The sequence below is a fragment of the Balaenoptera ricei genome, chromosome 5, assembly GCF_028023285.1.
Source record: "Balaenoptera ricei isolate mBalRic1 chromosome 5, mBalRic1.hap2, whole genome shotgun sequence".
NCBI lineage: Eukaryota > Metazoa > Chordata > Mammalia > Artiodactyla > Balaenopteridae > Balaenoptera > Balaenoptera ricei.
Window position 1 is genome coordinate 91,017,311 of NC_082643.1, and position 61,961 is coordinate 91,079,271.

Genomic DNA, 61,961 nt, shown 5'->3' on the forward strand with positions numbered 1-61,961 from the left:
CATTGTAAAATCTCAGCATACTGGATGAAAAAGGAGGGTCCTAAATGCACCCAGAGGAGAAAACAGAAACAAAACCCAAAACCAGGTCATTGCACATGACAGGCGGGTCACAGGCAACAAGGAGAGCTAAGGGATAAGGGAGGAATGCCTTCAAAATTCTGAGGGGAAATCATTTCTAACCTTGAAATTTGCACCCCACCAAACTACCAATGGATGTCAGAACAGAACAAAGACATTTTCAAAGATAAAACATCTTAGAAAGTTTACTCCTGTGTACCCATTCTCAGGAAGCTTCTGGAAAATGTGCTCCCCCCGATGGGGGTGTTGACTGAGAAAGAGGAAACAGGTGAAGAGAACACTGGGGATGGTGGTGAGGGGGTACAGAACTCCAGCTGTGACAGCTGCAGGCCGGCTGGAGCAGGTTAAAAGGCTCGTCTTGTTTTGTGTTTTCTATGCTCCTTGCTTCCCCCCTTTAATTATAAGAAGCCTGGTACTCGAATTTGAAAAACCCCTGGGACAAAGATCTTGGGTTTGGTTCAATCAAAAAACAGTGCATCTCAGTCTTGTTTTCTGGCCCATAATTCAGGTGTTCCTCAGGCCTCCCAGAGACTTTTGTGAAGACTGCCAAATACTGAAGGCCGGGTAGGTGGATCAAGGTCACCAAGAAACCAGGGCAGTGTGGCACGTGGCCAGGTAAGGCATTTAGTGAGCACTTACTGTGTGCCTCTGGCCACTCAGAACCAAAGTAAGCATCAGGCGTTGGCAAATGTATCATGATTGCATTGCCCCATGAGTCACCACGCAGGTACCAGCTAGATACAATAGTCTTCAAACCGAGAGTGTCAGGAGGCGGAGCCAGGAGGAGCCAGGAAGAGAGGGAGGCCGCAGTGGCCATGCCTGCTGGTTATGAGTCAGTGCCGTTTGTTGTGTGCACGGCCAGTCCTCACCACTCTGCTTTAGACGTGTGACTGCAGAGCGATGGGACTCCTCCGAAAACAGCCCTTCAGAATCTGCATGAAACAAACCCGTCCCCTTGCAAATGGCCACCTGGGAGGCCACTCTTGTGCTTCAGCCCATGTACTGTTTTCCCAAAAGGTTAGGAAAGGCCTCCTTGGCAGCTGCCACCAGCCCTCATGGCGCCTTCTTTTAAATGCCCTCAGTGGAGAAAAATCTTCATCCTTTGAGAGTTTGAGGCTGTTCAAAGACAGAGCTGATGTCTGACGTGACACGTATATGGGGAAATTTTCTTTTACCAGAAAGAAAAATGTAACCAGAGCAATAGGCAGTGGGTTCTGGAGCTACTTTCATAATACTGGATCATAAGCTCGGAAGCTTCCCCAGGGTGAAATCAGAAACTGGCCCCAACAAGGTAGGGGGGGCAAGGAGAGACAAGAAAGAGGCAGCTGCTCCAGATTGGTAGGTGGCAGGTTTAATAAGCAAAGGAACTTACAAATGAGGCTTGTCTGGGGTGGCCCCAGATCTCCACACTGGCCCGTCAGTCTTAAAAGTCTGTGTAGAAAGGTCATGAAGAACCTAGGGGCAAGACGGGAATAAAGACACAGACCTACTAGAGAATGGACTTGAGGATATGGGGAGGGGGAGGGGCAAGATGTGACAGGGTGAGAGAGTGGCGTGGACATATATACACTACCAAATGTAAAATAGATAGCTAGTGGGAAGCAACCACATAGCACAGGGAGATCAGGTCGGTGCTCTGTGACCACCTAGAGGGGTGGGATAGGGAGGGTGGGAGGGAGGGAGACGCAAGAGGGAAGAGATATGGGAACATATGTATATGTATAACTGATTCACTTTGTTATAAAGCAGAAACTAACACACCATTGTAAAGCAATTATACTCCAATAAAGATGTTAAAAAAAAAAAAAAGTCTATGTAGAGGTCTTAAATGGGTTCAAATGGTCTCAACAACACATTATTTCAAGGTTGCAACATTGAAACAGCTCCTAGTGGGGGAACAACGGGCAGAACATAGGTTCTAGGGATGGGGAGGGGGTGAAGAGCCTCCGATTGCCCGGGTCCAGCTCAAGGGTCAATCGGCGGTCACGTCCTCTCAGTGACCTCCTCCAACACAGGAACAGCAAAGAACGCATTGAAATTCGAGCTTATGCTTACAAAGGAACTCATTGGTTTTGTATAACACAGTGCTGATTATAATGGTTCTTGAAAATTTTGCTCTCGACAGATTAAATATTGCCCTCCTCCCTGCAAATTTTTTGCACAGTGCATTTGCTTAGCAAATCTTTTTTTCAAAAATAGACCAAAACTTCTCTATTTAAAATGAACAGGATCCAAATTAGTGAGCTTTGACCCAAGTTAGATGTTTGTTTCAGCCCAAGCCCACTGACTATCCACACTGTCCAGAAGACCCCGACCATAACAAGGGAGAAAAAACACAGCGGAGGATCTGCAGGCTTCACAAGGAAACAGACTCGCCAACAGGCCCCAATGACATTCCCCTGGGCGTTTGAACCTGGGTTCCACCAGGAGTAAAAGTAAAAGTTTGAAAACTGCAGCTAGATCATGAAAGCTTCCTTGGTCATGAGTCCAAAGAACACAGGAATGGCCACATCATTTACAGGACCCAGTGTGGGTCCCCTCTTCAAGAATTTCAAGATGGCGACAGTGGAATGAGAGACTGACTATACAAACGGTCGATGGCCAGACCATGTATAAAAACAGAACTCCAACCCACAGCCCGCAGCAACCTGCCCAGGAAACCATCTTCTCATCTGCAATAACTAGCCCAGGAAGCCACCTGCTTTATATAAGTCGTTCTTGCAGGAAGGGAGACTGCCATCTTGACAGTGGGAATCCAGGAAGCCTTGTAACAATCAGCCCCAATGGCCAGGACTCGATCCATAACTGACAGCTTCCCTAACTTCTGTCCCTGCTTCCAACTCAGGACCCACCAGAGAAAGCCAAAGGGCCACCCCCAAGCAATCACATAGGATGCCCCGCTTCCACTTAACCTCCTCCAGCTTCCCAGGGGCCCACAGCCTCCAGTCAGGGCACGCGGGGAGCCATCCCTTTTCTCCACTATAAAGCGTCCCCAGCCCTTCTGCCTGCCTTCGAGTCTCTGCCAAAATGCAAGAGCGCCTCCTTTGCTCAGGGAAGCTCAAATAAGCAGCCTTTGCTTGCTCTCATTTGGTTGGTCTTTGTTTCCACAGAGCATTCAACCAAGCCTGGGCCCTTCAGAGCTCGAGGCCTGTGTCATACATACCCACGCGTCAGGAAGCCGACCCTGGCACGAACAGCACAAACAAGCACACTGCTGCCCCCTGCAGGGGTTTTCAGCCATCCTCCAACCCGCAAGCCAAGACGACCTCTGCAACCCCACGTCTCCTGATGGGGACCCTCTCACACATCTTCCTCTCTGGGATGTCCTTCCTGGGCCGCTGGGCCTGGCAGAGTACCGCCTGGCGACCCAGCGTCAGCCAGAAAGGCCATGAGGTACCCGAGCTTCCTGGATTGAGGCATTCCCACAGAGCAGCCTCAGAAACCCGCATGGGACGGCTGCGGGGAGCAGCCCTCTCCTACCTTGGGTGGCTCAGCTCTGCTGCCCTGGACCGAGGGCTGGGAACCTTCAGCACTGGCCGGCTTGGGGCTGAAGTTAGACTTCTCAGGCACCAGGGGGCGCTGTGGCTTCCCAAACAGGACTCAGGGGCCCAGACTCCACCAATTTTAAGGGTGGGGCTTCCTAAAGGGCACAGATCTTTAGTGAGGATTTACCACCAGGCAGCAGGGCTGCCTGCCCTTGAGGAGTTCACATGCCAGAAGGGGAAGGTATGTTATTCACAAGTAAAGGGAGGAGGTGGTAGAGGCCAGGGATGTACAGTGTATGATGGAGAACTCGGGCCCGACCGCTCACTAGCTGTGTGACCTTGGGCAAATTACCTAACCTCTCTGGGCCTCTCCGTCCTCCTCGGTACAAAGGGATTAACAATGCTTCCTTTCTCACGGGTGATGGGGTGGGGGCAGCTGGACAAGTTCATACCTGTAGTGCATTTATTAGTCTAGGTCCTCACCTGTGCTTAGTGCTCAGTAACCACAATGGTTATGACAAGAGCTTGAGGCAGAGATAACAGCCAGCCTGGGGCTGCAATGGTGGGGCCTGGAGTTGAGGTGGTGTGGCTTGGAGGAGTGAGGAGTGAACGGAAGCTTTGGAAAAGCATTTGAACTGGACTCTGGGACTGAGAGAGGGATAAAAATTCACACCCTTCTCCCCCCAGAGCCACACCGCTCCTCTCTGTTCTGCTTCAACCCATAAAACATGCCTTCATTTCCTCTTCCAGGGATTTTGTGAACTGTCATTTTCTTAACCCCCTTTGGCAGCAAAGCATCATCCATCCCTCCGACTGCCGGAAATGGACCGGACCAGGTGTCACACGCCTAATGACCAGCCCAGAGCAAGGTGAGTTGTAAATTAGTCTTGCATTTAATTAAACATAAACAGGCCATTATACTAACTAATTTTGGAACTAAGGGGAGTGAAGAGTACTGGGTTAGAAATTTGAGAGGTCTAAGGCTCACATTTTCATTGAATTGCTCAGACAATTTGCAAATCTGTTCCTTCAACTTCTGTTTCTCAAAAGGAAACTACATTATTACATTTCCTGCTCCATCCCAAGACTGTCACTCCATCAAGTCCCTTTTACACGTTAGATGAGTAAATAGGATAATTGGCATGTGATGCTCTGGGCTATTTTGTGGAAAAACACAAGACGGAACTTATTTTCTCGACACTGCATTATCATCGTCCCTAGTCCACAACGAACAGGCCAAGTGTGCTTCTAGTCTGTATTTCGTGGAGTCACACAGTCCTTCTCACAGTGTTCACCACTGAACATTCCGTGTTTTGAATAGTTTCCCTGCAGCAAAATGCAAATACACCCCCTGCCTGGCCCATGTATTTATTCAGAAGATCATCTCTCTGCCTTTCACCTGCTTCCCATCTTCCGTGGGAGCCTTTACCCATGGGAAGTCTGTAGACCAACAAAATGCAAAATAATCTCGATGCATTGGGAGATGGGACAGAGAATATTCATGGCACAAATACAGTGGGCAGCTTCCCTGCTGTCACCTTTCTGGGGAGAGGACTGCTCTGTCTCTGTGAGCCCTGAACACACAGACACACACACCACACACACACACACACGAGAACCTGCTCAGGAGGCAAAGCAAGAGGGCACAGTAACTGGCGTGGGCATTGCTGTCTTGGGGGAAACCACACTGATCTCGGGGGGCAGGATTTGGGCTTCTCGCACATATTTCCGTGTCTGCAGGAAAAGCAGCTCTGCTCCCTCTTCAGAGCCTGTTTCCTCACAGAGCTGATGGTGATTATGAACGAAGGAGCTCTGGGAAGAATTAAGCCTTGGCATCGCTGCCAGTCATGCCACACAGACATCACGGTGGCCATGCCACTGCAGGGAGACTGTGCCCGGGGAGCGCGGCCAGGGGCAAGGCAGCAGGGGCGAGGGAGGGAGGGCGGGGCTGTGGATCAACACAGACCCCGGAAAGGCAGCACCTGTAGGGGTTAAGAACAAGGATGCAATATGGTCACCTTATCTTTGATAAAGGAGGCAAGAATAAACAATGGAGAAAAGACAGCCTCTTCAATAAGTGGTGCTGAGAAAACTGGACAGCTACATGTAAAAGAATGAAATTAGAACTCTCCCTAACACCATACACAAAAATAAACTCAAAATGGATTAAAGACCTAAATGTAAGGCCAGACACTATCAAACTCTTCGAGGAAAACATAGGCAGAACACTCTAGGACATAAATCACAGCAAGATCCTTTTTGACCTACCTCCTAGAGAAATGGAAACAAAAATAAACAAATGGGACCTAATGAAACTTAAAAGCTTTTGTACAGCAAAGGAAACCATAAACAAGATGAAAAGACAACCCTCAGAATGGGAGAAAATATTTGCAAACAAAGCAACTGACAAAAGAGTAGTCTCCAAAATATACAAGCAGCTCATGCAGCTCAATATCAAAAAAACAAACAACCCAATCCAAAAATGGGCAGAAGACCTAAATAGACATTTCTCCAAAGAAGATATACAGATTGCCAACAAACACATGAAAGGATGTTCAACATCACTAATCATTAGAGAAATGCAACTCAAAGCTACAATGAGGTATCACCTCACACCAGTCAGAATGGCCATCATCAAAAACTCTACAAACAATAAATGCTGGAGAGGGTGTGGAGAAAAGGAAACCCTCCTACACTGTTGGTGGGAATGTAAATTGATACAGCCACTATGGAGAACAGTATGGAGGTTCCTTAAAAAACTAAAAATAGAACTACCATATGACCCAGCAATCCCACTACTGGGCATATACCATGAGAAAACCGTAATTCAAAAAGAGTCATGTACCACAATGTTCATTGCAGCACTATTTACAATAGCCAGGACATGGAAGCAACCTAAGTGTCCATCGACAGATGAATGGATAAAGAAGATGTGGCACATATATACAATGGAATATTACTCAGCCATAAAAAGAAGTGAAATTGAGATATTTGTAGTGAGGCGGATGGACCTAGAGTCTGTCATATAGAGTGAAGTAAGTCAGAAAGAGAAAAACAAATACTGTATGCTAACACATATATATGGAATCTTAAAAAAAAAAAATGGTTCTGATGAACCTAGGGGCAGGATAGGAATAAAGACACAGACGTAGAGAATGGACTTGAGGACATGGGGATGGGGAAGGGTAAGCTGGGACGAAGTGAGAGAGTGGCATGGACATATATACACTACCAAATGTAAAACAGATAGCTAATGGGAAGCAGCCTCATAGCACAGGGAGATCAGGTCGGTGCTCTGTGACCACCTAGAGGGGTGGGATAGGGAGGGTGGGAGGGAGACTCAAGAGGGAGGAGATATGGGGATATATGTATATGTATAGCTGATTCACTTTGTTATACAATAGAAACTAACACAACACTGTAAAGCAATTATACTCCAATAAAGAGATTAAAAAAAAAAAAAAAGCAAGGGTGCTGCACCAGACATCCCCACCTCACCCCTGCTGTCCGTGTAATTCCCATGAACAAAGTAAGAAAACTTAGCCTGTGCCTCAGTTTCTTCATCTGTGAAATGAGGATGATGCTAATAATAGCACTTACCTTGTAGGACTGGAGTGAGGCTTAAATGAATTATTCATGGGATGTGCTTGGAATGGTGCCCGGCTCTTATTAAGTACTCAGTTGTTGTAGGGATTATTACTAGCTGGGGTCAGATCATCTGTTTCGCATCCTGGCCCTGCCACCGACTAGTTGAGTGATTGGGACACATGGAACCTCCCTGAACTTTTTTTCTTTTCTGTAAACTAAGGAGAGCAATGCCTTTGTTGCAGAGCTGTTCAGAGAACTATGTGGGATAATGCATACAAAGCACCGTGCAAGCTCTCCCGCACGACTCCTCTTCCATGACAGACTTCTGCATAGGAGAACACTGAAAAGCCAAACGCAGACCAGGAGGAGGGGGATGGGTGGCGGCAGGTGCAGGTAGAGACACAACCAGCCTCACAACCAGCCTCTGATCACAACCAGCCTCAGGTCTGGCCTGGCCTGGCCCCAGAACGTCCACGGCCCCGAGCGCTCGGGATTTTCGCGTACAATTTGGCAGATGCCGAGGTTCCCATGGCCAGCTGGGTCTAGGCCCTCCTGGGCGTGCTAAGCAGCCCGCTGAAGCTCAGTGCTACCTCATAGGGGCCTGGGAACTGCCTGGTTCCCCAAACAGCCAGAGCAGCTCCCCTCTGAGGGATGCTTCGGACGACCCAGGAGAGCGCCCAACCCCGGGGAGGCCCTGAACCGCGCCCCACGCTGGGAGACAGATGCTTCAGCTCCCGCCCCTCCTGGGCCCCGCCCCGGGCCTCCGAGCAGGCTCACTCCGGCCCGCTGTCCTGGGCCATCACACCAGGCCGCCTCCTGTCCACCCACAACTGTCTCCGAGAAAGCCCTTCACTCAAGACAGGATCAGGCAGGAGAGCAACCGTGCACAACCACTCCCCAGAGCCAGCAGGGGGAGCTGCTGAGTCCAGCTTTAAAAATCAGAACTGACCTCCACCTCCATGCCGGCCTTTAATCTTTTAATCTCCCAGATGGAGGAAGTGCCAATCTACGGCTGATACAGGACTGGTAAACACTGCAGTGCTCACAAGCCGGCTTTGTATTCTCATCCGGCACCGGGTCCTCTACAACCCTGGGTTCTGCTTCGAGCTCCTCTCGGGCAGTCGGCGTGGGGCTTGGGAGCCCGGCCCCGCCTCAGCCCGCGTGGGCTTGACTTCCTCCCTCACGACTTCCTCAGCGACCTTACGTAAGTCGCGGACCCTCCTCGGGGCCTCTCAAAGCCCGGGAGCCTTGGAAGCACAGGCAGCTTTTCCTTTCCCTCCCGCTCCGCTCACAGCCGTCACCTCATCCTCCTCCTGCCCTGGTGACCTCAGCACCCAACGCACGGTAACCTTCTCCACCCGGATGTTGCCATCTCCTTTCTCAGCTTAAACAGCCACATGGATGAGCCATCCAAAAACCCCGGGCACTCAGTTCTTGACGTACTGACCCCCAGTGATTTTCCCCTTCCCAACAGCAGCCGCCATGGCCACAGTTCCCCTTGTCCTCATCAGCTCCACCACCTCGGTACCACTCACTGCAAACGGCCCCTCTGGCCGCCGCCTGTCTCCCCAGCCTTCTGGTTCCAAAACCCCATGACCCTCCACCTTCTGACCCACTGGCCCTGTCACAGCGTTACTACCTTCTCGAAGCCCCTCATCCCTCTCTGCCTTGTCGCAGCGGTCTGACAAAACCCCAACCCAGATTAAACCCAACGTGCCACCTAATCCACCCGACGCCTGAGCAGTGGGAGAAAATGATTCCATTAATTGGGCTCTTTTTGAATTTATGCCACAAATCTCCAGCAGACCCTCAATGCTAACACTTCCTCAGCAAAATTCACTTTCCCATTGGAGGTCAACGATTTCACACATCTCCTCTCCTCATCTCTCTCTGCTGAGACCTTACCTCTTGGGGGAAATTGTTGTACTACCCACAGTTCCACCACCCAGCAGCAAGTGTCCCCACACACTCCTGTGAGCGTGCGTGCAAGGAACACCGTGCTCCAACCCAAGACAGATCCTTCTGCCGACCAATGGGCCTCAGCTCTTTGCCTTCTCGAGGGTTTCGATCTCACATATTCCCCCCCCCCTTCTCTAGAAAGGTCAGTTTCTCCCCCTTTCGTGGATTACTCCTATGGTTGTAGAAATATGCCTTCACAGCATCCATATTTTTTAAAGAGCCCTGATGCCATGTCTCCCTCTGGCCACCACTCCGTTCCTCTCCCCTCTTGCAGCAAAATTCTTAAAGACTTGCCTACTTCTGTGGTCTCCACTTGCTCACTTCACATCTATTTCACACCCACTCAAACAGGGCTTCTGCTGCCAGCACTCCTCTGAAACACTTCCTGTCAGGGTCACCACTTTTTTTTTTAATACTAAAAATCATCTTTCTAAATACATCATCTCTATCCTAAATTCACAAGAATGAAGGCCTTAAAAATTATGTGAAGGCTGAAAACTGGGAATCCTGATTCAGAAATCAAGGCTGATATTTGGATAGAGGTGAGCTTGCAGATCTATAATTGTTATTTTCAGTAGGTGCAGACTGGGACCAACAATGACAGTTTTTCTATAGAGAAATCTAATCTGAGTGTCAAACAGTCAGTTTGTAAATTTTGTAATACAGCCCATTTGTGAACAAATTCAATACACTGCAATGTTGTTAAGATTTCAGGATAATTTATCATATTTCAAACCAGTGTCCCTTTTGCTGTATATTTTGATAATTGAATCGAGTATATTTTGAGCACCTACTATGTGCCAGGCACTATGCCAGATACTGAGTATAGAGAGGTAAGCAAAATGGACATATACTCTGATGCTACAGGATTTATAATTTAATTTAGACAATAAAATACTAAGCACCAAATTAATATATAAATACAAAATTGTGACAACTGATATGAAGGGAAGGGGTATACTCCTAAAAGCACAGTAGGCTTCTCTGAGGAAGAGACACTGAGCTAAGAAATTAAGAATAAGTGTGAATTAACTTTGTGACGGATTAGGAAACAACATCCCTAGCAAAGGGCATATCCCAAAGCCCTGGAGTAGGAAAGAATTTGGTTCATTCAAGAAAAGCAGAAAGAAAGCCCATGTGAGCTGGGGGAAGAGCCCCGAGATGACGGGAGAGTGCAGGGGCAGAGCCTGAAGAGCCTTGGAGAAGATGTTAAGGAGACTGAGGGTTATTTGAAAAGCAACCACCACCAACTTTCAGCTTTTCAGAGGTAACAGCCAATCCTCCACCACGCCCTTTCTCCACTTCTTGGCAGCATTTCACACGGCTGACTGCTCTCCTGATTGGGCTTCCGTTAGCCAGTTACCTGGGTCTCCTCCTGCCACGTGGGTCACTCTTTCCAAGTCTCCCTTGATGGCTCCTCCTGCAGCAGGGAGAAAATGGCACCCAGAACAATAGCCTTGGCCCCTTGGCTATCCACATTCTGCCACCCGGTGGAGATCTTGACTTTGCACCCCAAGAGAGCAAACCAAATCTTTTTTTTTTCAAATCCTTCACATGCCTTCCTGCAAGAATTGGGCAGGACAGAATAAGTGGTGGAAAGGAAAATGGGAAGGAAGCTGTTATCAATGTTAGAAAGTTGTGCAGCATCACTTAAAATGTTGACAATCACATCTAGCTGGGCTCCTAAATACCCAGTTTTATCATCTGAACAGTGGGGAAATTTAAAATAATAATGTTCCCTCTGCAACTGGAATCAGGAATCCAGTCTGGTTGAGGGAATATGACAACATCGGAAGTCAGAGGCAGGAGGCATGAACTACAGATTTATCTCCTTGCTTAAACGTTTAAAACATCTATCAAGCCGGTAAACACAGCGTCATTAAGTCATGTCATGGGACAGTTTTATCATCGGTACAGCAGTAACCACACAGCACACTTCATGTCCAGAGGCACTGACTTCAGTCTGACTGCACACACCTGAGGAAAGGTGACATTTATGAACTGAAATGGACTATTACCAACTCGCATGGCCCACAGAGACCCAACTCAGCATCTATTACTTGGCTGAACCAGACCTTCCTAGGGCTGAAATGTGGCCTTAAGGGATTCATTTATACATGCTGTAGTACGTAGAGAGTCGGGGTACAATTAGGTCCACCGCCATCTAAATAGACTTAATGGAAGTGTGAGCACCTTGCATGTGAAATTCATCACCAGTGAGGGTTATTTTTAAAGAAAAAAAATACATCAATTTTCAATGCATCTAAGGGAACAGCTTTTAACCTTACAACAACAACAAAACACTAAACATCTAATTACTAAAAAATAGCTTCTGTGGAGAATACTGGTTCTTACCCTCGGTGGGCATAAGATCAGGTGAGTTGGTTAAAAATGCAGACCTGGGCCCCACCTTCACATTCTGACTGAGCAGGCCTGTGGAAGCACCCATAAATTTGCATATTTAATCACTGGCCCAGGTGATTTTTACGTGGTGGCCTGTGCTTCATGGGAAATCCTGTTCTAGTTCACTCAGAAAGTGAAAAACATTGATTATCTACCATATTAACAATTCACTTCTTAGCACTAACCCTTCAACAATTGAGAACTTCTGATCTGAATATTCCTCCTAAGAGTTCAAATACTATTTTCTCCTCTAATATTATCTAAATATTAATATCTTCCTCTCACATTATACGGTTTTTGTGACCTTGACTTTGTGTAATCCTAGGTACCATCTCCCTCCGGCTCAGTGAGAACCAAAGATGACACGCGCAGTCAAACATAGATTCTAATAAATGCAAACAGTCTATAGATAATTGTCACAACTTCAAGAGGTGCCAAAGAAACTGATTTGCCCCTGGCGAAATCATGCAAACCATAATTTCAGGTATAGCATCCTCTAGAAGTTTTGAGCAGACGTCTGCTTGCTGGGCCTCCTCAAGAATGGAAACTTAGATTAATTCAGACATATACAGACTCCTCTAGTTATGGCATCATAAACTCAGGCTATATACCCTAAGACTTTTCTTCACATTTATATTCAAATGCTCTGAATAAAACATGTTTTAGCATCTTTTAGAGAGTAAAATTTTTATTTTGGAAAAAAGTCAACAATAAAACGAAAAAAAAAAGAAACCCAGAGACTTAAAAAGACTATTGTCACAGTCCAATAAGTCTGATGGAGAAAAAAAAAAAGGCTATTTAAATTTCTAAAACACTAACACAATTTAACACAGAAAAGAGCAGCACAGAATACTGTACTAAGAAGTGCTAATCTATCAGGTGTCTCCTACATGCCAACCACAATGCTCTACTGAGCCCTCATTAGTCCTCACACCTGGGACAGGTTCTCACTTATGCCCACTGTACAAAGGTCAGGGCCCAGAGTCCCGCACACAGCCAGTAACTGGTGAAGTCCCACAGCCCAGGGTGCTCACGTCCCCACACCTTACTTGTCATTCACTAAATTCAAAACTCAAATTCAGCATGTGCCGCTAAATATACTAGAAATAAAGTGATAATCTATAATGATCAGATTGCTTCTAAATATTAAAAGCAAAATTTCTAATGATGTGGAAATGACAGCACATATCTAAAAATACAATGATAGGGCTTCCCTGGTGGCGCAGTGGTTGAGAATCGGCCTGCCAATGCAGGGGACACGGGTTCGAGCCCTGGTCTGGGAGGATCCCACATGCCTCGGAGCGACTGGGCCCGTGAGCCACAGTTACTGAGCCTGCGCGTCTGGAGCCTGTGCTCCGCAACAAAAGAGGCCACGACAGTGAGAGGCCCGCGCACCGCGAGGAAGAGTGGCCCCCACTTGCCGCAACTAGAGAAAGCCCTCGCACAGAAACGAAGACCCAACACAGCCAAAAAAATAAATAAATAAATAAAAAAGAGAAATAACCTGAGGTCCATTTCAAAAAAAAAAAAAATACAATGATAAACAGAAAATTGTTTTATACTTATTAAAACATAAAAAAGATATATGCAGGTATCAGTTTAAACTTTTTCACTTTGATATAATACAAACCCAGTTTCGAAATTGGTGATTTATCATACACATTAAAAGCATTAATGAAAAAACTATACTCCTATAATTAGGAATGATTCACATTTTTTTAAATTGAAGTATAGTTGATTAACAATATTTTGTTACTGGCGTACAGCAAAGTGATTCAGTTATATATATATTTTTTCATATTCTTTTCCTTTATTACAAGATATTGAATATTACAAGATATTGAATATAGTTCCCTGTGCTATACAGTAAGTCTTTGTTTCACATTTTATATATAGTAGTATGTTATCTGTTAATCCCATACTCCTAATTTATCCCTCCCCTGCTTTCCCTTTGGTAACTATAAGTTTGTTTTCTGTGTCTGTGAGTCTGTTTTATAAATAAATTCATTTGTATTATTTTTTAGATTCCACATATAAGCGATATCATATAATGTTTGTCTTTCTCTGTCTTACTTCACTTTCTATGATATTCTCTAGGTTCATCCATGTTGCTGTAAATGGCAATATTTCATTCTTTTTATGGCTGAGTAATATTCCACTGTATGTGTGTGTGTATCATACATATTCTTTATTCATTCATCTGTTGGACGCTTAGGTTGGTTGCTTCCATGTCTTGGCTATTGTACACACTCCTGCTATGAACGCTGGGTGCATGTAGGAGTGATTCACATTATTAATTTAACTTAATGTTAAGGGACAGCTAGTGCATCAATAGAACTATTTCTGATCCCTGGCTCAAGATAAGGGCAGAGTCTAGGAGTCCCAGTTTCAATCTATCCCTATGCTGGAACCATAGAAAGCAAATATTCACATATCAAAAAATCTTCATAAATTTAATGAAGTCACATGAGACAGATTAGTCTAACAAAGAACTGGCTGCTTATTTTGAGACTGTAATTCATTCTAAGAACAATCTGTAATTATTTGTCCCTAAAATCCATCAAAGTTATTTAAATGTTATGTGGTATATCTGTGCAATGCAGTTACCCTAATTTGCTCCACATACCTACAACCTGTACTTTCTCTGTAATGTCATCTGACAGTTCACCTTTCTTGCTGACAGAAGTTAATTCAAGGCATTCTGCACTATGCTATCAACACTGACCAACCATTAACAAACATTTATGTAAACTGTATATTAATCGTATTTAAGGACTGTTAAGTGCAAGGCTGAGGGCTAGCATGGTCGGTTTCCTGAAGAGAGTTCTAATCTCCAAGCTTATGCACACAACAGTGGATTCTCTTCAGTTTTCCCTTCGAAACCAACAAAGATCAGTCCAACTGAGGTACCTTGAGAATCTTAAGTGTGACATACCTAAAATCAAAGTACAACAGATCCCTATTAAAGAAACAAATGACACAGCAATCTTGCAGTTACCCACTTACCTGGTTATAGTATATGTTGCTGCCTAAAGATATTTAAAGCTTTCAAAAGTGATTCTTTTACTTACCAGTGAACTGATATTAGAGTTCACATAGGATTTCCCTGGTGGTGCAGTGGTTAGGAATCCGCCTGCCAATGCAGGGGACACGGGTTCAAGCCCTGGTCCGGGAAGATCCCACATGCCACGGAGCAACTAAGGCTGTGCGCCACAACTACTGAAGCCCGCACACCTAGAGCCCGTGCTCTGCAACAAGAGAAGCCACCACAATGAGAAGACTGCACTCCGCAACGAAGAGTAGCCCCCGCTCGCCGCAACTAGAGAAAGCCCACGCACAGCAACGAAGACCCAATACAGACAAAAAAAAAAAAAGAATTCATATATGAAATGGAAACTTTGAAAGTCACATGACAGTACCATTCTACTTTAGGAATGAGCATTAGGAAATCAACAAGCGCTCATTTGCACTAATGCTAAATTATGTTTAGCTGATCCCTATTTCTCATGTTCCCAGGGAACCAACCACACAGCCAGGCACATATGTCCTTGACCAATTCTAAACAGAGGAAAAATACACTTCTAAACACTGGTGATTCAAAGAATTCAGAGCTCAAATAAAGTAACAGTGAGAAAAGATAATCATGCAGGTGTCAAGCAATGTTTTTGCTATTTAAATCATAAAGATAGTACCCATCTCTTGGCTTATTTAGGATTACAGTAAATCAGTATAAATACATAATTTTGAAAGCATTCTGGAGATCTAAAATGAACTAGAAGAGGAAGATGGAAAAACAGGAATAAATGTTGTCTGCGTTTTAAAAATACTAAATGCATCAAAACTTCCAGTGATGAATGACTAAACGTAATTTCTTCCTGACACAGGAATGATTCCTGATACCTACCTTTTGACAGAAAAGACTAAACTCTTTCCTCACATTCAATTTATATTTTCTTTAACACTAGTTCTGCACACAGTATTAAAAAGAAATCTTGGTGAAAAGAAAATCTATCACAGTGGCTACACCACTAAAAGAAGATGACGCAGAATAAAAAAAAATAAAATTTACTGTTTATTTCACAAAGAAAATTAAGTGGTCCAACACATCTTCGATCATCATCTGTGTCCTTTCTGACAAGAGAACATACAAAATAATGGCAAGCTAGATCATGAGTCTAGCTCAGGGTCAAGTTTTTCTACTTTAATGACCATCTCTGGAGCTAAAGCAGCAGTGCCAGCTTGCTGGTTCTCTGCTTCCGACTCAGACAATACTTCTTCCTTTATTTTTACAGGCTTATTACTGGCCTCCTCCTCTTCATCCGAAGACTCATCAAGCTCCCATTCATCGTCTATGTCCATTTCAAATACTCTCACATGACGGAGATTCGAGCTTAACTAAAGAAAAGGCCAAATAAAGAACTTTTAAAATGGCTTAACTAATACATTATGTATAAAAAATTAGAAATCAGAAATCTGAAAAAAGTGGTTTTATAGGAAAGTTATTTTCCCATCAATTTACAACAAAATCCCTAAACTCAGCTTTCATTTTGTATAAAAGGATCTCCACATACAATTTCAAGATTACTAAAATCTAAAATTGTTATTAATTACTTAGTAAGCTTTCTCAGAACAAGAGAACTAAAGAGCTAAGGCCACTACATGCTCATAATCAATAAAAGCTTGACATCACTAAATGTCTGCACTGAGAGGACTGACAGATCCTGTTGCTTCGTTACTCTTTGCAACAATTTAATACTTACCACACAGGACACTTTGCGAAAACCATTCCCAGCAACATACTGTGCTTTCATACTTTCCAGTAATCTCCAGTGCTTCTCAAAGTGCATGGTACGGGTGGGAATAGCGCTACGCTGCTCATCTAGCCTAGAGAGGGAAGAAAACCAACCCAGGAGTGAAATGGGGCTGTTCCCCCTGGTTTACTAGGGGTGGTATCAGGGTTTGATTTCTACCAATATTCCCATTTCCAATATAATTCTACCAGCTACTGTATAAAAAAGCTGTGATACTATATTCTATGAAAAAACTGCATTTCCAAATAGGCAGAATACCTTTCTAAGGCAGAAACCTCAGTAAGGTTTTTGATTCACTTTCAAGGTAAGCAAATGGACTCATTTTAAAAATTAGAGATCTGCTTATTTAAATCTCAATCTAAAGCCATCTCTTGGAACTGACCTTGAACCTCTATGTGGCTACTGAGGTCCTAATTCTGAAAGGAAAGTACTAAAGGCAAATCTAAAATAATTCTACTACAAACTGGGGTTCATTCTATCCTTGAAAACAGAAGTTCCATTCTCCACACCAAATAATTCCCCACCTTGTTCCAGCAAATAATTCTTGACAGAAGAGCTGTTGAAGCCAGTATTTTTTCAGTAAAAAAATAGGAGCATTTCTGCTCAGCTGACTTTATTTATCTATCATACCTAAAGAACCAGAATGTACAATATACATTAAAAAAACATTTAAATGTTCTATCAGAAAGACAATCTTACTAATGTAAGTTACCTTGTAGAGTAAGACCCAGTGAATTGATATTCTGCAGAATCTTCACTGTTATACACTAAAGACAACGGCAACTGGACCAAGAGTCTATCTCTTCCTTCACGTCCGACAGTGTCTTTAAGAACTACTGTGACAGTTTCATCATCATAAAACTGTGCATCTAAACAACTGTAGGTGCTAGAATTAAAATAAGTTTTGTTATATCAAAGATGTTATCATGACTGAGAAAATACTGTATATATAACATTATACTGGTACCAAGCAGAAAACTGACAATGAAAATATCAAGTGACATTCTATACAGTAACATTTAAAATATATCATTAGTTTACACTAAAGTCACAGTTACCTGCTGTACTGATTACTCACAAATATAACTAGGCCCTGAAAATAGATAATCATGAAAAAAGAAAAACCTGTGAACTTGGTTCACAGCTCCAGAAAACTCTTGACATCAATGGTCAGGCCTTAAGCCTGTGGAGATTCCATGAATGACACCATGTATATACATATGTGTGTGTGTGTGTGTGTGTGTGTGTATATACATATATACATATATATAATAAACAGAGTTAACTAGAATGAAAAGTAAAAATAAGATTTACATATGAAAAGACACAACTTCAAAGACATTATCATAAAGAACTTTGTTTATGTAAGGAAAAGAGTAAGAAAAAGGTTGGTTTAGGATTAGTGTCAGTTCTTTCTCTTGCAAAAGCCTCAGGATGACATCAAGTATTGTTACCCTTTGTGCCCTAAGAAAATCCCACCCCAGTGAGAAGGATACCACCTCACACCCCTGCTGGTCATAAGAAGACCTTCAGCCATCTGCCCCTTGGAACCACATTACTTTCTTAGTGAACAAAGAGCTCAGAAGTATTAATTGTAGGAAAGCACACTATAAAAATTCCTGCAGGCCAGTAAGGTTCCTTTCACTGTAAGTCAAATCATCCTCTAAGTATAAAATACATAACCAACCCAGCCCCCTAAGTTGCAAATGACGAAGGCCTTCTAAGAATATCATCACTGTAACTGAGTCTAACCATATTCCTGTAATTGTATTTATTATATATACATCTCACTCAAACAAGATTCAAGATTTACCTTCTTCTCACTTTTTCAGTTGTGGCATATGTGAAGCTCCCAAATTTAATAGCAATTAGTCCATTACTTACAGATCTTCAAGAAAGAAAGGGGGTGGGGGAAGAGACTTTGTAGAACAACTTGGATAGGCAATAATCTATATATGCTTGAAAGAATATGATTGTTAGTACATTTACCTAATCACCAAACCCCAGACCGAAATACTATTACACTCACTCTAGAATACTGATAACCGATTTAAACCCCTGACAGATAAAACTAACATCAAAATTACAACTTAGTTTAAAATCTTATAGTCACCAAAGTAGCAAGATTCCTTATAAAATAAGGATGTTTGGGACAACCAAATTATTTCTCTCGGGCTACATCTTGGTTTCAAAAAATTTCCCTCAGGTTTAGATTTAAAATCATTTAAGATCCTAGTGACATTCTGAATATTATTTATTTTTCAAAACTTTTATTTGCATTCTCAAAAGAAGTCTCTATATGCAAGGCTTCTTGTTTAATGAAAGGCATACTTAACCTGAGGTAAAAATCCTTTCTATAAGGATGCCAAAATATAATTTTGAACTTCCACAAGTTGATGAGATATAATCCTGACTATTCTGTTGTTATATTTTTCCTAACCCTAAAAATATCCTACACGTAACAGCTATATACCAATACAAAATTAAATAATCTAGAATTAAAAGGGATCATATAGCTTCCTAATTTGGCATTACCACCTTAAAAATGTGAAAACGAAGACCAGAACAGTTAAGTTAGCAAGCCTAAAGTCATAAGGCAGCTTAACTAAAACCTGAAATGTACGGAAGGGAAGCGGTATGTTTTATGCTTAAAAATAATAAAATCTTATCTCCTTGGTTCAAACTTCAGATTAATACTTACTGGGAAATATCAGTATGTCTCCTTAAGATGCACATTTTATAAAGTGAATCTTCTAAAATAGTAAAAAGAAGATAATGCAGATTTGAGGTTTTATTATTCCACCTAAGGAAAAAAATTAATGTCAAAACATGATTATTTAGCTACCAATGCATAGAACAAAACTGTATTATTCACATGAGATAGGGGAGAGACACTTACAGAAAAGGGAATTTGAACAATCTACGTGTGGAGTCCTCACTAAAACAAAAGAAAAAAAAAGTAAGAAAAATTTTAATTGGCTGCTGAATTATACCACCCAAAAAGGTAAATAGAATTACCTTCTAGCATCTCTATATAATGGAATACATATTGCTTGATTCATTGATTTTCCAATCACATCCTAAATAAGATTTAAAAATATAATTAAAGCACATACATACACAAAAATAAATACTCACAGAAAGTGACTGATCGTCACTGTTTAAGTCTAGTGCAAAATCATCTATATCACCAACCTTCATGCAAGAAACTTTAATGACAGTCATGACAGTAAGGAAGAGAGAAAGTTCTGAGCTGAAAAGGACCCTGGAGATAAGTGATGGCAGGTTAGAAACCACCTCTTCTAGTCTCATAGCATCAGTCATCCATCATTCGGTAGTTAACACACACATCAGCTCTGTAACTAAGACCATTTATAATAAGTTTGTTCTGGGCACAAATAAAATACTAAAGGACGTCAACACGTTCAATAACCATGTAGTTATGTTTTAATTTACGTAAGAAAGCAACAATAAGAGGAAATATTAGAGTGAACCATATGAAACTGCCATTCTTGTTAGTCAAAAATAGTTGAATATCAGCATTTTGATATGGTTCATCTTATTAACTACGATCATTTACATAAGTGAGCCACATATTGCGGATATTCTTGCTCCTACACAAAAACATGCATTTCTTTCAAACTTACTGCTGGCTTTTGCAAGCACTGATCAATAACGTTCTCCATCCGCCTTTTCACAAAATGCAATGATTTTCGAGGATAGTAAGGAAACAGCAAAGGACTTTCTGGTTTTAAACAAAAACAAAAAATAAAAAGCTATAACAAACCAGATAACTAGGAGAAACTAATCTACTGCTAGAGCCAGTCCACACAGCTTATCTGACGCTGGAATTCTCCCTGGCCACTTCATTACACCTTGGCACGACCTCACTAGAAACCACCGTGGCCTCCTGCCTTGCACCATCCCCCTGCGGCCAGTCCGCGGAAAGCCACCACACTCACTACAAGCTGAGTCCTTGCAGCTTGTTATTCTATATTTTATTTTTCCCACCGAAATCCAACAGTATGTTTCTGTTGGCTATAAGAAGAAAGGGGTGGGGGGCTTCCCTGGTGGCGCAGTGGTTGAGAATCTGCCTGCTAATGCAGAGGACACGGGTTCGAGCCCTGGCCTGGGAAGATCCCACATGCCGCAGAGCAACTGGGCCCGTGAGCCACAACTACTGAGCCTGCGCGTCTGGAGCCTGTGCTCCGCAACAGGAGAGGCCGCGATGGTGAGAGGCCCGCGCATCGCGATGAAGAGTGGCCCCCGCTTGCCGCAACTGGAGAGAGCCCTCGCACAGAAACGAAGACCCAACACAGCCATAAATAAATAAATAAATAAATAAACCAAACATACGCATCTGATTCAAGATCCTCATTTAAAAAAAAAAAAAAAAAAAGAAGAAGAAAGGGGTGATTTGGGAACCATAAGACATACAATGAAATAAGTTCATTTTTCTCTCTTCTTCGCCACCATGGTATAACAACAGCACTTGTTTTGGAAGAGTGTGATAGTGAAAACAAAAACAGGAGACAAGAAACTGGTGCTATGAAAATAAGCTCTTTACTTTAGAAAAGACTACTTTATCAGTAGAAAGTAATATATAATTTGTCATTTAGTGACACCAAGTATGCTAGGTTCTTTTTATACCTGTTGTTTCTATTGTTTACAATAGCTGTATATATTAAGCATCATACTCTTTATTTTACTGATTTAAAAAAAAAAAATGAGGCTTAGGAGGTGTAGGCAATTGCCCAGTGTGAGAATGACTAGGAAGCTAGACCTCTCAATCAAACCCAGGTCCAACTCTCAAGCCCACCCTCTTCCACTATGCTCTGCAGGCCTCCCTCACAGCACCTCATGTCCCAGCTATGCTGGATGAAAGGAGCTTTAATCGTGTTAACATTTTAAGCTCCCAACAGGTGACAGATGCTGTGGTATCGCAGAGAGATGTTTGGTCTTTGTCCCCAGCTCCTGGCCCAGAGCTCCTTAAAACTCTTGGAATTTCCTGAGTGATAAGGATGACAGCAGCATACTCTGTTTTAATGAGGCCCTTAGATAGCTTCAGGATCGGGGCTGGTCTCCATAAAGACCAAGCCTTGATTAGAAGCTTGGAACTTTCAGCCCCTTCCTCGACCTGCGGGTAGGGGAGAGAAGCTAGTGTTGAGTCCCATCACCAGTGGCCCCTAAGCCCTACATAATGAAAACTCCATACAGCCCCTAAACGGCAGAGCAGAGGGCCTCTGGGTCGATGCATGCATTAAGGTGCTGGGAGGGCAGTGCGCCTGGAGAGGGGATGGAAGCTCCACGCGCCTCCCCATACCTTGCCCCATGCATCTCTTCCACTTGGCTATTCCGGAGTTGTATCCTTTATAATAAACTGGTAGATGTAAGTTAAGTGTTTCTGAGTTTCGTGAGCCATTTTAGCAAATTATTAAAACTGAAGTATGGGAACCCCCAACTTTGTAGCCAAGTGGAACAGAAATGTGGGTAACCTGGGGACCCAGTACTTGTGACTGAACTCTGAAGTGGGGGCAGTCTTGTGGGACTAAGCCCTAACCCTGTGGGGTCTGGTGGTAACTCTGCAGAGTTAGTGTCAGAATCGAACTGTAGGACACCCAGTTGGTGTCAGAATTGGTCTCAGGAGGGAAAAAAGCCTCTCATTTTGGTGTCACAAGTATCTTGAGTAAAAACAGCTCAGATGCATACTGCCTGCTTATATGCTACGTGCCAGGCACTATCCTAAGTGCTTCATCTAGATTAATTTGTTTAATCTTCCCAACAGCTTTTTGAGGGAGGCGCTCTGATCATCCTCACTTTACAGAAGAGAAAACTGGGGCACAAAGAGGTCAGGCAACGTGCCCTCAGCTACACACCAGGGAGTGGCAGAGCAGGACTTCAGCCCGGGCAGCCCAGCTTCCAGCACACCGGCCTTTACCCACGTAACAACACCGACTCTCTCACATCCCCTGGGAAGCTACGTGTGCTAAGCATTTAGCACTTGATTTTTGCAAAGTGCTAGGAAGACGTTTCATTAAAGGTTTCTTAATAGCTCCATAATGACAGTCGGTATTACTTCATACTAGACTAAGAAACTGGGAGATTAATGAGCTTGTCCAAAGTCACATACTAGCAAACTCTTAAGCGTTTAAGAGATGGAGTTAATCTGAAGTTAAACATGAGACCTGTAACTAAGATTATGCCTTTCTATTCAGCCATAGAAGATGTGGGGAGAAAAAAGGGTAGAACCTGTTTTTAGCCCGAAGTCCCCAGGATGGATATTAGCCCAACAGTGAGAGGGTCCAGGTGCCACCCGTTCTGGTACACTGCCATCAGCCCTCCCCAGGCATCCTTCCTTACTCCTTGGACATCCTGATTAAATATGGTAAATGAGCTGAGTCAGCTGTACTTTTATTTCTCCTCCATTCCATAGCTAACTTACATCAATATATCTCTCTCAATTGATCTTAAGACTCTCAAGCAATGTAAAATACATCCTGCTCTGAAAAAGAATTTGGGCTTGTAGGGTTAAATCAAGCAGTAAGCAAAGTTCTGGGCCTGAGATTTCTCTGCCTCCCCCCACTCACTCACTCATTCAGAAACACAGCAACCACACAGAGCAGAGGTCACTACTGAGTCCAGTTAAAAACTCAGGCTCTCAAGTTAGCAGAATCCTAGCTCTATCGCTTACCACCTTGTATCATCTTGGGGCCTTCTCTAACCTTCAGTTTCCTCACTAGTAAAATGAAGATAACAAGTACCTACCTCATAGGTTCTTGTGAAGATTAAAGGAGGTAATACATGTATGTGGCTATTACCCCGAGGATCTAAGAAATAGCTAAACTGTGGTCAGATTATTCTTTGAGAAAGCAAAGAAACAGATGCTTTAAAAATCTTTTCATCTAAAATGGAGACGTTTCGACATATTTAATGGTTGCTATTTTGTGTTGCATTCCCAGTAATGTTGGCTAAATAAAGTTTTACCAAATCAACATCCTAGAGAATGAAAGGCATAACAAGTAAATTAAAAAAAAAAAAATACAACCACAGAAGAATACAGTGATGCATCATTATAGGAGTTAAAAGCAATATATGCTCTTAAAAGCTACTGGCAAAATAGACTTCTCTAACTAATAGGCTCTACAGTTTTCTTCCCAATACCCTAATTTTTATACATATTTTTTGTAACAGACAATACTTAAGCAACCTTACTACATCACAGTTAATATCAGAGTGTTTCTGAACATGGTAATGTCATACACTGTTATTATTTTACTGTTTCTCTAATCAAATAAAATGGACACAAAAGATAAATCTAAAGAACTTAGATAAGTATTCAGCAAGTACACTTGCTGATGTACTGGTCTCAAATAAATATAAACATGGCCAAAATCCATGTTGGTTCATGAAATACCTTTAAGGTGGCTGCTGTTTTGAAGAAAGTCATACCACTGGTTCCCTTCTGTGTTAGGGGGTGACACAAGGTCATCATCTTCGTCTTTCAAGTACTAGAAGTACAGAATTAGAAATTTAAGTTTTGTAAACCAAAGCATTAGGCTCCGAAATTGTTTATATTTAACACTATTCTACTTATTTTGTTTTACTGCCAAGTCCTCTGAAAGTGCATTATTCTGTGAGATGACCAAAATTTGCTAAATGCCAAGCAACAGAACTGCAAACATTATTAGAATGCTGTAGATTTAGAGACTATTGAGTTTAAATTTCATGCTCTATTTTCAGGAAGCACATTTTAAACTTATATATGTCAATTTATAAATTAATTTGAAAAGTATCAACTGTCAGTCTAATCTATGGCAGCAGTTCTCAAAGCGTGATCCATGCAACTCTGAGAGTCTTCAAGACGCTTTCAGAGACGCATGAGGTCATTACTATTTTTATAATAGTATCAAGATATTATTTGCCCTTTTCACTGTAATGACAGTGAAATGCTCTGTCAAAAATGCCAATGAGAGTCAAAAGCACAGGTGGAGAAAACTGCTGGCACTGTCACCAAGAATCAAAGTACTGGCCCCAAACCATACTAGCAGTCACTATATTCCTTTTTGCCACATACAGTTTCACTAATCTCTAATGAGGCTATTAAAATGATTAATTTCATTAAATCTCAACAAAATCTTTTTAATATTCTGAGTGACTGAATTGGGAAGTATGAATAAAGCACTTTTGCTGCATACCAAAATTATGACAGTTATCATGAGGGAAAGCATTTATGAAAATGTAGTTGTGAGTCAGGCCAGGCACTTCTTTGTTATTAATGGAATTCCATTTTCACTCAAAAGAACGACTGGCAGACAAACTATGATTATTCATTCTTGGGTATTTGGCAGATATGTTCTTGAAAATAAAGAAAGGGATCCTGTCACTTTAAGCAAAACAACTGACAGTATTTATTACCAATGATAAAATTTAAACATTCAAGCAAAACTTAAAATTTTGGAAAAACCTGTATCTGCCACTATGTGTTTGACAACCTCACAGTAGTTAAACATTGTCTAATGAGATTGGTAATGACATTAACAAAATCTGACTTTTGGATACTGTATGAAGAAAGGCGTCAGCATATGGAAGATTGCTGTAATTCAGCGAATCAGTATTTTCCAAATGACCAATACATGATACGGCAAAATCACATGCACAGTGTAAAAGATCCATCCAAAGTGCAAGGTAGATGAATGAATTTTAATGAATCAGAATATGAAAAGTCCACTGATGCAATTTAGATTCCATACTGAAACTAACCTAAGATACTACCACTTGTCAGGATCTGGTGTAGTATCAAAGAATATTCACAGTTATCTAAAAAGCTATTAAAATACTTTACCCTTTCCAACTACACACCTGTGTGAAACCAGGCTTTCTTAACCAAAACAACACATCACAATAGATCGAATGCAGAAGCAGATATGAGAATATAGCTGCCTTGTCTTAAGCCAGACATTAAGGAGATTTGCAAACATATAAAACAATGCCATTCTTCACTTAATTTTGTTTTGTGAAGTATAGTTACTTTTCGTTAAAAATATTTATATTAACATGTAATGGAAAGTGGGTTTGTTCTTTTTAAATGAATTAAGAGATAAATAATTCTTTATTCTGTTTAATTTCTAATACCCAATAATATCTACTACTGATAGATACAGTGCACATAAAAGCTCTCTGGAGTCTTCAATAATTTTAAGAATGTAAAAGGGTTCTGAGACGAAAAAGTTTAAAGCTACCCTTTGGTGATTTTACTAAAAGGAAAGGGTTACTATATAATTTGGCATTATAGTACTTTCAAAAAGTTTTGTATAATAAAGACTAACACTGCTGAAGTTTTAAAAATAAAAAAATTAGTAACTAGATTCAATCCAGAGCCCATACCTGACCAACTTTTTCAACGTTAAAATATTTTCCTTTTCGATTATAAAGATCTGGAGCCTAGAAAGAATAAATATAGTTTAATTCTTAAGTCAACTCACTAAAGAAAAAAAAATCTTATATATTTAAACCAAAAACTCTATTGTTTAAGAAAGCTGTTGGTGGCAGTTACTCTTTTATATATAGTAACACACACATACAAACAAAAGTTCAATTTATATGCTTTATATTTAATAAATAAGTACTGCCATTAATTAGCTCAATAGTTTAAAAAGCATACATAATTGCTTAGAACTTCAATTAAATTGGATTAAATTTGATTACTTCTTACCATTATCCCGGTTTATTGTGATTATTTTTTAAAAAGCACTATAGAAATACCAATTTCCTACCTCATTGAAATGTTCAGTAAGAAATTCAGCAACAAATGTGATGTCTTTTTGAGTCATCTATCAAAACCAAAAGGAACAAAAAGAAAACAAATTTAGATAAGAGAAAGCTTGCCAATTAAATTCTATGTAATAATAAATGTGACTTTTTTACTATCTACTAAAAGTTATGGGACAAATAAGCAAAGTTCCTTCAAAGAAAATGTCAACAGAAATTCAGGAGATTATGCAACTCTGAAAATATGAAATCCTAGGGCTCTGAGAAGCACGTAATTAAATATTTTAAACACATTTTCCAATCAGCGACGCCAATAGCTACAGAACTCTTTATGGCCTAAGGCTGTTTATTATTTTATGCCTTATGCTAAGACTACGTGTGTAGAGTCCCTCCTTTGGGAGTGAGGGACTGTCAGTCCAGATAAATAACCTCAATGTGAGTTAAGGGCTGCAACCCAAGAGCGCTTCAGTGTTGGCCCTCTGCTTCTTTCAATGACCCTGCCTTCTCCCTATCCCGGTTCTTCAGCCCTCAAAAAATTACACATTGAGGGCTCTCCCAACAACTAACATATTATATTTCCCCAAATAAAGCTAAGAGTGATGTCAGAGAAACAGCTAAGGTGAACGTCTCTGGTTTGCAAGGCCAGTTATCCACAGCACAAAAGATCTACTTCGTATAAAAGCTGTGATCTTTTACTCATCTGGGCCACCAAGGCTAATCTTAATGCTCTCCATTTTTTCAGACTCAAAATTACCTAATCTATCTGAATCAGACAGTTTGGGCAGGGGTGAGGATGAGCGAGCTACAGGAACCAAGTGGGAATTTTGCCTTATTCTGTAAGATTTTTCTAGAAGAAGGTTCCTACTTGTCACAATTGCTTAGGGTCAGAAAGAAACTGGTGTTTGCCAGACCTCAACATAGGTACTAATACCTAAGTACTAGCTTTCCAAGGAAAATAAAAATGCATTTAACATTTTAGGAAGTTAAAGTAAGGAATCCAAACACCCTATGTTATATAGATTACAAAATCTTATACAAACATGAAAACAATAAACTTAGACAGCCATAATAAAGGTATTCTGTGAGATAAAAAAAATATCAAACACACAAATTTAAAAAAAAAGGCTTACTAGGATCTGTCTTGTGTCTACAACCTAACATCTTGTTAACTAATAACTGCATAAGACTACCAAGATGACCAGCAAAGCTGAGCTCAACCAGGGCAATATTAACATACTAGGAGTGGGGCGGAGTCAAGATGGCAGACTAGGAGGATGCAGAATTTCTGTCTCTGCACAAGTAGGGCACCTACCAGGCACAGTGGGGGACCATGGACACCTAAGGGGACGGGAGGAACCCCCAGCAACCAGGTAGGATGTGGGGCATGCGGGGAGTGAGGGGCAGGAGAAGTGGAGGCGGGGTGGCACTGGCGCCCCTGAGGGGCGGCTGGGGGAGGGGAAGGGATCCTATGCCCGAAGGGGGAAATTGTGGGACCACTGAGAGGACAGAGGATCAAAAGGGAGCATGGCCAGTTTTCCCCTGCCCACTTGGGCACCCGGGAGCCTGCTGAGATCCCAGGCCTGATCCTCTGCCCACCGAGGCCCCCTCCAGCCGTGGGTCCTGAGGGAGCAGGAGGGAGGGAAGGGGGAGCAAAAGTAAAGGCCAGACCTATGAGAACGGCATCCCTGAGGAGTTCCTACAGCCAGAGGGACCCACCCATCGTTAGGGGTCCAGTGGGGATGGGGGAGACCGTTGGTGGGAGGGCGTGGAGGAATGGAAGGGAATGTGGCCAGTGCTTTCCCTGTCCACTTAGGCACCGGGGAGCCTGTTGGGCTCCTGGGCCTAATCCTCTGCCCTCAGAGCCTCCCTCCTGCCATGCAGAACACAAGCCCCGCCCCTACACCCCCACCCAGGGCCCCGCCTCTACACCCGGAGACCCCCCTCTGAGACTCCCTCCAACTGCGCTGGGCCTAAACTCCACCCACACACCCCCACCCAGGGCCCCGCCTCTACACCCGGAGACCCCCTCTGAGACCCCCTCCAACTGCGCTGGGCCTAAACCCCACCCACACACCCCCACCCAGGGCCCCACCTCCAAACTCTGGAGCTCCACAGTCAGAAGGCCCTCCTTTGCAGATGCTGCCTCTCCCCTTCCCGGCGCAGATCCTAAGCAGAGGCCCCGCCCCATGCTCAAATGCCACCCCCACCCCACCTAGGCTCCGCCCCACCTTAAACCCCACTCCTGCCTAAGTTCCATCCCTGCCTAAACTCTGCCCCCCATAGCCAAAGCTTTTTTTTTTTCTTCTTTTTTCCTCTTTTAGACTGGGGTTCTGTTTTACCTTGTCGATTCATTTATATTTTATTTTTTTCTAATAAATCTTTTACTTTTCTAATTTTATTTTATTCTTTATACTTTGTTATTGTTCTGCTCCTTTTGGCTTGTTCCCTCCCCCCCCTTTTTTTCTGTTGTGGTTTTATTTTACCTTGTTGCAGTTGTTTCAATTATACTTTTATTTTTCCTAATATATTTTTTAGCTTTCTAATTTTATTTTGCTTTTTATTCCTTGTTATTATATTGCTCCTTGTTTTATTTTTGGTTTTTTTTGTCACGCCACACGGCTTGCGGGATCTTGGTTCCCAGGCCAGAGGTCGGGCCCGAGCTCCAAGTCCAAACCGCTGGACTAACAGAACCTCAGACCCCAGGGAATATTAATCGGAATGAGGTCTCCCAGAGGTCCTCATCTCAGCACCAAGAGCTGGCTCTATCCAACTGCCTGCAAACTCTAGTGCTGGAGGCCTCAGGCCAAACATCCAGTAAGACAGGAATACAGCCCCACCCATGAAAAAAAACAAAAAAAAAAGAAACGACAAAAAAATATGTTACAGACGAAGGAGCAAGGTAAAAACCTACAAGACCAAACAAATGAAGATGAAATAGGCAACCTACCTGAAAAAGAATTCAGACCAATGATAGTAAAGCTAATCCAAAATCTCAGAAACAGAATGGAAAAAATACAACATTCAACAAGGATCTAGAAGAACTAAACAGCAAACAAACAGTGATGAACAACACAATAACTGAAATTAAAAATAGCAGAATAACTGAGGCAGAAGAACGGACACATGAGCTGGAAGATAAAATGGTGGAAATAACTGCCAGGGAGCAGAATAAAGAAAAAAGAATGAAAAGAATTGAGGACAGTCTCAGAGACCTCTGGGACAACATTAAACACACCAACATTTGAATTATAGGGGTCCCAGAAGGAGAAGAGAAAAAAAAAGGGTGTGAGAAAATATTTGAAAAGATTATAGTCAAAAACTTCCCTAACGTGGGAAAGGAAATAGTCAATCAAGTCCAGGAAGTGCAGAGAGTCCCATACAGGATAAACCCAAAGAGAAACATGCCGAGACACATGTTAATCAAACTATCAAAAATTAAATACAAAGAAAAAATATTAAAAGCAGCAAGGGAAAAGCAACAAATAACATACAAGGGAATCCCCACAAGGTTAATAGCTGATTTTTCAGCAGAAACTCTGCAAGCCCAAAGGGAGTGGCAGGGCATATTTAAAGTGATGAAAAGGAAAAAACCTACAAACAAGATTACTCTACCCAGCAACGATCTCATTCAGATTCGATGGAGAAATCAAAAGCTTTACCAACAAGCAAAAGCTATGAGAACTCATCACCACCAAACCAGCTTTACAACAAATGCTAAAGGAACTTCTCTAAGCGGGAAACACAAGAGAAAAAAAAAACCTACAAAAAAATCCTCAAATCAATTAAGAAAATGGTAATAGGAACATACATATCGATAATCACCTTGAATCTAAATGGATTAAATGCTCCAACCAAAAGACACAGACTGACTGAATGGATACAAAAACAAGACTCTTATATATGCTGTCTACAAGAGACCCACTTCAGACCTAGGGACACATACAGACTGAAAGTGAGGGGATGGAAAATGGTATTCCATGCAAATGGAAATCATAAGAAAGGTGGAGCAGCAATACTCATATCAGATAAAATAGACTTTAAAATAAAGAATGTTACAAGAGACAAGGAAGGACACTACATAATGATCAAGGGATCAATCCAAGAAGAAAACATAACAATTATAAATATTTCCACACCCAACACAGGAGCACCTCAACACATAAGGCAAATGCTAACAGCCATAAAAGCAGAAATCGACAGTAACACAATAATAGTGGGGGACTTTAACACCCCACTTACACCAATAGACAGATCACCCAGACAGAAAATAAATAAGGAAACACAAGCTTTAAATGAAACAAGAGACCAGATAGACTTAACTGATATTTTTAGGACATTCCACCAGAAAGCAGAAGAATACACTTTCTTCTCAAGCGCACACAGAACGTTCTCCAGAATAGATCACATTTTGGGTCACAAATCAAACCTTGGAAAATTTAAGAAAACTGAAATCATATCAAGCATCTTTTCCAACCACACACTATGAGATTAGAAATGAATTACAGGAAATAAACAGTAAAAAACACAAATACTTGGAGGCTAAACAGTGTGCTGCTAAATAACCAAGAGATCACTGAACAAACCAAAGAAGAGATCAAAAAATACATAGAAACAAATGACAATGAAAACACAACGACCCAGAAACTAGGGGATGCAGCAAAAGCAGTTCCAAGAGGGAAGTTCATAGCTATTCAAGCTCACCTCAAGAAACATCTCAAATAAACAATCTAACCTTACACCTAAAGCAACTACAAAAAGAACAAACAAAACCCAAAATTAGTAGAAGGAAAGAAATCATAAATCAGAGCAGATATAAATGAAATAGAAACAAAAAAAAACAATAGCCAAGATCAAGAAAACTAAAAGAACATTCTTTGAGAAGATAAACAAAATTGATAAACCTTTAGCCAGACTCATCAAGAAAAAAAGGGAGAGGACGCAAATCAATAAAATTAGAAATGAAAAAGGAGAGATTACAACTGACACAGCAGAAATACAAAAGATCATTAAGAGACTACTACAAGCAACTATATGCCAATAAAATAGACAACCTGAAAGAAATGGACAAATTCTTGGAAAAGTACAACCTTCCAAGATTGAACCAGGAAGAATTAGAAGATATGAAGAGACCAATCACAGGTAATGAAATTGAAACTGTAACTGAAAATCTTCCAACCAACAAAAGTCCAGGACCAGATGGCTTCACAGGTGAATTCTATCAAACATTTATAGAAGAGCTAACACCAATCCTTCTCAAACTCTTCCAAAACATTGCAGAGGGAGGAACATTCCCAAACTCACTATGAGGCCACCATCACCCTGATACCAAAACCAGACAAGGATATCACAAAAATAGAAAATTATAGACCAATATCACTGATGAACATAGACGCAAAAATCCTGAACAAAATACTAGCAAACAGAATCCAACAACACAGTAAAAGGATCATACACCATGATCAAGTGGGATTTATCCCAGGGATGCAAGGATTCTTCAATATACACAAATCAATCAATGTGATACACCACATTAACAAATTAAGGAATAAAAACCATATGATCATCTCAATAGATGCAGAAAAAGCTTTCTACAAAATTCAACACCTATTTATGATAAAAACTCTCCAGAAAATGGGCATAGAGGGAACCTACCTCAACATAATAAAGGCCATATATGACAACCCACAGCAAGCATCATACTCAATGGTGAAAAACTGAAAGCATTTCCACTAAGATCAGGAACAAGACAAGGATGTCCACTCTTGCTACTCTTATTCAACGTAGTTTTGGAAGTGTTAGCCACAGCAATCAGAGAAGAGAAAGAAATAAGAGGGGGACTTCCCTGGGTGGCACAGTGGTTAAGAATCCGCTTGCCGGGGCTTCCCTGGTGGCACAGTGGTTGAGAATCTGCCTGCCAATGCAGGGGACACGGGTTCGAGCCCTGGTCTGGGAGGATTCCACATGCCGCAGAGCAACTAGGCCCGTGAGCCACAACTACTGAGCCTGCGCGTCTGGAGCCTGTGCTCCGCAACAAGAGAGGTCGTGATAGTGAGAGACCCGCGCACCGCGATGAGGAGTGGCCCCCGCTCGCCACAACTAGAGAAAGCCCTTGCACAGAAACGAAGACCCAACACAGCCATAAATAAATAAATAAATAAATTTAAAAAAAAAAAAAAAAAAAAAAGAATCCACTTGCCAATGCAGGGGACACGGGTTCAATCCCTGGTCCGGGAAGATCCCACATGCCATGGAGCAGCTAAGCCCATGTGCTGCAACTACTGAGCTTGCGCTCTGGAGCCCACGAGCCACAATTACTGAGCCCACGTGCCACAACTACTGAAGCCCGTGCACCTAGAGCCCGTGCTCGGCAGCAAGAGAAGCCACCGCAATGAGAAGCCCACGCACCGCAACGAAGAGGAGCCCCTGCTCCCCGCAACTAAAGAAAGCCCGCATGCAGCAATGAAGACCCAACACAGCCAAAAATAAATAAATAAATAAATTTATACCAAAAAAAAAAGGGAATAAATAAGAGGAATACAAACTGGAAAAGAAGAAGTAAAACTGTCATTATTTGCCAATGACATGACATATACATAGAAAATCCTAAAGATGCCACCAGAAAACTACTAGAACTAATCAATGAATTTGGTAAGGTTGCAGGATACAAAATTAATGCACAGAAATCTCTGGCATTCCTATATACTAACAATGAAAAATCAGAAAGAGAAATTAAGGAAACACTCCCATTTACCATCACAACACAAAGAATAAAATACCTAGGAATAAACCTACCTAAGAAAGCAAAAGCCCTGTACTCAGAAAACTATAAAACACTGTTGAAAGAAATCAAAGATAACATAAACAGATGGAACGATATACCATGCTCCTGGACTGGAAGAATCAATATTGTGAAAATGACTATACTACCCAAAGCAATCTACAGGTTCAGTGCAATCCCTATCAAATTACCAATGGCATTTTTCACAGAACTAGAACAAGAAATTTTACGATTTATATGGAAACAAAAAAGACCCCGAATAGCCAAAGCAATCTTGAGAAAGAAAAACAGAGTTGGAGGAATCAGGCTACCTGACTTCAGACTATACTACAAAGCTACAGTAAGCAAGACAGTATGGTACTGGCATAAAAACAGAAATACAGATGAACGGAACAAGATAGAAAGCCCAGAGATAAACCCACACACATATGGTCACCTTATCTTTGATAAAGGAGGCAAGAATATACAATGGAGAAAAGACAGCCTCTTCAATAAGTGGTGCTGGGAAAACTGGACAGCTACATGTAAAAGAATGAAATTAGAACACACCCTAACACATACACAAAAATAAACTCAGAATGGATAAAGATCTTAATGTAAGGCCAGACACTATAGCACTCTTAGAGGAAAACATAGGCAGAACACTCTATGACATAAATCACAGCAAGATCCTTTTTGACCCACCTCCTAGAGTAAGGGAAATAAAAACAAAAATAAACAAATGGGACCTAATGAACTTAAAAGCTTTTGCACAGCAAGGGAAACCATAAACAAGATGAAAAGACAACCCTCAAAATGGGAGAAAATATTTGCAAATGAAGCAACTGACAAAGGATTGATCTCCAAAATATACAAGCAGCTCAATATCAAAAAAACAAACAACCCAATCCAAAAATGGGCAGAAGACCTAAACAGACATTTCTCCAAAGAAGATATACAGATTGCCAACAAACACATGAAAGAATGCTCAACATCACCAATCATTAGAGAAATGCAAATCAAAACTACAATGAGGTATCACCTCACACCAGTCAGAATGGCCATCATCAAAACCTCTACAAACAATAAATGCTGGAGAGGGTGTGGAGAAAAGGGAACCCTCCTACACTGTTGGTGGGAATGTAAATTGACACAGCCACTATGGAGAACAGTATGGAGGTTCCTTAAAAAACTAAAAACAGAACTACCGTATGACCCAACAATCCCACTACTGGGCATATACCCTGAGAAAACCATAATTCAAAAAGAGTCATGTACCACAATGTTCACTGCAGCACTAGTTACAATAGCCAGGACATGGAAGCAACCTAAGTGTCCATCGACAGATGAATGGATAAAGAAGATGTGGTACATATATACAATGGAATATTACTCAGCCACAGAAAGAAATAAAATTGAACTATTTGTAGTGAGGTGGATGGACCCAGAATCTGTCATCCAGAGTGAAATAAGTCAGAAAGAGGAAAACAAATACCGTATGCTAACGCATATATATGGCATTTTAAAAAGCGGTACTGATGAACCCAGTGGCAGGACAGGAATAAAGACGCAGACATAGAGAACAGACTTGAGGGCATGGGGGAAAGGGGAAGCTGGGATGAAGTGAGAGAGTAGCACTGATGCATATACACTACCAAATGTAAAATAGACGGCTAGCGGGAAGCTGCTGCCTAGCACGGGGAGATCAGCTCAGTGTTTTGTGACCACCTACAGGGGTGGATAGGGAGGGTGGGAGGGAGGCTCAAGAGGGAGGGGATATGGGGATACATGTATACATATAGCTGATTCACTTTGTTGTACAGTAGAAACTAACACAACAATTGTAAAGCATTTATACTCCAATAAAGATGTGGAAAAAAAATACTACTATATACTACCTTATTCAGCTCAGGAAGTACGTGGTCTTCTGTCATTCTCAACATTGCTGGAAATATAAATTTTAAAACTATCTTTAAAGGGAAACTACAAACATAATTTTAATTATAATGCATGTCAAAAACTAAATGTATTTCACTGGACTACATTTTCCATTTTCAACAGCTTCTTGTCACCAAGGAAAACTTATTTTTCTTCGAAGAACTAAAAGATGAAGAATTTAAATTTGATTTATATTTTCAGGTTCAAAATGGTTGGTATAGCAATTCTAAACTATTATTTTTCATTTTCTCCTTCAATTCAACCCACTGCCACTCCAGACAAACAAACCTAACTGCTGCCTTGAGCTAAGACTACGTGTGCAGGGATTCCTCCTAACTTGGTGATGTTTCTTCTCTTAAAATATGCAAGCAATTCTTTCCTCCAAAAGTCTTAGAATACCAAAAAGATGTGTTTCTTTCCCTTGGGCTTTTTTGCTACATGAAGATATTTCCACTAAGACTTATGTGTGTAAACACACACTTACATGTGTGTATATATATATTTATATACTTTCTTTAATATTGTGGTTGGTTCTTTTTGTCCTTTCATAGGGGTGTCTTTATCAATACCGTGTTTTCTATACATATTACATCCACCTAAGTCAAGAAGTATGCTGCATGTGCTTTTGCATAGTGTTTGAATATGCTTCTTATGTTTGGTTGGGAAAAAGCATGTTGGACATTATTCTGCAAATATGGATTATTTTAAGAAACTGTTTTTAATTAATTCAAACTTCTAAATTATCTGAAAAACCAGCCATAATCTAGGTTCTACTCATTCATTTATCCATCCAAAAATTAATTATTGAGTGTAATATAGGTACTAGGGATACAGCAGTATAATAGAAGTCCCTGCCTTCATGGAGACTTCATTTTACACAAGAGCAAACCAAGGTTAGAGCGCTAACTAGTGGCAGCACTCAGTTACAGTTAGGTTTCCAGTTCTCCAATCCAGTGTGCTTTGCTCTAATGACAAGGACTGAGCAGTAATTCATTTATCTTCTAATGCAGCTTCTTATTACAGTTAGGACAGGCAATAAGAATATAAACTGCCTAATTACTCCAATAATTATCAGTAAAACCAAGCTACTACTTCTGTAAAAGAAAGTCACTTCTAAGGTTTCATTTAATTTTAACATTGTAGTTTATTCTAATTAACTCTGATATTAAACAGGCTGGCCTGATAAACACTCTGGCTCCCCATTCTGGCTAGTGTTGGTATGGTTTTGAGAAAAATCTAAGAATTTTAAATGTCAACATCTACAGATCGCTTTCATTTTTTTATTGAAAGCAATTATACTAGGCTAACAAATATGAAAAGTCTGTTTTAAAAATATGAGAATTAAAGATCTGGGCATTTGTTTCAAGGATATTAGCACATTACAGGTAATTTACTTTCTATTTTACTCTTTAGAATTTTAACAAATATGGGATAAATTCCACTTACGACTAAATTTTGCATACGTTGGAGGGAAATGTATGCTAAATTATTTCAAAGATATTAATAGAGGTCACAAAAATAGCAGTACAAATGGACCTAAATAAAATATGCATATCCTGTAGAGTGAGCATTGAAACATTTAATATCAAGTCAGTAACTATTTGTTAATTACCTAAAAACGCAAAGATACTGTGGAGACAAAAAGAAAGGCCACAGGTGGTCTGCATTCTATTTAGCTAGGGCATCATTGTCCAATAGAAGAGATAATGGAAATGTTCTAGTTCTGTGCTGTCCAACATGGTAGCCACTAACCACATGGGCTCCTGATCACTTAAAATGTGGCTAGCATGACTAAGGGACTGCGTTTATAATGCTACATAATTTCAACTAATTGAAACAGCCATATGTGACTAGTGGCTACCATAATGAATGGCACAGATCTAGAGACAGAAGACCAAAGTATAAAACAGGAGCTAAGCTATTCAAGGGCAGAGGTTTTGTCTTATTTTTTCTCCCCCTTTTCCCACAAATCTAACACCTAACAATACCTAATACAAAGCAGAAATTTAAAAAATGTTATTTTAACCTAAGGAGACATTACAAGGTAAGTAAGGGTCAATTCTCAGTGAGTGACAGAGACAACCAATGCTAGAAGGTTTATCTGTGGGGGTGGAGATGGGTGGGTGTATAGAAGAAATAAGACTGGCCATGTGTTGAAAACTGCTGAAACTGAGTGATGAGTAGAAGGCAGGTCACTTATACTATTCTCTCTACTTCAATAGGTATTTCAAATTTACTACAGTAATTGAAATATGCTAAATTGATACTCCCACAATTTTTTTTAAAAGTGTTAAAAATACAAGAATGCTTCATTCAATTCACTTACCCACATACAGCCACCGAAAAAATGCTTTGAAGTTTTTCATACTGCTATCTATAACTCTAGAAGATAAAAATAAATCAGAAATGAAATTATTATATGGGGTTCATGTATCATTGTTCAATTATTGTAGAACATAATAATCCTTTTTGTTCTATTATATCCTATCTGGATGACATTTAAGCCTTTACAACAGATTTAACAAATAAAACACACACCCAAAAATAAAATTTCAAAAGAGCAAATCCTGATTCTTTTAAAAAATAAAGCAAATAACTCAGATTCTAACTGATTATAACAGCCTTTCCACAAACTGTGTAACAGTCTTTCCTTTCCGGGCACTCAGTAAAGTATGAAATCCTTTTCTAACTTTGGCAGTAAAAGAAATCAGAAAAAATGTTTCTGGCACCATTCTCAGTTTTAAAAAAAATACTCACTGATCAGTAAGAAGAAAAAAACATCAGACACAACAGAAAATCATTATTATAAACTTGTAATACGTCACTACCACTACCTCTGATATCAATAGACATTACTTTTGGAAGTTGATTTTTTATCCTTACAGCAATGAATCTCAAAATTTGAATTTCCTTGGGCTTTACACAAATGTACCCCCAAGATTAAGGGTTATAAGTGGAAGTCATCTTCACTTTGATGAAACTGTCTCTGAATATAAAGATGAATATCATTTTTTTTTAAATCTCTTTTAGCCCACATCTGTAAGATAATTACTCTAAGCAAATAATATGTGCACTTTTCACCCCTAAATCTCAAAGTCCCTTCCAAGCATTAAATGTCATAATACTACTGGAGAAGTAGGTCAGCATCATTAACCTTTCTGTACACAGTAAAACACCTGACATAAAAGACTGTAACATCTCTTGCGTTACCAAGCACTATGATCAAAATTCTCTTGCAGCAAAAATGAAAAACAGAAAAGACATTCCTTTCTGTCTTTCCCAGTCAATACTCTCACCCCAACCCCAGGCAACCACTGGTCTATTATAGGCTAATGTCAAAGTTCTCACTGCCTCAGTTTCTCCATTATAACCTAAAATAATGCTATACTCTACTTATCTCAAAGGAGGAAGAAGTTAAATCAAAAACTACCTTTCACTGAAAGGTGAAAGGTGATCACAGAAAGCTTAATATTTTATGTTTACTCTCTGCAAATACAGAGAACCAAAAAATTATTCAACATTCAGGAAAAGGAATATCATTTCTCCTCCTGCTTTGTTCTTTGAGCACACACATCTGTAATAAGCTCTACCTTCTAAAAGCCCATTAGGGGCTTCCCTGGTGGTGCAGTGGTTAAGAATCCGCCTGCCAATGCAGGGCACATGGGTTTGATCCCTGGTCCGGGAAGATCCCACATGCCACGGAGCAACGAAGCCCGTGTGCCACAACTACTGAAGCCCGCGTACCTAGAGCCTGTGCTCTGCAACAAGAGAAGCCACCGCAATGAGAAGCCCGCGCACTGCAAGGAAGAGTAGCCCCCGCTCGCCACTACTAGAGAAAGCCCGTGCACAGCAACGAAGACCCAACGCAGCCAAAAATAAATTAAAAAAAATAAAAGCCCATTAAAATGATGGTGGATTGGTGGGGAGAGGTGGATGTGTTATAAACTCACACACAAAAAGAGGACAGTAGAAAAAAATTTTTTTTAAGTTTCAGAAATGTCAAAAGCCGACAGAAGACTGGTGACTGGTGAAGGTCACCAGAGGCGGCCACGTGTCGGGCACTGTGGAAAGAGAGCAGCAAGGAATCATCCGCCCGGCAGAACCCCAAGGATACTCAGTCCTTAGAAACATCAAGTTCAACAGAAGACATTAGGATGACGTCTGGGGCTGGACAAAGGAGGACAAACTGAAACAGAGAGTGGCCAATAAACTCTTTCCCCCAAAACATGAATGCCTAGGCGTTTACTACCTTCCAGACAAAAACAGAGTTCTTCAAAGAAGCTGAATAAACTGGGAAGAGCCAAGGCGGTGCCGGGTAGGCACAGGCCGCCCACAGCACAGGTCCGCATGCTCTGGCACTCACGCTGGTTTTGGGCCGCCCTGCACCCAGCAATTCCAAGCAACTTTAAACTGCCTCGTGAATAAATATGAGTAAACAATCGGGCATCAGGTTTTTGAAGAAAGCTTGCAACAAGAGACCAAAATAAACAGCAAAGTGACACACAAAGAGGAGATAATTCAGGGAGCGGCAGAGATTTTTTAAAACTCTAATGTCCTCAGAGAGCTGTGAGAAGATGTCGCATCCACAAAGCAAGAGCACAGCTTTGAAAAATGATTAAACAAATAAGAAAACACTTAGAAATTAAAAGACAGGACTGCCATAATAAGACATTCAATAGCATGGTTCAGGTCAGTGATCTCGTCCTCCACCCCACCTGGGCTATTTATTCTAAAGTTCACACCCTAGACCTTCATTACCAACGTGAACCTTTTTTTAAAATTTATTTACTTATTTATTACTTTTGGCTGCGTTGGGTCTTCGTTGCTGCACACGGGCTTTCTGTAGTTGTGGCGAGCGGGGGCTACTCTTTGTTGCGGTGCATGCGTGGGCTTCTCATTGTGGTGGCTTCTCTTGCTGTGGAGCATGGGCTCTAGGCACGTGGGCTTCAGTAGTTGTGGCTTGTGGGCTCTCTAGAGCACAGGCTCAGCAGTTGTGGCGCACGAGCCTAGTTGATCCGTGGCATGTGGGATCTTCCCGGACCAGGGCTCGAACCTGTGTCCCTTGCATTGGCAGGCAGATTCTTAACCACGGCGCCACCAGGGAAGTCCACCAACGTGAACATTGTAAATCACAATTTAAAGCACCCTGCTCGCCAACAACCAGCAACTATCTTTCCAGTGACTTTTCTCCAGTAGCCCAACATTCATCCCACCAAGACTACCACCTACTAGTTCTACCACCTTTCACTGTCTCGCACCCCCTCTGTGTCCTCACTTCCATCCTAAACCAGTACAGATTTGAGGTTTATCATTTTAGTCATGCCCCTGCTTCAATTTCTTGCCTCCCCTTTGCTTCCTTTTACTCACCAAGCCTAGTAAATCAAACTGCTCACCTATTCTGTGCTCCCACTCGAGCAGCTGACCCTGGCTGGGGAAAACCACACAGCCTCGCTGGCTGGTCTCATTTTAACGCTCCTGGGAATGCTAACCAAGCAGCCCTTAGCACTACTGACAATCCTCCTGCTTCATCAGCCCATTCACGCTCCCACTGTACTAGACAAATGGCTCACACCTCTTCCTTTATTCTCAAAGCGCAGTACCACTTCCCCATCCTTACCTTCAGCTGATGACAGAACATCTCATATTTCCACTAAGATAATAAAAACAATTAGCAGTGAACATCTCCAAGCCCTCATCTGCTCATATACCAGCATCTGTGACCCGTCTTGGCCTTCTTTCCTGTAACTATGGAGGAACTATTTTTCCAGCCCCTTCCCTGACACACTAAATCCCATCCCCTCTTGAATCCTCTTGCTCTAGCAATCTTCCCTCTCTTTGCCATCTCAACTGTTCCCCTTCAGAAGAACGTTCCCATCATATATAAATATGCTCTAATTTCTCCCATTGTAAAAAGAAAGAAAAACCCAATGACTATTTTTAAATGCTGGCCGTTCCCTTTACAGCAAAACTCAAGAGACTACATGTGCTGTTTTCTTTGCATCTGCTCTCATTCTGCATCATACCTGCTCCCATGACTCCACAGAAGTGGCTCTCATCAAGGTCACCCATCATCTATTCTGATTATATTCTGATCTATTCCACTTCTGGTCCTCACCTTACTTGACTCAGCAGCATTAGACAACCAATCCCTCATTCCTTCTTGCAACGCGTCCTTCACTCAGCCTGCAGGACACCCACTCCTTGGTCTTTCTGCCTCTCCGGTTTCTTTCGCTAACTCCACATCAACCCCATTTCTAACACTGGAAAGCCCATCACCCAGTCTTCAGATCTCTCCTCTAAGCGCACTCACTATCTCATCCAGGTTCGTGACTTAAAATAATACCGATGTTCTGATGGCTCCCAAATTTACATTTCCAGCCTGGATCCCTCACTTGAACATAATCTCATACAATCAACAACATGCTGGACAGCTCCACCAGGGTATCTAACAGACATTTCAATTTAATATGCCTAATACATTGACCATGTGATCAAAATTAACATCAATAAGAAAAGGTAGACAGACACTGTTTGCCTCTGGATGTGACACTTTGAGAAGGACACTCCACCGATTATGTAATATTCTGGCCAGGGATGTATAACCTGAATCAAACCATGAAAAAATCAGATAAACCCAAACTGAGGAACATAAAATACATATATATTTCCTATATTCTCCCCCAAGTCTTCCCCATTTCAGTAAATGTTAGTCATACTCTACCAGGTGCTCAGGATCTAAACTCGTAATTATCCATGACTCCTTTATTTTTACCATCCATACAACCATTCAGCAATCTTGTTATTTCTACTTTCAAAATATATCCAGGTTCTGACCATTTCTGATTCTGACCACCATTTGTCTCATGGCTTCTGTCCTTGCCCTCATATAATTTATTCCCAATACCAAGTAAATAACAAGAGGGATCTCTTTAAACCTAAGTCATATCCTGTCGCTCCACTGCTAATAACTCCCTAAGAGCTTTTTATTATACCCAGAGTAAAAGCCACAGTCCTTACAACTGCCTACAGGCTCTACACAACCCGGCCCATCCTCTGTGACCTCTTTCAATTCATCCCTTACAGCTCACGTTGTTTTTCAAGCCACTTTAACTGTAGTGGCTCCTTGAGGTCCCTCAAATATGCCAGGCATGCTCCAAACTCAAGGCCTTTATAATTGCTGTCTCCTTTGCCCCCAAAATAACAGGGCTCACTCCCTCCTCTCCCCAACATCACCTTCTCAGTGAGGCCTTCCCTGACCAAAAAATTGCACCCCTACCCCCAGCATGCCCTAGGTCCTCCTTCCCTCATTAGCTTTTCCCATCACTACTTATCACTATCTGACTTGCTGTATGTTTTAATTGTTCATTTCTTTATTCTCTGTCTCATCATGTAAGAATATAATATCTATGAAGGCAAGATTTTTTTTATCAGTTTTGTTCACCGCTATACCCTCAGCATCTAGAATAGTGTCTAAAACATAGTTAAATGCTCAATAATTGTCTATGATGAATGATAGCATTGGATAATTAAGTCAAAAAAATTTCACAGGAAACAGAAAAGATATAAAAAAAATGAGAGTAAAAATAAAAGACATAGAGGATCAATCCATGAAGTCTAATATCTGACTAACTAGATTTCTAGAACAAAAATCTAGTTAAAAAAAGGAGAGGGAGAAGAGGAAATTATCAAAATAATAATACAATATAGAATTCAGGTTAAAATGGCATTTTCTTATTATGAGTACAACAAATGAGAAGACCCACATTTAAAACTCTATTGTGAAATTTCAACATATCAAGGATAAATAAAGCTTTTTGAGATGAGAAAAAAAATAGCACACAAAGGAATGAGAATCAGAAGCACCAGACCTTCCATTGGCAACAAAAAGGCCAAAATACAATGGAGCAAAGCTTTGAAAGTTCTATGAGAAAATGAATCCCCCTTCATAATCTATACCCAGTCAGAACCATCAATTAAGTGTGGCAGAAGGAGAAAAGACACAGAAGGACACAGAAAGCTTACCCTCACACATCCGTTTTCTAAGTTACTGGGAGATATTTTCCACAAAGTGATTAAATGAACCAAGAAACAGAGGAGATCCTGGAAGTAAGGATCTAACCCATGAAAGCAAAGAAGAAACTGCCAGGGCAGTGGCTGCACGAGATGGAGCCCCCACGCAGGCTGGTGCAGGCAGGGGGAGGCTAATGGAGGAGGCAGCAGGGACAGAGGGAGTTCCAGGGGTGTGACACTGCCCCTGAGACGGCGGAGAGCCTGAGGATGTGAGCAAGGCAGACTGTGCAAGGACAAAGCAAGCGGAGTCTAGGAAAGACAGACACACAGAGAAGAATAATTTCTCAAAACTGGTAAGTAAAAGAAAGGCAGTACAGTCATACAATTTAGAAATATGGAAGTAACCTACAGACCTAAAACCAGAAATAGTTACAAGGATTCCCTCTGGAAAGCGGACCTGGGGTGAGGATGGGCGGGACAGGAAAATACCACTTTAATGTATGAACCTGCTGTGCTACTGGATTGTTTTAATCATGTAAAGGTATAATTTTGATAAAAACTTAAAAAACTCATTTTTAGAAAATCACAACAATTTGCTAGGTTCTTATTTATAAGTAAAAAGTAAAACATTCTCAAGTCAATGATTCCGATATTCAAGTATCCCCAATACTTACTGAAGAAGTTCATTTGCCTTGAGTATGAAAGAACCCACCGCAGTAATAGCATCTAAAAGGAAGTAAATAAATAAATATCATTTGTCAAATAAGTCAAGTGGATTTAATGCATTCTATTGAGGAATTAAATTACCACCTTCAATTCCTGAAGCATCTAGTCCAAGAGGTTCATATTTTTGCTTCCATGAAGCCATTCCTTTCAGTTCACTCAAATGGTATAATAAAGACTCTGAGCCACTATCAAAAACAGAGCAGAAACACCATCATCAAGGTGGCAGGCAGCTACTATCTTGCTTGAATATTTCTAAGTTTTCAGAAATAAAAACTGAAAAGTAACTTTTTCTTTCTATGAGAAATAATTATTTCTCAAAATTATTTTGAAAAGCTGTAGAAGAATCATTTGGTTGTCATGACTAGTGAGATGAATATATGACCACAAGATTAAACTTTGTAAGATCAAATTATGCTCCACAGTTAGTCCTGGCACTTTTAAGATAGTCATATGGTCATATTGTTCACCCAACAGCTATGTATTTAACATTCAACAAATATTTATTAAGCTCCAACTTTAGGTCCGGCACTATGCTAAATACTGGGGACTTAACGGTGAACAAAACAAAAGGGTCCTCATGACACTGACAGTCTAATGGGGGAGACAGTCATAACCATATAATCAGAGAGTATATCATTCCAACTACCATAAATGCCTTAAAGGAAACACACCAGGTGCAGGTCTAACAGAAGAACCTGATCTAATCTGGGGATTAGAGAAGGCTTCTCTGAACAAGTGAGATTTGAGCTGAGAGCTAGAGAATGCAAGTGAAGAACAGGGTGGGAGTGTTCCAGAAAGCAAAAGGGCTGTACAAAAGCCCTGGGTAGGAGAAAAACTGTCAAGTTTGAGAAGGCCACCAGTGTAGGTGAAGCAGATAGGCAGCCATCCAAAGGTATTAGTCCTAAGAAATGGGAAGGCACTGGAAGTTTTTAAATAAGAGTAACATGATCAGATCCACTGTAGAGAATATATTTGAGGGGCATAGTGTAGGCTGGAGGAGACCAGGACAGAGGGTCCTAAAGTGATCAAAGCAGGAGGTGATATAGTAAGGGCCGGGGTCTCAGCATAAAGGAATTTATCAAAATTTAAGTCAAACACTGAACATCTACCTGCAAACTGCTTCACTGAGGTAGCTGTAGCTAGAAACAGCATGAGACTTGAAAATCTGGGACAGTCTTGGCTCTGACACTTAATAACTTTGGGTCAGCCATATATAACCATTCTGAACTTCAGTTTCTTCTAAATGAGGATAATCATAACCAACACCTTGCCAAGGAGTTAAATGCAAAAATATATACATGCTTTTACATAACATATAAAATGATATACAAACTTACTTAATTTCACCACTCAAAAAAGGGTATATGCCCTATTCAAGACATACCTCATGGCTGTCTGGGTGAGATAAAAGCCCAGACAGGGCCTCGGGTGGTGAAAAGATGTTGGAAAGTTATTTTATAAAGCAGAATTACCATTATTGATTCTTTAAATCTTGGGCACTCCAAGAGTCCCCTCAAATGCTAATGCAACAATTTTAGCCAGAAGAGGCTCAAACAGAGAATGCCAGATGATGAAAAGAAGGTTGCAGAAAGAAGACCAATGCCAAGTACGTGTAGATGCAATACCAAAAGATTCTACAGCACCTTCATACCTCTGTAAGTGACTTATAACCAATTTTTGTATACTGGAATACGATGACTCTATAGACTGGCCAAGCTTTTTTAAGCCCTAATTAAGAGAAAAGAAAGTATTCAGCATACAAGTAAGATACTCTATGCCATTCTAAAAAAAATTAAGAATGTGTTCATAGCCATTAAAATACAAAGATAACCACACCTTTACTGTTAACTGGTTCATTAAGAGGGTCTGAAGTTCAGCACTAGAATGAAAAAGAAACTATTTTTAGTCTTTATTCAAAATCTGAATGCATCACTTAAAACGTTTAAATTTCAAAGAACAAACAAGATTTTTAAACAAAATTAAAAAAAAGAAATAGCCCAACAAAAATTAAGACTTTGTTGGACTCACAAAGAAATGGACAAAACAGGAAACAATAAAGTCTAGGAACAGACTGAAGTAGACATAAGGATGTACTATACGCTAAAATGGTATTTCACATCAGTAAGAAGAAGGTGTAATACTCAATGAATTATACTGGGCAATTACCTAAACACTGAAAAAAAAAGAAGTTAGTCTTCCACAGCATATGACCAAATAAATCACATCTGGAACATGTAAATGGAATAAAAACATAAACCACAAAAAAATCTCTGGAGGAAAATACAGATCTTTGAACACTTAATATGGGAAAGCTCTTTTTAAGAATAATGTTAAGGCAAACACAATAAAGGAGAAGATTGATTTGGCTACATAGAATTTTAAAATTTTTATACATTAAAAAATATATATATAATACATTTACATATATTATACATACACTCAGAATGATCACATTTATGTAAAAAATAAATACGTGAATAAAAAAGCCTAGAAAAATATATACTACTTTTTTGGTCTTCGTGCACCAGAATTTTCTATTTTTTTTTTTTTTTTACAATGAATGTGAATTGCTTTTGAAATAAATTACTTTAAAAAGAGAAGGAAAAGCAAGAGTACCTAATATGAGCTCATTACCTTGCTTTCCCCCACAACAGCAAGTCCATGAATTCATCTTGCACTGATGTGGTTGTATTCTTTTCCTAGAGAAAGATCAATAAAATCATAATAGGTATTCTTTAAATTATAAGCTTATTTATTCAAAATTACAGGAACATGACTCCCTTTCTTACCCTTAACCTTCTCTCAAATTCACATTTTTTTAAAAATTTATTTATTTATTTATTTTTGGGTGTGTTGGGTCTTCGTTTCTGTGCGAGGGCTTTCTCCAGTTCCAGCGAGCGGGGGCCACTCTTCATCGCGGTGCGCGGGCCTCTCACTATCGCGGCCTCTCTTGTTGCGGAGCACAGGCTCCAGACGCGCAGGCTCAGTAGTCGTGGCTCACGGGCCTAGCCGCTCTGCGGCATGTGGGATCTTCCCAGACCAGGGCTCGAACCCGTGTCCCCTGCATTGGCAGGCAGACTCTCAACCACTGCGCCACCAGGGAAGCCCTCAAATTCATATTTAAATTGCTTATCTGAATAGCAGTTACAGGAAAACAACCAGTCAGCTCTTCAACTCCTGTCCTTAATCCCCAAGCCCTACCAGCTCCACTTCACAATCCTGTCCCCACCTAAGTTGTACCAAGGGGAAGAGCTGGTGTATCACTCTCTGAGATAATAGTATGAAGTTAGACCAAACCGTCTGAAAGAAATCATGATCTGAGCCTTTTACAAAACAGACTGATTTTTCTCATGTCCTTCGTGAAGTAAGTAAGAATAACGTGCATTCTTTAACACCTTCCATGGGAAACTCCAGGTATATTACCTGCACAAACTTGGTGAGACGAGAATCCATCTGCATCAGTATTTCTTCCCATGCTTCACACATACATGTCAGTGACAAATTTATATACTATTAACAAGAAGATAAAAATATTAAAGTAGCAAAAAATATTTAAGTCAACATGCTAACTAAATAATACATGTTTCTTACTGTCAACTGTCTCAAAGAAATCCAAAATTTACTATAAATCACTTTTAACTCAGTTAAGCCTGAGAAAGAAAAGACCATAGCTAACACTTGATAATCACTTAACTATCAAACTTTCTCAAATTCAATTTTTATCTGGTAAAACAGATATTTTCCAGCTTTTCACATATAAGATGCATTTTATGTACATTAACTGTCAAAATGCTGACTGGTCAACTATTCAATTTTCAAACAGTATCCTTTTAAAAAGACTAATCTCCAGAAATCTTCGACATGAAGTACATTAGTGACTGTGACAGACTGAAAAAAGAAGGCCACAGTTCTTTGTAGCTCCTCTATGCAGATGTAGACTCAATTTCTCCAATCCTTCAATCCGGGCTGGCCTTGGGTCTTAGTGTGACCAAAGCAGAAGTCTAAGGCCCCAGAAGGTTTTGCATGCTTCCACTTGCACTCTTGACACCCCTGCCGTGGCCACCACTTCATGAACAAGCCTGGTCCAGCCGGCTGGGAGATGAGGAATGTGCAGTCCAGACAAAGCCATCACAGCTATGGGACACTTGGACCAGCCAGATGACCACCAATGTATGACCAAGCCCAGACCCGAATAGCTGAACCTGGCCCAGAACAACAGAACCTTCTAGCTGAGCCCAGCCCAAATCGTCGACTAAAACACCAATCACAAGCTAATTTGGGGTTCATTTATCATGTACAAAAGCTAACTGATATGATGTTTTCCATACTACTACTTTATTTGCAAAAACACTTTTAAAATTCCAAAATATTGTTTTATTTATGAGAATGTTTAAAAAGGTTTAAACTACTTTTTTTCTTTTCCTTTGAAGAAATAGAGATGGGTGAGAGTAGATTTTCAATTAAATTTCTTTTTCTTGCTTTAATGGACATTATAAACTTGTCTATCAGATTAGACACCTCCGCCACATAAAGTTGGCTTTAAGAAGTAAGATTTTCAAGTTTTTTATTTACAGAACATTAGAAACTTATAGTAAACAGTCACATAAAACAAGCTATAAATAAATACCTGTAAAAGAGCTGAAATGTGAGTAAACTTTCTGGCCATTCGAGTTACTTCAGGTAAGAAAGAGTACAATAGATTGGTTTCAAGCTGTCAAATCAAAATAATAAAGTGAGTCACAAGCAGACATATTTACTTCTTTTAAAGAAGAGTCAAGGTCTAACTACATATCAGAAAGACTATGCCAGAATTCTGCTCCTTTTGAGCATAACGGTTTGGAGAGTAACAGAATATAATCTTAGGATTTTCTAATCTGCAGTGTCTAACTATGCACAGATCACCCTCTTGAGGTTAGCAACCCCTTCTACATAATTAGAATAAATGTAATAATCTACTTTATAACACTCTTATGAGGAATTTAAAAAATGATCACAAATATCTGTAAAAATTTTTAAAGGAATTATAATTATTGATAAATACAAGTGAAATATCTATTACAATGGTACATGAATTATCTCAATAAAGTTGTTTTAAAAATACCTATTACAAATTTCACATAAATAGTGAATCATTTTATTACAGCACCAAATGCAATCCTGGAAATCACATTTTCACAGAACCTCAAGATGAAGAGCAAATATGAACAATTGTTCCAGCAAACGTCAGGAAGTTAAGAGTTCTCTGATGTTCTGAATACAACGAACGTTGGAAGGCATCACATGCATCACATCTTGCATCTTTTCACCCTACTTTTGTTTGAGAGTTCATGCATACTTAGGCTAAGTGGCTGGGTTATCTGAGATGAAATTTTAGGGAAGACTTTCTTGAAGACAAGGCTACAATCTAAATACTCTACAGGAGCCCAGTTTCCACAATCTATGATACAAACAGCACACAATGAAAAAGGTTTTTCCCAACATTAAGTAGTCATCTTACACAAGAGGCAGTGTGTTAGTTTAAGAGCACCAACTCTGGAGCCAGACTGTGCAGTATCACTTTCCAATGCTCACCAAGCAAATTACAGTTTGTGTGCCCATTTACTCAACTATAAAATGGGGATAATAATAGTACCTACCTATAAGGTTACTGTGAGGATTCAAATGAACTATACTGAATCACTCAGTACTGGGCACATATTAAACAATTAATAAATATTAGCTTTTATTATTATTAGGGTCAGAATCCAAAGAAAACACTTGGTACAAAGATGGAACTGGTATAGCAACGAGTTAATATGGTCACTAATAGACCATATTAATTATGCTGTGTCATTGGAATAGTAAGGTATTCACCAGTAAGACTCTATATATAAGTCTTAGAAGCTCCAAGTCGATTTTTTTGCTTTGTTTTGTTTTAATGACCATTAGAATCCAGTGAAATGGATAATAAAAAACTATAAAACCTTTAAAAATATATATTTACCCTCTGCTGCTATTAGGTTCCAGTACTCACCTGAAAGTATGAAACTTCTGGGGCACCAGTGGTGGAAACTTCTGTGACCACTGACAATGATTTCAAATCACTTGATAGACATAATGCAAGACAAGTACCAACAATCTGTAAAACAGTCAAATCTCCATTATATTTAGTGTTATTGCTAGACTGCATCTGCTTACAATATAGGAGGCAAATATTCAGAGCTCTAAAAAGCAGAAACACATGCTTGGCTCCTGCCACACACGTGGCACATGAAGGCATGTGTCCTCTTAGTTGCAAGGACACAAACACACACCCCCAACAAGGGGCCCAAACTAAGTGTTGGAGAACTAACGTTCCCACAGAGCCTATAACATTTTCTACCCTTTTAGGGAACTGTAAGAATAAGAAGAAAAAGATACAGAGAAGACCGAGACAGAGCATAAGACTGCTTCTGATGACGTTTATCAAATTCCAATCACAAAGTGTAGCTCTTAAACACCACAAGGCTAGAAAAACATTAAATCATAATCCAGTGTATCATACCAATCTTTCTGTTAAGAAAAACAATTTTGACTAATTCCACTAAGAGCCCCTGATCTTCACAGACATCATATCACTATTCTTAGTAGGAAAATTATCCTTTTAACATTTAAGAACAAATAATTCCAATAAATGAAATTAAGAAGAAAAGTAATGTTTTATTCTTTTTCCATAAATCAGTCAGCTGCTATATTCTAAGAGAAACAAAAAGGAAGATTTTAAAGAAAAACTTACCCCAGTGACTCGAGCAATTTTGAACATTCCATAAGCATAAAGCTCAATAAATGCAGAGCTTCCTCCAAGGACAAGAATATTAAGCCTAATTAAAAATAATGCAACAAGCTGAGGACAACAGAGAGGAGCGAGTTCTTAAACCAAGACGTGCTCCTGCCCTCACATAATCTGCATGTTCAAGCTTCCTTGTGGGGGAGCTGAATCCCCCAACAAATTCACCAAGACTCAATCACATTGGGCTTACTCCTTTCTTTCAAAGGAACAACATAAATTTCATCCAGCCTAAAAAACATCAGTTTACAGTAAAATAAGAATATATTATTTTAATGATGATTATATTTGTATACTCTCAATAACAAAATCAACTCTTTTCCAGTTAATATAAAGCGCCAACAGTTTTATCATGACTCTGATGCTAAATGCATTAAGTGAGCTTAAAGAACTTGAACATTTAAATTTAAATTTTAGAAACTCTAGCACTTCCACCCTCCTTTACTTTTTAAAATAAAAGTACATCTTAATATTAAACTTGACACAACCAAGTATCATAGAATACAAACGAGTAAATAATAGATATTGTCTGTTTATTGTTCAGAGGTATTTGTCAGCAATGAAATAACATGACAAATAAGGAAACTGTCCTTGGAACTTTAGTCTAAAAACTGCCTCAAATATCAAATATCAAATTTAAGAAAATAAGACTTGTTAAATATTTAAGATATCTGCAAGATTTACCTGACGTCTCCCAAAAGCTTAATAATTTCATCAGAATTTTCTTCACTAAAATATAAAAATAAATTGGGTTATCTTTAACTATATCTTTCAAATAATAAAAGATTATCTTACTTGAAAAGAAAAAAGGCATATCTTACCTAAATATTTTTGAGGTATTGCTATAACTAGAAAAAAAACAGAAATGCATTTTTTAAAACACATGAGAAAATTGTCATAGTGTTAAAAGGAAAGGAAAGAAATCTGCAAGATTAATTCCAATGAAATTAAACTCTGACACTTACTTTTTTGGCAGTGTAGGAAGTTTAGGTAAGAGAAGATTTGATTCATCCTCAGAATTATAAAAGGATGTTAGAACACTAAAAAGGTGAAAACAAAACAAAAACAAGCATTATAAAAACAAAGATTCTACGTTTCTTTCCATTAAAAAATACTAATTTTTTTAAATGCCCAATTTTATACATAATTTTACACATTACCAAGTAAACAGATGCCACACACAGTTTACCACTGTAAAATAGTCACTATAACAATCACAAACAAGAAATAGAAAAGTTGGAATTTCTTCATTTACTTATAACTTTATTTCTGGGAAAAAAAATCAGCCTACCCACTTTACATTTAGAGGAACAAATATTTATAAACAATTTTCTCAGCATATGAAATGTATTCAAATGTATTCAGTATCAGCACCAGATACAGACTGACTTAACTCTCCTCTAAGAACCAACACTGAACATACGAGTTCCAAGAGTAACTGTAAAGAACACTGCAATTATTATATAATGTAATGATGGCTTCTATGGCTTACATACATGTGAAGATGTAAAAACCCAGCAGGTACATAAGATGACACCACGTATTTTGAAACAGTCTTATTTATCCCCCCGCCCCTTTTTTTCAATCCTACCTCCGAATATGGCTGGAAATAAATGAGTAAGAAGGTGAAAAAGCAGTGTCCTGAGAGACCCTGGAATCTCCACGTAATATTTCTGAACTCTTAATGGAAAGTGTGTTAGGAATACACTTAGCAGGTTACTGGACTGGGATAGAAGTTACATGGTATATTCTGTTCTTCTAATCTTCTATGAATTCACATGACCATTTACAACCTTTGATTATTTGATGATGGATTAATCACTGTTTTATCTACAGTGAATTTCAAACCCCAGGCTAGACCTTGTTATCTAATGCTTTACAGTCCCTTCCTTAGGAAATATGTCAATTAATAACCAGGATTTACAAATTCATTTGATATTAACTTAAAACTTAATTAGAATGGAAAGAAAATTATCATATTTCCTCAAAAAAGAAACTTTTATTTTCAGTATTCACTAAGCCCATTGATCCTTTAAGCCATCTTTACTGCAAACCTGGCATAGTACTTGACTTCACAGACTAAGGCAAAATTATTTTCACAAAATAAGGAAACTATAGGGACCATGAACACAGAAAGAACCCATTCAGCATCAAAACAGAATGCTCAATTCAGCACTTTTTGTACTCTAAGAATATTTACTGAGACACAAAAACACAAAGCTCCAGGTGAAATATATGGTGAAAAGGAAAACAGAGCCTCAATTTGCTAATCAATAATTTTAATTAATATTCCTTGAATGTATAAGTCATCGATATAAACTGTTAAAAATAACTGAAAAGAAAAATCTTGGCCACTGAGGCATTACTGCTCCAATAAGAAAAGAGATTTTTTTCAAGAGAAAAAAAACCCAACAGAGCATTAAAAAAATTGCATTTTGATAAGCTTAAAACAAAAAGTTAAATGCCATGTACACATACTCAACACCCAGATACTCCTAAGTTTCCACTTTTAAAAAATGAGAATTTCAAAAACATCCTACTGTGATTACTGGGGTTTTTCTTTTTTTATTACTCAACCTGCTCTCGACGGTCACTTCCATCCAATGCATACAAGAAACTGGAGCCTCCACAGAAAATGAGTGCAAACTTTCAGGTTTTTCTACATCACACAAAACGATTTTCTTGGTGTCAGCAAGAGCAAAGGCCAAAACTAAAGAAGAAATAATCAGAATAAGTTAGTATAATATTTGAGAAAAATGGGTATTTCATTGCTTCCCCAATTTTACTATTTTAAATACATCATAATCATAGAAATGATTTAAGGCCAAATCCTTGCTTTAAATAACTAAAAAAATAAAAGATGTTTTTGCATATAGTTATGCTGTTACACCTACGCTTATTTTCAAATGCTCAAACTTTCATGAGCCATCTACTACTTTCTCGGGCACTGTTCTTAACATCTTACATATCAGAGCCTCTAGACTGGAACCTTGATGCCAAGCAGAAAATACAGAACAGGCATCAACAAATAAACAATAATATCGTTATCACCAAGACATATTGGTCCCCACCTAAAAGCTGAAAAGTGATTTCATCTGCTTGGTTCTTGGAAGGTTTTTTATTCCTCTTTTTCATTTCTAACCCTTAATGAACAGGGCCATCAAATACTGATGGGTCTTCTTCTTTTCACTGTGGCTGAATTACCTAGTATAGTTTCTCTACATAAGTCATTAACATCTTCCTAACATATCAAATTGAAGAATTTCTAAATAGAGGGCTGTGAGTTTCACTGTATACCAATACATGCAGCTTTGCTAGATGTGAGGCAATCCAAGTCTCCTCTTCTTCAAAACGATTTAAAGCAACCTTGAAATAATCATTACCAAAAAAAACCCTATTTTACTGTCGAAAATCACAAGACATTTTTTAATGATAAAAATATCATCTACTTAAATACATTTTCACACACACTGACCTTCCTGATTTTTGAGATCGTGGCATTTTTGGATGAATAGTGCAAGATCTCAAATTGTTACTTACAAAAGTTCTCTAATTTTACACATATTTTGTTTTTACGTAAAAGATGAAACAAGAACGGAGCAAGATGAGTACAGACAAAAATAGTTGTTATCTGTAAAGTGATAGGCTTTCAGGGCATTTTTACATACTTATATTTATCTAGAAAAAAAGTAAGCAATGAGGAGTACATATCATTTTACAGAAACAATTCTTTTTTTTTTTTTAAGCACCAATGATACACATGAACTTTAAGCTGTATGATTTGTAGCATTTTCCTGTGCTGACTGGACATGTACAACAGCTCAAACAATGACTGTCCTTGTAACAACACATGGAAGAGGAGAGTTCAGTCCTCAGAGCTGCAATGCAGCAAGCTACAACACACAGGGCACCAAGAGGAGTCAGATCACACAGAATTTGAAGGAAGCGGGTCAGAACTGACAGTCCTTCAGGTGAGGCAAGCAAATGTGCAGAGAGAATATTTATGAGCCACACATTTAATGCTAAAACACATTCTGGGGAGAAAAGGGCCATGATGGCACTGAACTGACTAGTGAGTGACAAATGAAGCTTAGGGCAAACAATGCAGGACAACACAATAGCGGAAGAACAAAACCAAAGTACTTTGTATATTCCCATCAAATTTCTTTTCAGCCTTATCCTTGCCAAGAAGTCAGATTTCATTTTAGAGATATCTTTGCCAAGAAACAAGATGGTAGAAGTAATCTGAGTTCTATGAAAACACTTTAAAGCATTTGAAAAAACAAAGTTCCCAAATTTAGAATTCTAGTATATAATAAGAATAAATTCTTTCTGGAAATAAGTTCTCTTTACAGAATACTCCTTCTGAAAAACAAAAATGTATTTTTTACAATACTATCATTACGTTTGCCATCTGGTCTCCAAGCAAGACAGGTCACTTCCTTTCCTGTATTTTCATTTGGTGGAAAACTCCAAACTCGATGAAAACTTGCAAGTCGATGAAGTAATACCTGAGACAAAACAGGTACAATAGCAAATAATAAAAAATCCATTTCCAAAACTAAAATATACCTAGATCCCCACTATAAAATTTTTTAAAAATCATATCAAGTATAATATTTAGCTATCAGAAGAAATTTGAAGACAAAAGTGTCTGAATGAACTTAAGGTATTTTCAAAGAAATGGGTGAAACAAGGTCTAATTTAATCCTGTACCCTATACATTTCCTAACTTTCATGTCAATAAGAGACTTATCTTTTAGAAAGGAATAAGGCTGTCCAAGAAGATAACGAAAAAAGCAATAAAGGACACAAACAGAACTAGAAAGGCAGCTGTATAAGATCAAGTAACACTAAACTTGGAATCAGACAATTTCAGCTGTGTCACTTACTGGCCAAGGATCTCAGACAAGTCACTTAGTCATTCTAAATTTCCATTTCCACCGGGTATATTCCCACCTTAGAGGATCAAGATTATGCCCTGGAGCTCCTTGTGCTTTAAAAGTAAAACTGTCCCTACTCTATCCTCTATACAACCGGGAGAAATGAAGAAAAGGCCTCGAACTGCATGTGCTCCTGAAGATTCCCCCCCCCACACACACCTTCTTAGTTCCCTGCACTCAACAGCTTTACCACTCCCTGCCTTATCTCATAGCATCCTTCCTTCACTCTTGGTTACAGGGAAGCCAGGACTCCAAGGAATCGCTCATCCCCGAGACCCAGTGCTCTTTTCTGAGCCCATCTCTGACTTTCCTTACTTCTGAAACCCTTCCTCTGTGCCCTCTGGAATTCATGGTCAGGTATCAAGATCCCCTGTATCTTCACTGTCTTCCCTGAAATGTACTTCTCACCTGAGGACACTGCTTCCCTACAGGATTCTCAGGTGGTGGCCATTTTGCACACCATGTCCCCTGTACTACTACTGGGCTAGGAGATAAAGTAGATTTCCTCCTTGATGCCATTTCTGGCTGGTTTTTCTTCTCTTCTCTAAAATCCTCTAACTTTGAATCATATGCAATCAGACCATACCGCCTGCTATCCCTCTTAACTGCAGTCACCTATAGACTCCTAGGCCATCCCCCCCACCCCTCCCATTCCTGGGAGATTTGGACTCCTGTCTGGCTCACTCATGCTTTCCAACACTACTCATCACCATTCTTGGTGATTTCAAGAGATACAATGTCCTGACTTTTTGGTGCTCAACTACCTCTTCTTCAATGATCACATCCTCTACCTCACCTCAGTCACTCCCAGGGTCATGCCTGTGACCTTGTCATTACCAACAACTACAAATGCTGCCATAATCTTCAGTTGCAAACCTCCCACTTTCCATCACCACCTGTATCTCTCCTGCTCATCCCAGATACCCAACTTCAATTCTTCAACCTCACCAAGACATACAAGCCATTGACTCTACCACTGACCAACTCCTTGTCCCTCACCCGACAGGTGACCTCACTTCCCTACTTAATCGGGTTATAATCCAAAGTTCATCATTACAATCATTCCTCTTACATATAACTTCAACCCCCTTGCATTTCTCTTGCTTTGTCACAGTTAGTCACAACAACTCTGGTTAAACCCAACCATGCCTGCACCCATACAACTGAACAGAAGAGACATACAACCATGCTCACTAGTTTCACTACAAAATCACTAACCTCATGTGGCTCTTAATACTGACGAACAATCCTACCAAGTTTCACCAGTCCACTTGTCAGCTTTTTCGTACCTCTCTTTTCTCCTCAAAATTCCAATATTTTCTTCTCCATCCTCACTCCTAAAAAGCGCCCCTTCTTCTTCACTGAGAAAACGGAAGCAACAAATGCCCGCAATTGATTGCATCTATCCATCTGATCACAGTGATGCTCCTATTCTCTCCCTTCTCTCCTACTGTTGTGGCTGTACTACCTGCACTCCTCTCAGGGCCAGGACAGCGTTCCAAAACACCCTGGCAGTGGAGGGAGACTAGAAGATTTCATACAGGGCCTTGAGAAAGCAGATATCAATACCCTGGCAACGAGGTCGTGACAGTCAACACAGTTTTGCACGCTGCTAAGTTTCCCTGACTGCTAAGTTCTCTTTACCACCTAGTTTCCAAGGTTGGCTGCACACCACACAACTCTCACCTGGCCAGATAACTATCAGGAAACCTGCCAAAAGGTCAAAGGAGTAAAGAAGCCAAGGTGAAGGTTTCCTTACAAAATGGCTGCCAAGTAACTAAAAACTCACAGCAGAAATTTACAACCCAGTTACACTGGATGAAGCGCAATACAATGTGAACTAGAAATGCTAACTGACAACACTCATGCACATTCCATCAGGAATCCAGTGATAGCTATCCAACCCATTCTGTAAAACTTGGACAACAGAATAAAGATTCTTAAACATCCTCCGTGGCAGCTATAGACACGCACATTCGCAACTCAAGTCTGACAATAACCCATCTTTCTTCTGCCTGAACGGCAAGTAAACTAACTGCAGAGTCTGTGGACCTACTACTATGTCTAGCTCATGAGTGACACATGAGCCTTTAAAAAGCCCACTTAACAAATAACTGAAAGCCTTGGGGATGCAGGACTGTATGACTGCGTTAAGCTGCATGAAAACTGTTGTTCTGGCCATAAAATGCGGGAGGTGGGCGTATAAATGACGTTTCCCATATATGGCCCCTTAGATTCACTTAAAGTTTTCAGCAGGGCTGGAGGAAGGGGCGGGGTACACAGGTGGCCCGGGCTCGGTGTCCTCGGGGCTGCACGCCGGCTCACTCACCTCGCCCGCCGTATTGGCCAGAGCAATGAGATCCCGCTTGGGTGACCAGACCAGGAAGATGATCTCCTGCGGTAGCTGCTTCTCTCCCACCACCCGGAAGGACGGGAAACAGGTCGGGAAACGCAACATTGGGGCGACCCTGCAAAAACACCCCTAATCGGAGGCCGGCAGGGGCCCCCCGGGGCCGCCCTGCCCGGGCCCGGCGCCGGCGCCGCCTCCGCCCCCGGCCCTTCGCACAGAGCCCGGATGGTGGCGGTACCTGCTAGATGCCCCACGGCAGCCAACGCGACCGGGACAGCCTCTGCCTCCCGTTCTCCCCCAGCGAGTTTGCAGCTGCCGCCGCGCGCGCGCGCGCTCCGGGCACTTCCGGTACCCGGACTTCCTCGCGAGAGCACGGAGGCGCGGTCTCGAACCGCCGGAACCTCTTCGATAGTTTCTGAACCAGTGGATCCGTGAACCAGTGGGTCTCAGCCCTGGGTGCTCAGTAGAGAGGGTTTTTTTTTTGTTGTTTGTTTTTAAACCCCCTGCCCAGGCAGCACCCCAGACCGATTAAAAGAGAATTAATACGGAATGGGACCAATATTTATTAAAACGCTCTAGGTGCTGCCACTTTGCAGCCAGGGTAGGAGAGTCCTACTCTAAAACCTCTGACATAGGCAAATATCTTGATTCTTTATTCCATGCCTACAACTTAGTAGTAGTAGTAACCCCCACCATAATAAATGAGGACTGTGGGCTCAGCCAGGATTTGTCCCGTAGCTATTGGAGCATCTACTATGTGAAGGAGCCTGAGCTACACAAATGCACGGGACAGAGGCTCTGCCCTGTAAGGTTCACAGGTCAGCCTGGCGGGTTATGTGAATCAGAACCCGTCTGATGCTTCTTGTTACACATTTAAATGTGTTAACTTGTTTAAAAGTTTCCACAAGTTATGAACCTGGTTAAGAGAATGTAACAGTATCATCCTGTGATTCTTGATCTTAAAGTCTGTGGTAGGAAGCCATCTACCTTTCACTTCTTTTACTTGTTCAAAGTAGAAAGGAGGCAGGATCTTCAGCTTGCAACAAGCCCCGTCTTCCTGCCCTCTGTCTGGATCTAGCCCCTAGGACGAAGGTGACAGAGGTAGACTAATTCATTCAGCAACAAATATTCGAGGCACTCTTTTGTGCCAGGCGATTTGTAACTCCTGATGTTTACCCTGCTTCCTGAGATGGGCTTTTTCCCTTGCTTTTTCTGCAAACAATTTAGCATGTCCCCCAAATTCACCCACAGGCAATATCCTAAGGTGAGAATGGACTTGCCTTTGTTATTCATGAAATGCGTTTTTGGGTATTATTTAATGTTCTGGGGTGGTGTGTGATTGTTAGCACAACTGATGCCACCTTGGGCACGTACAGTTCCTCCCGTCCTTCCACTGCCCTACCCAGGACTGTACTGTGCAGTAAATCACTTCTCTGTCAAGGGCATTGTAGTTAATAGATAATTGTTTAATAATCATTAGGACCAGGTGGTCTCTATGCTCTGTTAGTCCCCAAGCAATGATGAAGACCTTCCCTGACGTATTCCTGGCACCCACAAGACTAGTTACCCATTCATAAATCTTGACTTAATGAATGCACTTCCTGTTTCTCTAGGTGAACTATAAAATTGTCCCAGTGGTCCTTCGGCGATGCCGAGTGCAGCTGTGAATGCTTCCAGACCGTTGTCTGCTTGATCCCATCCTGTAAGTTACCGGATAAGCGGATCCATGGATTATATAATAGCTGCCTGCCTCATAGTCTGATCTCAAGATACCTTCTCCATCCTCCAACAGGTGGCAATAGATAATCTACATGGTGGGGGTCCAATATCTTTATCCGCTTAACAATCTTATGAAAACTGAATGCCCATTTTCCAGAAACTTATCCTGAATATGAACCCTTATACAACACATGGAAAGGACTGTTAATAGAACTATACACTCAGTGCTACAAGACAGGGGAGAGTAACTACCTGCATATTATGAAACCTTCACAGAAGAGTATGAATTACCCAGAAGGCATGTATAACAACACAGGAAACAGCATAGGTGTGAAGTTCCAGATGTGGCCATAGCACCTCATGCGTGTCAGTGGGAGTGGGTGGCAGGGATTGTTACTGGAAATGATCCAAAGTAGCCATAGGACAAGAGCTATTAACACACGGTGTTTCCAGCCTTTTCTTTTTTCTCACTGCCCCATAAAGGAGACTTTGGCTTTACCCACTCCATTTCTTTGCCTTCCCCATTCTCTAAGGAAAACACTGCTTTGTCAAATTGGTTTACTTGTGCTTATGTGGCACAGGATCAAAAGGAAAAGGGGGAAAGGCCCAGAGATCAGGCATTAGTGCTTTTTAAGAAGGCAAGGACAGGAGATACAAATGTGCAGAGTGGGAGGTGGGAAAGGGGTGAGGGAAATGAAGAGAAAATAGACTTTAATAATTCCCATGATGTATATATCTATATCTAATCTATCCTCTTCCTAGTGCTTGAAAAGAAAATGCAGTGGCTAGCTCTTTTGAAATAATTTTTTGGTAGCTGGGCTGTTTCTTTGATTACTTCACCCCCTGGGCTAGCTCACACCGATGGCACCTTTCCACATGTTATAACGGTGTGGGGTTGGATTCTGAAAGGCAGGAAGTTGAGAACAGAGGTTGTTGGCGGAGGGGCGTGTTGTTGACGGCATCACACTGGTTCATCGGTCATGCAAGACCTTAATTCTTGTGCCAAGGCTGATGATGGGTTAGAAAGGAAGGAAGACTAGTTGGGCAGAGGTGGGGGAGGAGAGAGGGGGGTTGCAGGAGGTGATTCCAGAGACATTTCTGAAGTAGGATAACAAGAACAGATTATTGATTAGATTGGGGGAATGAAAGCAAGGGAGTAGTCAAGACAGGTCGGGATATTTGGGTGCACAGACTCAGGGAGTAGAGAACTGGTTGTTGTTGGGTGGGGTGGGATATGAGGGAAGTATGAGGGGAAGGGAGGGAAAGTAGACCAGAGCAAAGGAGTTCAGTGAGGACTATGTTCGGGTGGAGGTGTGGTGTGAAAATCCGTCTGTGATGGACAAAAGGCAGCTGAAAAGGCAGGTGTGAAGGGGAAAGGTCAGGGCCTGAGCAGAGATGTGGGACTCACAGTGTACAGGGATGGAAGATGGAGTTGTGTGGGATGTGACTGATCCAGGCCAGGTGGAAAGGCTGTTATTTTGAGAGGCCTATTTTGAAGTCATAAAATAAGTGAAACATACAAAATAAGCAAATTAACTGGATTTGCTGGAAAAAAATAAATGTTAGTGATAGAATCTCTCTGCCCTGCCATGGTTGCAGTGGCACAAGTAATAACTAGAATGTGTCGGCTCATGTAAATTACAAGTCCAGTCATGGGGCCAACTTCAGGGCAGACTAGATCCAGCAACTTGGAGTCACCAGCGACCCAGCTGAAGGTGTGCACTACCATGAGGCTGGCTCCCCACGTGGTTGCTGGAAGACTGCCGACAGCACCTGGAGCTACAGGCTTCCTCATTCAGAAGGAAGAAAGAGCATCTCTTCACCAGTCACAAGACTAAAGTACTGAGCTGGCGTTGTAATTAGACCAGCCCCTATCGTGAGCCTTGCTGAAATCACTCGCAGGTAAAGGGGATGGAATTATGCCCAATAAAAAGTCCTCCCCAAAAGCTGGAGCGGATGTCAGTCAACCCTCCCCCAAATCCCACAGCAGGCACACAATGGAACGGGTGGGAATGATGGTGGCGAAGCGGCCCATCCATAGTGTTCAATATGACAATCGATCATTACTACTCAAAGGGTGGTTTTACGTTTGAAGTGCGTCTGGGAGATGTGGGTCTAGACTATCAGTTCGTGGTGCTTTGCTTTTCTCCCACGACCACTTCAGTTGCTGTTCGGAGACCAACTCATGTGACTCCCATCTGGAAAAAAAGTTCTAAGAGCTACAGAACCAGTATTCGTATGTATAGGAACTTACCTTAAGGAAATAAGATTTGAGTATAAGTACGTTCACCATAGAGTTGTTTACACTAGTGAAAAATGCAAACAACTTAGATGTCCAACCATGAGACTGATTAAATACAGTACATGCATACTGAAGAAGAACTGTTGTTACAGGTATGAATTGATGTTCACAACATGTTTATGAGAAGGAGAGGATTACAAACAGTATATTTTAATAATTCCATTTTTGTGGGGGAAATTTTAGAGTGTCTATGTAGCTTTTACACAAACTATCTTTGGAAGAACACACACATACGTGTGACAGTGGCTATGTCTGGGTGGTAGAATTAGTTACTTTTCATTTTATTTGACTCACCTGGCTCATGTATTAATTGTAAAGT

General features: G+C 40.7%; 1 protein-coding gene across 2 annotated transcripts; it reads right to left on the reverse strand.

Annotated features, from left to right (window-relative positions):
• Positions 1-15,572: 15,572 nt before the first annotated feature.
• ANAPC4 (anaphase promoting complex subunit 4) lies at positions 15,573-57,962 on the reverse strand. Of its 2 annotated transcripts, XM_059923242.1 has the most exons (29): positions 57,860-57,962; positions 57,601-57,739; positions 54,734-54,839; positions 52,906-53,038; positions 51,294-51,368; positions 51,150-51,176; positions 51,013-51,057; positions 50,278-50,362; positions 49,537-49,641; positions 48,151-48,234; positions 46,947-47,033; positions 46,158-46,222; positions 45,360-45,402; positions 45,175-45,251; positions 43,608-43,708; positions 43,472-43,523; positions 37,114-37,169; positions 34,748-34,794; positions 26,098-26,154; positions 25,709-25,765; positions 23,739-23,832; positions 19,972-20,069; positions 19,343-19,404; positions 19,224-19,262; positions 19,026-19,127; positions 18,138-18,212; positions 17,037-17,210; positions 16,274-16,397; positions 15,573-15,908 (listed from the first exon to the last, which is right to left on the reverse strand). In XM_059923242.1, exons 2-29 carry the CDS (start codon positions 57,727-57,729, stop codon positions 15,681-15,683), a joined length of 2,427 nt encoding a protein of 808 aa, XP_059779225.1. In that variant the 5' UTR covers positions 57,730-57,739; positions 57,860-57,962; the 3' UTR covers positions 15,573-15,680. The 2 variants fall into 2 exon arrangements, with proteins under 2 accessions (XP_059779225.1, XP_059779226.1); XM_059923243.1 differs by lacking the exon at positions 25,709-25,765.
• Positions 57,963-61,961: the final 3,999 nt, after the last annotated feature.

Bases quoted from the DNA above. Each gene is read 5' to 3' on its own strand.
- ANAPC4 (XM_059923242.1), bottom strand. From the start codon at position 57,729: ATGTTGCGTTTCCCGACCTGTTTCCCGTCCTTCCGGGTGGTGGGAGAG. The intron at 46,223-46,946 runs GTAATATACCTG...ATCTTTCTCTAG, and splicing joins GTCTCACCAAGTTTGTGCAG to GAAAAGAATACAACCACATC. The intron at 45,403-46,157 runs GTAATGAGCTCA...TTTTCATTCTAG, and splicing joins CTGTTGTGGGGGAAAGCAAG to TGCTGAACTTCAGACCCTCT.